Source organism: Vicugna pacos, chromosome 12, assembly GCF_048564905.1.
Source record: "Vicugna pacos chromosome 12, VicPac4, whole genome shotgun sequence".
Lineage (NCBI taxonomy): Eukaryota > Metazoa > Chordata > Mammalia > Artiodactyla > Camelidae > Vicugna > Vicugna pacos.
Window position 1 is genome coordinate 9,388,407 of NC_132998.1, and position 60,948 is coordinate 9,449,354.

At 53.0% G+C, this 60,948-nt stretch overlaps 1 protein-coding gene and 2 long non-coding RNA genes across 11 annotated transcripts; 2 read left to right on the forward strand and 1 right to left on the reverse strand.

Annotated features, from left to right (window-relative positions):
- The first annotated feature begins 1,893 nt into the window (after window positions 1-1,893).
- On the forward strand, window positions 1,894-8,777 carry SMUG1 (single-strand-selective monofunctional uracil-DNA glycosylase 1). 7 transcript variants are annotated; one of them, XM_072972702.1, is made up of 4 exons: window positions 1,894-1,945; window positions 3,206-3,639; window positions 5,069-5,370; window positions 6,390-8,777. In XM_072972702.1, the coding sequence occupies exons 3-4, from the start codon at window positions 5,080-5,082 to the stop codon at window positions 6,915-6,917; spliced, it is 819 nt and encodes a 272-aa protein (XP_072828803.1). In that variant the 5' UTR covers window positions 1,894-1,945; window positions 3,206-3,639; window positions 5,069-5,079; the 3' UTR covers window positions 6,918-8,777. The 7 variants fall into 7 exon arrangements, with proteins under 7 accessions (XP_072828803.1, XP_015093684.1, XP_006203142.1 ...); XM_015238198.3 differs by having other exon boundaries at window positions 3,206-3,471; XM_006203081.4 differs by lacking the exon at window positions 1,894-1,945 and adding an exon at window positions 1,952-2,662 and having other exon boundaries at window positions 3,206-3,471.
- A 22,256-nt stretch (window positions 8,778-31,033) lies between these two features.
- Window positions 31,034-55,166, reverse strand: LOC107033417 (uncharacterized). 2 transcript variants are annotated; one of them, XR_001458890.3, is made up of 4 exons: window positions 54,671-55,166; window positions 40,454-40,584; window positions 35,592-35,718; window positions 31,034-31,376 (listed from the first exon to the last, which is right to left on the reverse strand). It is a non-coding gene; the product is annotated as an uncharacterized lncRNA (long non-coding RNA). The 2 variants fall into 2 exon arrangements; XR_012078803.1 differs by lacking the exons at window positions 31,034-31,376; window positions 35,592-35,718; window positions 40,454-40,584 and adding an exon at window positions 52,953-53,085.
- Window positions 55,167-55,351: 185 nt separating this feature from the next.
- LOC116282596 (uncharacterized) lies at window positions 55,352-60,261 on the forward strand. 2 transcript variants are annotated; one of them, XR_012078806.1, is made up of 3 exons: window positions 55,352-55,491; window positions 59,554-59,611; window positions 60,125-60,261. It is a non-coding gene; the product is annotated as an uncharacterized lncRNA (long non-coding RNA). The 2 variants fall into 2 exon arrangements; XR_004192107.2 differs by lacking the exon at window positions 60,125-60,261 and having other exon boundaries at window positions 59,554-59,812.
- The last annotated feature ends 687 nt before the right edge of the window (window positions 60,262-60,948 follow it).

The window sequence follows — 60,948 nt, forward strand, 5'->3', positions numbered from 1 at the left end:
AGGCCCCACCTCAGCCCAAGTTTCACCTCTCAGGCTCTGTCTCTTGTTAGTCTATGGATCTCTGTTTCGAATCATCTCCACTTCGGGAGAGGGCCTCACCTCCATCTTCCCCAAGAGGGACTCACCAGGTGGTGAGGAGTATGAACTAGAGACAGGGAAGGCCCCCAGCCCTCTCTGGGGTCAGCTACAGGGACTCACTGTGGGTTGTCCAAGACTCAGGTTCTCCCCATGTTAGGACTCCATATCTCTGGGCATCCTGCAGTTAATGGGGTTACAGGGACAGGAACAGTTAAGCAACCCTTCCAGGAAGATGGGCTTGGGGCTGGGGTTCCTGGGGACTCAGCTTGCCTGTCACTCATCTTACTCATTGCTCTCCTGTCAGGAAACTTGGAAAGTGGAGGGGCTGCCATGGTGATAACGTGGAAGTGCTTGACAGCAAGTGGTGAGGGGTGGGCTGGCAGAAGTGTTGTCCAAGGGATGGTAAGACTCCTAGAATTCTTAAGCAATGAGATGACACCACCAATGTGGTTCTCCTTTCCCCCTAATTTTTATTTAGAAACACACAAATGCATAGATCTATAGAGACAGAGGAGCCTGAGGGGAGAGTCAGTCAGGATATTCTTCTTTCACTTGCTCCAGAGAAAAAGCAGAGATAGGGAGGTAGACGTACACAGAGAGAGACAGAGACACAGATACAGAGAGAAAGCTATATAAGAGACTAGGTATAGAGATACATTTACATAGGCAGAGGTAAAGACACGGAGAAGGAGAGAATGTGGGACAAATGAAAGCTCAGGAAACAATGGACTTTGTTGAGGTGGATGATTAATTCAGTTTCCAAAGTCTTGCAAGGGTGGGGGTGATTTCTCACCTGTGGTTCAGAAGGTCACTGCTCACAGTTCTCTGAAGCTCCTGCCACACCCTTTAAGTTTTTGTCTGTTGGGAGGGGAGCAGGGGAGGATAGGGAAGGGGATAGCATCCTTGTTCTCTCACCTCCCCCTGCTCTGGGGCTCATTGGTCTCCTTCCTTGCCACCTACAGGGAGACTTTGCTTCTGCTTGATCTCAGTTACAGCTGTACTGGGATATGCAGAGGGTGGGGACGGGAAGAATCTAGAAGATAACTGGCCTTAGTGGGTTTCCAGTCTAATGGAAATCTTATAGTCAGGACACAGAAACAGACCTAGACACAGGACAAGAACAAAATTAGGAGTGGGACATCTTTGGACATTAGTATTGGGTTTAGGGGGTGGGAGGGAATAAACTATTAGGTGCAGCCAGGGGATTGGTCAGGGAAGATGTCCTGGACAGTATCCAAGACGGGGGATTGGGAAGGATGGGAGGTCATAGGACTGGGCAGACAGCAGGGCAGAGGAGGGAGAGAGTGAAATGGTAAAGCCATGGAGACAGGGGCTTGGATGGTAATGGGGGATGGAGGAGTCTCAAGATCATTACTAAAGAGTTGTTAGAGATTCCAGAAGTGCTTCTGAGGATATCCTATATACAGTCCTTGGAGGGTAGCAAGGAGGGGTCTCATACCCAGGGCAGCAGGTAGGCTAGAAATGGTCTTTAGCCGCAGATAAGTTGAGAGACTGAGGATAGCTGAAGCTCCTTGATTGACAATCTCTTTGGGAAAAGTGATGTGGCTGAACTTTTGGAAGGGTGATGCCCTTTATGGTTAGAACCCAGGGTCTCCAAGGCCCTTACAGAGCCTGGCCTCTCACTTCTCAAGTTTTCCGGATTTAGCCCTTGTGTAAAGAACAAACTACAACCCCCAGCATCACTTAGGGCTAACTTAGCACGCCTTCCGGGAATTTGAGTATTTCCGGCGGAAGTGGCTGCGGCTAAGCCAATCTCCTTTCCTAAACAAAGTAGACTACGACTCCCACAGTCCACCGCGCCCGGGGCGGGGAAAGGAACCGGAAAGCGGATGGAGCGCTTGGCCAGGTGAGGAAGTAGGCGAAGCTGGGGCGCCAGGGGAAGGCCGGGGGCTCTCAGGGCTCCCGGGCAGCGGCGGGCCGGGAGTCGGGATGTCTGTGTTTCGGGGCCCCTCTGGCCGTCTGGGGCTCGCCCGGCACAGGGAAAGGCGAACTTATAGAGTCGCCCGGGGGGCCTGCGTGGACGACACTTTCCCGTCGGGCGGAGCCCGCGGGCGGACGCGAAATTTCTAGTGGAGCCTTAGTCGTCGGCCCCTTTGAAACCAGGAAGAGAGATGAAGTGTTGTTTTTGAGTCTCTGTTCTATTGTTATTATTGTCATCTTTATTAGTCTAAGGATTTGCTGAATGTCCCTTTGGATTTCTGGAGTGCCCCCACGGCACAGGGGAGTGGATAGTGTCTTGGATTCCTTCTGCACTTGCTGAGTTTGGTGTCAGAGAGCTTAGATGGCCAGACTTATCGCTGGATCATCCTCCACTTCCTTTGCACTTAATATTAATATGACACTGTAATTTATAAAGTATCTACATTTCTGTAGTCTCTGGTTCTTGGTGACTTAAGATAGGCTTCCAAGTTTCTCCTTTCAGCTTTCATGGTGTTTTGTTCAGGACATTAAAGCTGGGATTATAGTGTATTACAGTTGTTTATCTGTCTTGTCACAGTAGTTTATGAGTCTGGCCTACATTTGGATTTTTTCCCCACCAAGAGACTACCACAGTGCCTATCACGTAAGAGACTCATAAATATTGAAAAGAAAAATAAATGAGTTAACAGCTGGTGGTACGTTGGATGGAATTTGTGATTTTCATTTCACAGAGAGGAGAGTTAAATGACTTGCTTAAGCGAACCTTAGAGACAAAACCAGAACTAGAATTTGAGTCACTTGACACACAGCCTGTGACTTGTGTCATCAAATCAGGCTTTGAAATTCTAGAACACTGAAAATAAGAACTTGTCACTCTTTCATGTACCCCTGGCCTTGCTGTCTTCAGCATGGGTCCCTAAAGATCAAAGGTAGGCTCAGCTTAAGATCTGAGAGAGAGCCCAGAATTGGAGCGGACAATCCACTAATGTTGGTGCTGCATGGGGCCCCTGAGACATTTGGGTCCTCCGAAGCTCCCTTCTCAGCTTTTGTTTGAATCCAGTTGGCCCTGCATAGCCACCTAGGCAGATCAGTTAGAAACTTCTGAGTTCAGTCTTGGGAAGGATTTCCTAAGTTTGGCCCTGATTTTTTTTTTTTTTCTGTCTCTCTCTCACTTTCCGTTGGCTAGGGTCAGAGAACAAGTTGATGGATCAAGCTGTTGTATCAACCTTGACGTCCCATGTGGGGGAAGAGGTTACTCTTGACGTGGGCAAGGGGTTGAGAGGGAGAAGAACCATGGTCCCTGCCCTGTGGGAGGCCCAGACGTGATGGAAACACACCCAGAGCCTGGCAAGCCCTTGGAAGCAAGCAGAGTGCAAAGCGGGTAGCTGACCCTTGAATGAACTCGATGTAGACGTGGAGAGAAGTCCATCAGGAAAGGCTCCTTGTTAGAAGGTAGTTTTAAACAGGATTGAAAAAGATGGGATGGACAGCTGAGCAGGTGTTGACTGCCTAATAAAAACTAAGCCCTTTGGGAAAAAGATAAAAAAGCTAGGGCCCTGGAGATATGGAGGGAAATTGAATAGGACCTCCTCTCTGATCTGCTCAAGTCTAGTCCGGGAGGTAAGGTGTGACTTCATGAAGACGCCACTAACCATGGTGACATACAGTGGTTCTCAGCCATCGCTAACCATCAGAATCACCTGAGGAAGCTTGTTTGAAATACAGATTCCCAGGTCTCAAGCCAGTAGGCTTGAGGGGTGGGGCCGGGAAGCTACAGCAAATGCTGCAGAGTGTCCTGAAGAGGAAAGGCTTTACCAAAGGGATAGCTTGAGCTGCATCTTGAAAGGGAGGTATGATTTGGATGAGTGGAGGGGTGGGGGAGTCACAGTCCTGGCTCGCTCAAGGAGTGTGTGGGGTTGGGTTTGTAGAAATGGCACGTGCAAAGTTTTGGGAGTTGGGGGAGGAAAGGCATCTTGAAAGTGTTAGTGGAACTGTCGGGCTGGAACACGGTTTGCATGGGAGTGGTGAGGAGGAAGATTGGAAGGAATGGCTTTTGCAGGTTACAAAGTTCACTGGGGTGCTCCCTGTGCTTCCTCCCTCTTCTTTCTTGTCCTTGTCTTTCCTCCCCCAGCTCCCCTTTACACGTAATGTCTCCTTCCATTTCGTAAATCAATATTTTAAGCGGTATTTGGGTGAGGAGACCTGAGGCTCTGGCCACGGTTGTGTAGTTTGCAGAAGTCTAGTGTGAGCCTACTAATCATCTCCCTCACCACTGAGGGTTCTGGAATGTGGGCTAGAAGCTGGGCTGGAGTTGGGGGATAGGAGAATTAGCAGGGTGGCTGCTCGAACCATCCTTATAAGGCAAGATGGGTGTGGATGGTAAAGAGCACAGCCTTGAGTCAGATAGTTTGCGTTCACCTCCAAGCTTCATTACTTGCTAACCGCATGACCCTGGGTAAGTTGCTTGATCTTGCTAAGCCTCGGTCTTCTCACCTGTAACATGGGAGCAGTAATTCCCACCTCATGGGGTTGTTATAGCATCAGTGAGATATACCTGGCACAGAGCAGTTGCTCACCACCTGGAAGCTATTGTAATCAGCTCTCTGTAATTAGTCTCTGGGCTGTGGCTGTGTACCTGCATCCTGTTCTTCAGCACATTGGTTTCCAGGACACAGCCCATCCTGGTTGGGCTGGTTTTATTAAGGATGATGTTAAAGGTGCTGAAAGTTTGCCATGTAAATATTTATTGAAAACCTAGGCATGGCTTAAGACCTAGTGACTCAAAACCTATGCCTGATGATAAGGAGGTTTGGAGTGGGGGATGATACGTGGTTATGGGTTATGCTCAGCAGGTGATATATGAAGAGGAAGGATACTCAAATCTGGGAGGGGAAAGGGTCCTTCATTACCAGGAACCAAGATGAGCACAGCCTTCCTGGAGGTTGGGGGATCCTGAGCCCAGGAAATGGTAATAGGGGCCCTGGCCAGCCCGGATCCCTCCCACTCTCTGGCTGAGGGCTTTTGAGGCCTCTGTCTATCTCTTTTCCAGGTCACAGTGGCATGGCTGTGCCCCAGGCTTTCCTGTCAGGGCCCCTCCATGAGCCTGCAGGTGCCCTGATGGAGCCCCAGCCCTCTCCCCGAAGCTTGGCCGAGGGCTTCCTGGAGGAGGAGCTTCGGCTTAATGATGAGTTGAAGCAACTGCAGTTTTCCGAGCCTGTGGGCATCATCTACAATCCCGTGGAGTATGCATGGGAGCCACATCGCAGCTATGTGACCCGCTACTGCCAGGGCCCCAAGGAAGTGCTCTTCGTGGGCATGAACCCAGGGCCCTTTGGCATGGCCCAGACTGGGGTAAAGAGGTTGGCTTCCCCTGGGGGATGGAGTGGGAGGCTCTGAAGTGGATGTGTGGCTGCATGTGCTGTGGAGGAGGGGCATGTGCGTGGCTGTGGACATGCGTGGGTGTGGCCCCCCCAGCTCCTGTGGTCTCAGACACTCTCCTGGCCTCGCCGCCCATAGTTAACCGAGCACCTTAATGGTAGTTCCGTTTCCCCTGTGAGCTGTCCACTAATTGCCTCTAAGAGGCCTTCCTTCCGCCAGCCCCATCCTTACCTTATCTTGCCGGATCTCCCCTCTCCCTAGAGTGTGTTGGAGTTAGGAGAGGGACCAGGCCTGCCAGGTCCTCAGGGGAGACTGGATGACAGGGATGGGTTTGGAAAAGATGCAGGACATTCCAGCAACCTGGGTTCTGTTCCTGAGCTGAGGAGAGCTTCAGAACGGAGCCAGGCTCCAGGACCTGCCTGCTTCCCTTTCAGACCTCCGGATGAGTGACTGCCCCTCCGTGGGGGTGCTTGGCAGGTGGGGGAGGGGAAGAGGCCTCAGGGCAGGAGGCTCAATCGCTTTTATTGACCCCAGCTGGGGGCTGAAAGGTGATCAATGATGATCGATGGAAATGACAGCCCGAGGCTTGGGGCTGAGAGGCACCCAGAGAGCAGTGGTCAGCCCTGTCCTTGTGCCTCCTCTAACCCTGGCTGCCTTTCTGTCTCAGGCTATCTGTCTGTCCCCTGTACTACCCATCATGCCCTGTGTAGGGCCACATCTCCCCCATGTACTCCCTGTGCCTGGTCCCAAAGGCTAGTGGGAGTAGAAGCAAACAGATTCTTCTGGACCACAGTCCACATAAAAAATTGGAGAGGATAGACAGGCTCAAATCAAGGGCCAGGAATCCTTGCCTCTGGCCTTTGGGTGAAGGTGGTTAGAGTTGGGGGCTAAGTCGGGGGTGGCATCCAGGCTAGATCCTCATGGATGGTGGAAAGGGGTTGGAGCATCTGGTCTCCAGTTTGAAGCCTTCGTGTCCCTCTCCTTCCCCCCAGGTGCCCTTTGGGGAAGTGAATGTAGTCCGGGACTGGTTGGGCGTTGGCGGACCTGTGCTGAGCCCTCCCCAGGAGCACCCCAAGCGACCAGTGCTGGGACTGGAGTGCCCTCAGTCCGAGGTGAGCGGTGCCCGGTTCTGGGGCTTTTTCCGGAACCTCTGTGGCCAGCCCGAGGTCTTCTTCCGTCACTGTTTCGTCCACAACCTGTGTCCTCTGCTCCTCCTGGCTCCCAGCGGGCGCAACCTCACCCCGGCCGAGCTGCCTGCCAAGCAGAGAGAGCAGCTCCTCGGGGTCTGTGACGCGGCCCTGTGCCGGCAGGTGCAGCTGCTGGGGGTGCGGCTGGTGGTGGGTGTGGGGCGGCTGGCCGAGCAGCGGGCACGGCGGGCTCTGGCCGGCCTGATGCCCGAGGTCCAGGTGGAGGGGCTCCTGCACCCCTCCCCTCGCAGTGCACAGGCCAACAAGGGCTGGGAGGCAGTGGCCAGGGAGAGACTGACCGAGCTGGGGCTGCTGCCGCTGCTGACGGGATGAGTGCCCCTGCAGCCGGCAGGACACGTTCAAGTCCCCCAGGTCGTTCCGGGCAAGCAGAGGACGATGCGCCTCCAGGACTGGAGCGACAGGGTCCCCCTCGGCTCCCTGGATGCTGGGACCTGCCGGGGCAGTGCTGACACTACTCCTGCTCGCCCTCCCGATTCCTGCACACTTCACCTTCCTCTGAGCTTGGCTCTTCGGTCTGTGGTCCCCACCTCCACAGAGAACCAGAATCTGCGAGCTGCTCCACCTCACTGTTACCCTGGGAGCTTCTCTTCAGCTGAGAGTGACCTGGACAGTGACTTCTGAGGTCCCATTTGTGGTTTTAGAGGAAAGATCTGCCAGGATCCCCACCTGTCCTCATGGAACAGCTGCCTTCAGCTCACCCCTTTCCTCGTGGGGACCAGGACAAAGCATGGGATGAGGATGCTAAGAGTGAACTTCTGGTGGGAGACTGAGGCTGGGTCGGAAAGAGAGAATCAGTGTAGCATCGTGGGAAAGGCCAGGAGACCTGAATTTCCATCCCAGCCTTGAGACTTGTGAACCTTACGACTTTGGATGAGTTGGTTGACCTCCTCAGGCTTCAGGCTCCTCATCTGTAAAACAGGATCCCTTCCTCACGGGGCTGGTGTGCAGATTAGCTGAGTTAATACTTGGAAGTGCCTTGTGTAGGGCCTGGCCCGTGGGTGCTCATCACCCCTCTTCTAGTTTCCTTGCCTCGGCGTTGGGGAGGCGCTCACTACACTACACTGCACTGCACAGGAAGACCCTCTGCTCCCAGGATCTTGCTGGGGGTGGTCGTGGGAGTCTGGCCCTCCACCTGTGGCCTGAGGCGGAGGCAGATTCTTGCCCTGCCAGAGATGGACCGGTGGCTTTCTGGAAAATCCAGTCTGTGCTTTCAGTCTAAGCATTAAAAGCTCCTAAACCCTTTTGTGTAGGCCCTTTTTCTCCTCTTGCATGTGGAAGGTGGTAGTTTATATCTTCCTCTCTTAACCTTACCTCGTCCCTGTTCGCAGAGGGTTTCTTGGGTAGCTGCGGGATGGTGTGTATGATCAATAATTACCTTAGCAGAGCTGCAGGGGTCTCTGTGAGGGGCTTGTCCAGTGTCTTGTGTGCTACTCAGGGCACTGTGGGGAGCTGGTGATGGGTGGATGGGAGCTGGTATCTCCAGCTAAGTTCTTTCTTTCCTTTCCTTTTCTTCCTTCCTTCCTTCCTTAGAAATTACCCCTTATTTATTGCCACATTCATACAAAAAGTTTGATGTATCTGGGTGGGTAAAAGAAAGCGACAGTGTTTACAAAGAAAGTTGGAGGAAGTTAGAAAATATATGGCTTTAGCATTCCAGCTAAACTGTTTGTAATGGCTGCTCAGTGACTGGTTGGCATCCCCTTTAGTATGGGCTGGGAAAGCGAATCCAGTTGGGATCAGAGACCACCTTAATAAGGAATATATGGTTGGACCCTAGCTTCTGGGACAGGTCATCTACAGCTCTCAAAATTAATAAGGTTTTTTAGTATATAAGTGCCCCCTCCCCCAAGTAGAGTAGAGGGTTGGGGCTTCAAGCCAGGTGATACCAGCCTGACCTCCAGGGAGGGGAGAGGGGCTGGAGATTGAATTCGACCACGTGGTCAATGATTGCAATCAATTATGCCTACGTGAAGAAACCCTAATAAAAACTCTGGACACTGAGGGTGAGCTTTCTGGTTGGTAAACACATGGATGTGTCAGGAGGATGATGTGTCCTGCTTCCATGGGGAAAGGACATGGAAGCTGGGGCCTCTCAGATCTTGCATTATGTGTCTCTTCATTTGTCTGGTCCTGATTTGTATCTTTTATAATAAAGCTATAATTGTAAGTAGAGTGCTTTCCTGAGTTCTGTGAGTCATTCTAATAAATTATTGAACCTGATGGGGTTTTGGGAACCCCTGAACTTGTAGCCAGTTAGTCAAAAGTGCAACTAACCTGGGGACCCCTGAACTTGCATCTGCGATGAGGGCGGTCTTATTGGGGTCTCTGCCCTTAAACCTGAGGGGTCTATGCTTACTCCTGGGGTTTGGCATCAGAATTGCTTTACCATTTTGCACGTGCCTCATCCCCAACGCCTTACACTCCTTTCCTCTTTCTGCCGTCAGTGCAGTGGTGCTGTGTAGTGATCGCCCCATGTTGCAGAGCACTGGGTCAGGCACTGTGATATAACTGCATAGAGATAGAAGCCCTTGTTCCCTTACATACTTAGCTCAGGTAGTCAGGGAAGGCTCTCCAGAGGAGGTGGCATTTTAAGTGGCCTTAGACACTGGGAAAGTTTTAAAGAGCTTAGAGAAGAGCATTGTTTTGTTCAAGGGATGGCAAGTAGATAAGCGGTGACTTGTCCCAGTTGGGAGAACAAGCTGGAAAGCTAAGTTGGGGCCAGCTTGCGAAGGGTCTCGAAAGCTAGACCAATCTTTAAGAATTTGCAGTCCAGTGGGAAGACATGAGATGCACAAAACACACACACTTAAAACACCCAACAGATGGGGGACGAAGGGGCAAGCCATACAGGAGGCAATGTAGGTGCAATGGGGTCAGGAATGGGAAGGGATGGGGTTAGTGTGCAGGGAAGATGTTGTAGGGGGAGGGAGTTGGGTGGAAGTCTAGCGTGGGCGTGAGAACCATGAGATGGTGGGACTAGGGTTGGGCAGAGTGTACAGGTTCTCGAATAGTGACCCAGATGATGCCTTGAAGAGGTAGGTGTGGTAGAGTCACTGCTGGATCTGGCTTCTAGTGGGGCTGTTGTCTTCAATTCATGGGGTGCATCTTGCTGGGGAGAGGCTGAATAGAGTCCTGGGCCTGCCTTTTCCCAAGGGTATTGTGTCAGTCCGCTAGGGCCACCACCACAGAATACTACAGACTGGGGGCCTAAACGACAAATTTATTTTCTCACGGTGCTGGAGGCTGGAAGTCCAAGGTGCAGGTGTCAGCAGATTTGGTCTCTCTTGAGGCCTCTCTCCCGGGCTTGCAGACGGCTGCCTTCTCAGTGTGTCCTCCCGTGGCCTTGACTCTGTGCATGCACCTCCTTGGTATTGCTCTTCTCATAAGGACACCAGCCATATTGGAGTAAGGTCCCACCTTTACGACCTCATTTAACCTGAATTACCTCTTTACAGGCCCTCTCTCCAAATATCTCCCCAAGTCATGTAGGGGGTTAGGGCTTCAATAGAGGAATTTTGGGGAGTCACAGTTTGGTCCATAACTGGCACCTAAAGTCACGTCACTGCATTTTCTTCCCCCATCAATGTCAACCTCCAACAAGAGAGTACTCAGAAGGGCCTTTTGTCCAGTCTGGAGGTGGAGGCTGGCATGGTGGCTTAGCTAGCTGGTAGGACTTCATCCACCAGACTGGGTCCTGCCCCGCAATTCATTCTAGATCGGTTTCTTCAGTGCAGATGAGAGTGCCCGCAGGGAGGGGCAGCTCAGTGTTTCCCCCTGGATCAAAGGGAGTGGAAATGTCAGCTGCTACAAAACAATACTATGAGAAGTATTCTCAAGCTAAACTGAGGTGATTAGGGGTCGTCAAGGGTAGCTGACATGCTAGCCACCAGCCACGTGTGGCTGTTTCAATTGATTAAAAATTAAATTAAAAAATTCATTTCAATACCCTCACGTGGCTAGTGGCTACTGACTGGATGGTGCAGATACGGAACATTCCATCATTGTGGGAAGTTCTTTTGGTGAGAATTGTGAATCAGTTCCCCTGCTGAGGTTTAGAAAGAGGCAAGTGTCCCAGCTCCACTTTAAGAGATTTTGATTTGGGAGGTCTGAAGTCAGCCTGGGATTTATGTTTCTCTGTGCTGTGAATATGCAGCCAAGGTAAAGGCAGGATTGCACTGGCTGCCCTGAAGGCAAGGAGAGGGCCTCTTATGTTCCTTTCCCCATATGTAACCCCAAACCTGGCATGAAGTAGGTGTTCAGGATGAATGTGCATGTCATGCACGCATCTGGTTTGGGATTTCTACCCCAGGGTGCCCATCCAGTAACATGAGTGTCCCCAGAGCTGGTTGTTTTTTGCCCAGTGAAGGTGATGCAAATTCTCATTTAGGGGAGTGCTGGGGTCATCCAAATCCCACCCCGACGTGTACACATGCAATTATACACACTCAACTTGATGGAAACCAAGCTGTGCTTGGGGTGGGGGTGCCTCAGAGACTCTGCAGGATGCAGTGTGTTGGGGAGGAAAGAGACTTCCTCTTTTTTTCCCTTACGGAAGCAGGATGGCGTAAAGGAAGACTGAGTCTTGAGTTTAACCACTGTGTGGCCCCTCACTTCCCTTTCTCATTCTGACAAACATTTATTGATGTCCACTGTGTGCCAGTCCCCACGCTAGGCACTGTGGGCAGTGACAGAGGTGAATTAGATGGCTCTTTGCCCTCACATTGCTCACTGTCTGGTGCTGGGAGATACAAGCATATAATTATAGTATGAATCAAATGGAAAACGTGTTGTGAACAAGTTCTAAACACAGCGCTCCAGGCACACTGACTGAGGAAGGGATTAGCTCTCAGAGCGTGGGTAGGATGCTGTGTGCCAGTGAGAGAGGGCGCTGATTGGAGAGTTCTCTCATCATTTGCTCAACCTTGTCACCTCCACGGAATGGATGTTCTAAAAAGGAGACCACTGTGTCAGATCTCCCCAAGAATTTCTCAGCCCCAGCTGCAAGGATGAGGGGATGGGCTCAGGGGCTAGGAATTGACCAGAACCAAGAGTTGGGCCTGGCTCTATAAAAGATGGAAAATAGGGCTTTCTTTTTGATCTCTTGCTCTGGGAACTTCTGGGATGGCAAACCTGCAGCAGGTGTGTTGGGGAGGTCCAGGTGCTGGAGCAAAAAAGAACAGAAACCCAGCCTAGGCATCCTGGGCAGAGAAGATGCATGGAATGGAGGGAGGGACTAGAGCTTCTGGCCCAGCCCAGACTGTGTCACAATTCTCCAAACATTCGTTTTAGGAGGATGTAGGCCAGCTGTTTTCTATTTTTTCCTAATGCCCCGAAGAAGGAAATAATTTTAATTGGTGCATGAAGCATTAAGGTTAGACATATGGATAAACTTCCCAGATTTGACCATCAGGTGATACAGAAATAAATTGCTTTGGGAGAAGCTGAATTGCTTTCTTCTTCCAAGGTCTTAATACCAGTCTGGCCCCAGCCCAAGCTTACCAGTCAAGGTTGAATTATAATATATTTGAGGAAACTTTCTCTCCCTTTTTCTCTCTCTCCTTGTTTTGGCCCTTGTTCTGTCAAAACCAAAACAAACAAGATCACTGCAATTGACTTTTCCTGCACATCTTCTTGCCAGTTCTCCTGCCCCTACCTCCTGCTTAAGGCCCTCAGCCTGATGTCAGTCTCTGAGCCTGGCTTGCAGGGAGGGTGGCAAGAGCCCAGAACAGCCCTCCATGGTGGCCTGTGCCAAGTCGGCCTGCCATTGCCATTTTCATTAATTGAAGCAACTTGACCCTGATCATTTCAGGCCAGCAATTTCCTGTCTGCTGGTTGGGAGTGTGCGGGGGACATGCCTCAGCAGGTCATTCTGTCCTTCCATCTACCTTGATGGTGCTGCCTCCTGGTCCAGGCTGCAGAAATGGGTCTCCTATTGCAGTCGGTAGGGAGAAGCCCAGCCTCACCCCTGGGGAATCTCAAACTTTCTGTCTTCTTAGGAAGACCTTCCCCGTGTCTACCCTCAAGCTTACCTGTTGTGATTTCAGTTCAGTTTTAAGAAACTTGATGACGAATGCAGGTGCCTCTTGGAATGTCATCCGATGATGGCTTTCTGCTGTAATTGGGAGAGGAACACGATGTCTTTGAAGGAAAAGTTTGCCTTCCAACCCTGGGAAGGCACCACACTTGAGCAATTGGGGTGTGATGGCTGCTCTGAGGGTGAGAGTGAATGTATGCTTTACTCCTTACCTAGCTTTGAGGACAGTCTAAGTGTCACCCTGCGAAATCACTGAATTAGCATGATCTTGTCCCCCTGTATGGTAGTGTCACTTTGGAAGAACTATTCCAAGGGATACGGTGATGCGTTCCCTATGGAGTGTGAGTCTCCAGTGTATTACGTGCGTTTGTGTACTTTTGTGATCCATGGGGATCTTTTGAGTCTCTGCATTTAAAAAAAAAAAAAATCTGCCAGATGGTCACTGGTCTAATTCAGTGTGGCCCATTTGCTGCTGTCGTGTCTGTGCATCTGGAGTATTTTTGTGTAGCCCCTGCGTTTTCAGGCATCTTCAGGGGACTTGTGTCTTTCTGAGTGTCCTCTGGCTCCCTTTGGGAGGGGGGAACCGAAGAAGGCGCCCAGACGCAGAGGGGGAGCCGTCGGGGTGGGGGAGCGGGTAGCGAGGGGGTGCGCTGCAATCTGTGACTCGGAAAACAGATTTGTGGAGGCGGCGGCAGCCCGGGCGCGCGGCTCGTGCGGGGCGGGGGCGGGGGCCGCTCTGGCCCCCAGCTCCTCCGCAATCCAATTAAATAACATTTAAATGCATAACCAGCCCGCGCGGCGATGAGGCTGGAGATTGGAGCGGGCGGCGTTTTGTGGAGCTCAGCGATTCTGGCGGCAATTTCCCCGCTCGGCGCCGCTTTTACGAGCCGGCTCCCGGCGCCCGCCCCGCGCCCGCGCCCGCTCCGCTGCGCCCGCCCCGCGCCCGCCGCTTCCCGCCACTCCCGCCTCCGCTCTTTTTCCTCCTCGCCTTCTTGGCAGCCTTCTGGTCTGTCCGTGCGTCTCTCCAACTCTTTGGGTAGTCTCTGCTGCCCTCCCTCCCTGGCGGGCTTGCCCCTCCATCTGTCTCTTTAGTCTGTTACTGTCCGTCTGTCTGTCTCTGGGTGTCTGACTGTCTCTCGCACCTCCTGTCTCCAGCTCCTGCCGTCTGTCAGCTCTTGCTTCTCTCCCTGTTTCTGCTTCTGAGTGCGACCCCCGTTTTCTGGCCGATGCCCTCTCCGCGTCTCTCTGGATCACTGTCTCATCCCAGGTTCTGCTTCTCTTCGCTTGCTTCCTTGTCTCCTTGTCTTTCTGGCCTCCGCAGCCTCCCACCCCCAAACCTTTCCTCTCAAGTCCACATGCCTTCTCCCACGATTCACAGGCCTATGGCCTCGCCCCACCAGCCTTGGCTCCTCACCCGGCTTCCAGCGTGTGCTAATGGGAAGTCCCGATGATGGGGGGCAGCGAGGCAGGGCAGAGGAGAGAAAGAAAGCAGAGGCTAAGAAGGGGGGAGCGGTGGTGGACTTGGTGGGCTCAGGCCCAGTTGGACGGCAGGGGAGTTAAGTGTGTCTGAGTGAATGATTGGACAAGACCTGTTCTTCCCCACATCCTTTAGGACAGAGCAGAGAGGGTTGCCCCGCCTGCGTCAGGGGAGCGAGGTGTTTCCTTTTCAGGAGGTTTACGAGAGTCCTGGAGGGACGTGATGCCATCGGAGCTCCAGGCTCTCCTGAGGGTGGGGTGGAGAACGTGGTCCTTCCTGAGGAACTGGGGTGGAGCAAATCCCCCCAGGAGGAATAGAGAGAAAGCGAGACGAGCCATTTTGTTCCTCGTGTGGGACCAGACTCCATGACTGTCTCCTCTTCCTCCTCATTCCCTTTCTCATCCTTGCTCAGGCCCCTCAACATATGGAGCTTGTCATTTACCAGATGCTACGGGCCCATGCAGATTTCTGGGGGAAGAGTGTTCCTGTCAAAGAGACAGCGAGGGTAAAGGCCCCAATGAGAGTGTGTCTGCTGTGTTGGAGGAAGGGCAACAAGGCAGGAACAGCTGGAGCAGAGAGAGCAAGGGAGCGAGTGAACCCTGGGTCTGAGAGGTGATGGGAACCCAATCACGCGGGGACTAACAAGTCACCGTGAAGCTTTAGCTTTAGCTCAGAGTAAGGTGGGGAGTATGGGAGGGTTTTGAGCAGGGGAGTGACATGATCTACCTTGTATTTTTTATAGAAAATCCTTATGGTGCTATTGAGACTCGGTTGAGAAAATAAGGGCAGAAGCCAGGGCACCAGGCGGAAGCCTGTTGCAGTACCAGGTAAGAGATGATGGTGGCCTGGCCCAGGGAGGTGACCGTGGAGGCAGTGATGAGTGGTCCAATTCTGGATATACTATGCAGAGGGCCCAGGGGTTTGCTGATGGGCCAGATGGGGGGTGTGAGAGAAAGAGTAGAGTCAGGATGAGACCAAGGGATTTGGCCTGAGTGACCAGAACCACGGAGTCAGCATGAACTGATTTGGGCTGCAGGAAGGACTGGTTTTGGAGGAGTCAGTTTTGGACACGTTAGGTTAGAGATGCCTGTTAAACAACCAAGTGGAGGTGACTGGTAGGCAGATGGACATATAGGTCTGGGTTTAGTGGTGAAGTCCAGGAGGGAGATATAAATCTGGGGGTCATCAGTGATACTGAATGAGATCCCCTAAAGAGTAAGAGCAGGTAGAAAATAAAAGACATCTAATGACCAAGTCCAGGCATTTCAATATTTAGATGTTGTGGAGTTGCCCCCCCAAACCCCAAATGTTGAGACATCACAGCAAGGAAAATTTGGGGATGGGATGTGGGGGGCTCTTGGCTTGATCCTTCTTATTCATTCACAGCTACCCTGGTGGGCAGACCCTTGTTGACCTGTATGTAGATGGCCCCAACCCATTTGTTGGGCTTCAACTTCATTCCCCTCCAGACTGCCCACCTCAAGCCACCCCTGCTCAAGGACCTACAGTGGTTTCTGAAGCTCAGCATTCTGGTCTTAGAGCCAAGGAAAGAGGACTGGGGCAAGAAAGGACCTGAAGATCTTGGTTTGCCTTTACTGGCGTGCCAGTAGGGAAACCAAGGCCCTAAGAGACAGCGCCCTGTCCAAGGTCCCTCTGCCCGAAGGCAGCCAGGACTCCCCAGACATAGCTGAGTGCTCTTCTTACTGCCCTACCCTGCCTTTGGGGTCACTTCTCAACAAGGTACAAATGTTGACTGAGCACCTGATTAAACCCGCTGTGTACAGAATAGCGATGGAGGGCCCTGAGGGATGCAGTGGGAACAGGTGATGCAATTCTTCCCCTCAAGAAGCTAGAACTAAGGACCCCGGAATAATTTTCCTCTTCTTTTCCCAGCTCTTCACTTTCATTCTGTGTGACTTCCTAACATGGATTCTCTTCTTCCCCACTTTATGCTCTAGATTTTTCCTTCCCTCCAAACCTTGCTCCAACCTTTTCTTCCAGAACTCTCCCCAGATCACCTTGTATGGGAAGGTAGCTCGGGCCCCAAACCCAGGGATCAGTCATCTTCATTAACTCTCTTTTCCTCACCGCTCATACTCAATCCATACGCAAATTCTGTCGGCCTTGTCATCCAAATCCCAAATCTGACCACATCTCACAATCTCCACTCGTACCATCCTAGCCAAGGCACCGACTTGCCTGCACTGCTGGCCACAGCAGCCCTCTCACCTGAAGCTCCACACCCTCTCCTGAGTCTGGGTGCTTCTTACTATCCCTGTGCCCTTCAAACCAGTCCCCTTGCTGTGGTCACTTTCCCCCAGGTGTGACCTGTTTTCTCCCCTGTCAGCCCTTGGGGTGGAGGGTGCTGGAGGGGTGGGGCTGTCCTCCATTCATGGGGGCCCTGAGGACCCCTGTTGTAGGTGGCCATCTGCATGGTACTGAGACAGGGGGCATTCTGAGAAGGTCAAGAAGTAAGACTGAGTGTGTCTCTGGAGTGGCCAGGAGCATTCAGGGAGTCTGTCGTGGACTCACTTTTTCTCATTTCCATCTTCTATATTTTCCTGCGTTCTCCCTCATTTTCATCCCTCCTTCCCTGCCATCTCACTGACTGATTCCCTGTCTTTGTATTGGGAGGTGGGAGGAATCCCTCACCAGCCTCAGGATCCTGAGAGAGTCTCCAGTCGAATGCACCCCTACTCCCACTGCCCCCACAACTCTGGGAAGCTGAGACAACCAGATGGGGGACACTAATCTCATTCTCTCCAGCCTGGCCACTGGGGTCTGAATCATTTCATCCCCAATGCCTAGCACAGCACTCTGCACCCAGTAGGTGCTTATTAAATATTTATTGAAAGGATAAATGAATGAATAGTTGAATACTTGAGGCATTCAGCTTCTCTGTTGGGCCCCTCACCTGGGCTTTCTGGTTTTTAAATGAGGGCTTTCACACTTCAAGGTGTACACCTGGGGACCTTGTGAACCTGGAGAATTGGATTGGCTGGGTAGGGTCCGGGCAGGGGCCTCAGAGGTTGCATTTCTAGCGCATTTCCAGGGATGCTGATGCTGCTGGTTCTGAGTGCATTTTGAGTAGCAGAGCTCTAAGGGGAGGTGTCTCTCAGGAAGAAGGAGCTCCCTGCCTAATTGAAAGAAAGAATGCTGATGACTGAGAGAGACTGAGTGCTAGTGACAGAGAGAGGGACCAAAGGAAGGAAGGAACCCCACTGCCGCTCGTCTGAAGGTCCCAGAGTCCCTCAGAAGCACCCTTTCCAACCGTCTCAGGAAGCCTACAAGCACCTGTAGCATCTTTCGTAGCAGCCTCTGTCTCCCCAGGGCCCCTGCTGGCTCGGGGTAGTGGGGCTCTGGGGACCTCTGCCACCTCCGTGTCCCTGATTGGCTGCCTTCCTTCTGAGACTGCTGTGAGTTCCAGAAAAGAAAGCTTGGCTGAGAACAGCCTTGGAGTTTTCATTCAATTCCACAAACATTCCCCAGACTACCCCTCAGTACCAGGCAGGAAGGTGAACGAGAGCCAGGAGGCCCATCTCGTGGGGAGGGAGACAACCTACAGGAGTGAAAGAAGATGGGATTTGCATTTGGCCTTGGAGGAGGGTGGGGAGAGCTTTGGTGAGCATATGGGAGCCTGGGGAACTGGTGGAGAGGGCATTCCAGGTGACAGGGGCTGGAAGCGGGATGGTTCAGAGCGTGTTCCTTGAAGTCTACGGGGTCCAGCAGCTGGGGAGAAGGGGAGGTGATGGGGGAAGGAGAAATTGTAGGAACTCAGTATGGGTCTGTATTAAGGAGCACTCTAAATGCCAGTTTGAAAATCTACCTTCACTTAAAATAAAAAAAAAGCCAGTTTGAGGAGACAGGGCTTTGGTGTGAAGGCAGGTTGATTCTGTATGCATTAGGGAACCATGGAAGGGAGTACTGTGTGTTGGAAGAGATGCTTTGCCATCTATTGGTTTACCTGGCCTACCGGGGAGGGACCCTGCTCTGTGAGTTGTCTTGTTCATCTCTCTGTAATCACTGGAGGCTTGGGCAGGCTCTGAGGGTGAGAGAGTGGTGCCTGGGATTGGGAGCTGGCAGTGGTGTCGTTTTGTTCCCCACTGCAGGAAGGAGCTAATTTTGTTGTGTGGGAAGTTTGATGATTGACTGCCTGAGCTCTAGGTTCTTTTAACCCCGAGTCCCTGAGGAGGACAAACTATGCTTTAAAAAAGGGAGAGGGAGGGAAAAATGAGGTCAGTTTTTTATGGCGGCCAAGCAAGTGAAGCCTGATGGCTCCGTACTGGGGAACGCTTGGACCCACCTACCTGCCCAGGATTGAGCTTCAGTTTTCAGCGCCACCAACCATTTCACACACCCCTCAAAGCACTTTAAGATGTTGGGGTGGGTGCCTTGGGCATATCATCAGTGCCACATGCTTGGAAGCTTTCCTCCTTAGATATCTCCGGTGCTGGCCATAGCAGCCTTCCTATGAACCAGCTTTTAAGTTTAACACATGTGTATTTCACCCACAGGCACATACAGGTGTAAGTCCCTTTTTTTTCTGGCTGCTGGGGAAGGGGCAGCATTTTTGTGATTGTGGGAGGGAGCCCACCCACCAACCTGGGGTTTTCCCTGATGGGGGTCCGTGTCTTCCCTCCCTGCCTGCCCCTGTCCTCTGTCACTCTCACTTGCAGTCGCCTTTCCCGCAGACTAGAAACTGTGCCAACAGGGAGGGCAGATTTTGTTTCTGCGGGAGGGCATGGGATATTATTTTCGTCTGATTTATTTTGGTTCCTGATGATCCCCATGCTAATGTGCTAATGAGCAGAAGTAGCCAGGAGCAGCCGTAATCCACATCGCATGCAAGGTGGCTAGGTTGACCAGCAGGCAGGGAGTTTGCCCCAAATAGGCCACTCAGGAGAGGGCTCAGGGGCAGGGAACTGGTCTGAGGGCTGCAACTGACACGCCCCAGCCTTGGTTTCTCAGCTCTGGGACAACGCTGGGTGGGCCCTTCCTCTCCCCGTGTCCCGTATCTCCGACCTTTCCAGTCCTCACTGCTCTCCAGCTCTTTCAGCCCACCTTCCTGTCAGTTCTTCTTCAGCAACCATGACCAGCACACCTCAGGTAAAACCTCCTCGAACTTGTAGTGGAGGGAAAAGTCTATGTCCTTGGTATTTGTTGATCACATCTTTGATCAGGGCACCCATTAGGTGCTTGGTCCATGACCAATGAACAAGTGCAGGGATTCTGGCGGAGGCGAGGACAATTTTAACTGCTCCCTGGTTTCATTTATTTTCAGTGCTCACGAGCTGAGGGCTAAGTATGGGGTTCCTCTGTAGTAACTCCCCATCCTTAGGTTTCCTTTCTGGGGGACGTGCTCTCACCCCTACTTGTTGATCTTGTCTTACTCTTTCATGTGTGTTTGAATGGTTCTGTTCTATCTGTGTTTTACATGTTAGATCATCTCAGATCTTTGGGGGAGGAGAGTGGGCGAAAAACAGTATCTCTGAAGACATTGTCATATTTCACTTCCATCACCATTTGATTTCTTTTTGGTTGCTACCTGCTCTTTAGCCCCCCATTGTAGGGGCTGCCTGTCATATGTAATCAGACCAGATCCTGCCTGTCACGGGGGAAATGCCTGGAGACTTGAACAAAAAGCCGATTTGAAGTTTAGTGAGGCAACACGGTTGGAAGAGGAGAATCAAGGGAGGACAAGAGATGAGAGAATAGGAAGAGCGGAGCAAAGACAGGAGAGATCAGAGATGGGGCAAAGGGGCAGGGGCATAGGATCAAGGCCTCAGCTTGTCATCTGTAAAATGGGGATAATAGGGCTGTTGTTAGGAATAAGAGTGTTAGCACATGCTTAGCTTAGCGAGCAGTAAGCATTATAGAATCCTTGATGACAATGACAGTCATAAATGGGGGTGATATTGCCTACATCACAAGGGGTGTCGGGAGACTCGGGCTTGTAAAACACTTTGTAAATTGCAGAATGCTAATGCTTTAGCTGCTATTATTATTATTTCATTCTGAAGTTTCTTTCGGCCACTGTCATATTCCTGCTGATGAAGGGGGAAGCTGCCAGAAGGAGGAGTGGACCCCTGGGTTCTCTTCTGTTTTGGGGACTGTCTCCTCCCTCTTCTCCTCACCCCTGGAGAGCAGAGTCCAAGTCCCTCACCCTCCCTGCTGCCTCGTCTGCCCCAGGCATGGTTCTGAGAAGGTGGAGGCTGGCAGGAGGAAGCCAAGCTGAAAATGAGAGCTGGGGAGGGGGCAGCGGAGTAGCGCCTGGAATCGTGTTTGCGAAAGAGGTGCGCTCTGGCTCTCTGTTTTTCCAGGTACTGCTCTTCCTCCTTTGTCTCTTGGCCTGTGCTCCCGTTTCGTCTCTTTTTTCTTCTCTCATCTCTCTTGCCCCTGAATACTCCCCACAGGCCCCTTCTCCCCTCTCACCTCCCTGGCCCCTGCTCTGAGGCTCTGCGTATTTGTCCTCCTGATCTTGTGTTCCCCTGTCCCACCCCCGGGTTCTCCTCTCTCCTCCATCTCTCCCTCCAGCTCTCCCTGTCCCTCATCTCTGTATCTTTCCCTTTTCTTTTTCTGCCTCCAGGTCTCCCATCTTTGCCCGCCTACTTCTGTCTTCCCTTTCCATTTTCTGGCCCCCTTTCTCCTCATTGACTCCTCTCCTCTCCAACCCCCAGCCTTCACCACCCCCCAGCTCTCTTCCTTTCTCTCCCTATGGGCTTCTCGGCTTGGATTTAGGATCCACCGCGTAGCCCTCATTCCCTTGATGAAATAGTAGTAATAACAAGACTAAAATTTAATGAGCACTTACTATGGACAAGGCACCACTAAACACTTCAGTTATGTCTGGTTGCATGTAACCCTCTCAGTAACCCTGTGTGGTGAGGAGTATTCTCAGCCCCATTGGACAGATGAGGATGGTCAGGTGCAGGGAAGGGAAATATCTTGCAGAAGGTTTCACAGTTAATATGTGTTGGAACTCGAAGGCCAGCTTGTGTGACCAGGGAGCCTGTGCTCTTAGCCACAGGACTGCATCAATAGTGGCCTTGGGAGAAGCTATTCTCACTTTCTCCCCAGTGGGGTAAGGAGGGCCCTCTTTCTTTAAACATCACCTTGGCACTCCCAGTTTCCTCTAAAGGTCATATGGTCTCTTCTCCTTTCTCTGCACAAGTCCGGGTCTAACTGAGCCTGGAGAGCATATTCCGTGTAACAGTCCTGCTAACCGTATGGTGTCAAGCACTGCTCCAAGCACTGTATGTGTATCACCTCCTTTAATCAGCCCCATTTTACAGATGGGAAAACTGAGGCCCAGGGAGATAAGCAACTTGCCCAGGTCTCACAGTTCATCAGTGACAGAGCCAGGATTTAAGCCCAGGTTCTAGAGAGCTTGCCCTCCTAGGTGGTGACACTGCTCCACCCAGCTCCTGGGAAAACTGGTTTTGGACTCCCGCCCATCGTTACTCACCCAGCTGCTCTGAGAAGTCCTTGTGGTCTGTCCTGTCCCTTGGCTGTAGCCTGTTTCTGTGGGCACTGCCCGCTGTGGTGTAATCTCGGCCACCAGCCCCAACAGCCCTCAAGATCTTGTCAGGCTGCCAGCCCTAATCGGTGCCCAAGGGGATTTATCGGCTGCCATCCCCAGGGAGCAGGGACAAGTGTTTTCCTCTCCAGCCCTGCTGTGCTGCCTCCCGGCTCGACAGCTCCCTCGTTCCGGCCCATCGCGGCAGCTGATTTACCTCTGTGGCTGGGGGATTTAGCTGCTGTCCTGGCTCCTACTATAAATTCCCAGGCAAATAACAGAGCTCTGCATCAAAGCAGCCGACGGGGGAGAGAGCGGAGCAGATGGCCGCTTTGGTTGTGGGGTGTGGAGGGCAGGGGCAGGCGGGAAGGTTCCAAGGGTTTCTCATCCACCCCTGGCCACAAGGCCAGGCTGCGCCTTCCTGAGGCTCAGAGGTCCTCAACTTTCAGAGGCTTCGACCACCCTGTCCTGGCATCTCTCGGCCGCCAGTGCGCACAGGTTCTGGTAGATGTCCCGTCTTAGCCCCGCTGCCCCATCTGAAGTCTATTTGCCTGACATCACTGGGGAAGGAGAGAGCCAACTACAATCCCTGGGTTTGATTAGGCTTCAAAGAGTCAGGCATTGCCTGGTTTTTCTGGGGCCCTTATGGCACATGTTGGATGTAGGTTCTGCCCTCCCGAGAGAGAGGCTCAAGCTGAAGCCGGAAGTGGTAAGAACTTCCCAGTGGGAAGGGGTGAAAGACCCCAGAATGTAGGTGACCTAGAGCGGGGGCTGAGGGAGACCTGCAAAGAGTAGGCCCGAGTCAAAGTTGGGTGAACCCCAAAGGGTAGAGGTACTTCCTGAAAGCGAAGGAGGCTTGTGGTAGCCATGGTCAGGGCCCCGAAACCTGCCACACTGTGGCCCAGACTCAGGATGGCTGCCTGGGGTCCACACTGGAACGATGAGGGGGCTGGGACTGGATGGGGTCCTCCCTCTATCAGTGCCCCTCGGCTTCCTCTGGTCTCTCCTCCTGGCTGCCCCTGCCTGCTCCCCTCTGCCCCTTTCCTTTGCCTTATCTTTCCCACGTGCCATGTCTTGTACCAGGAAAGCACTTCTTTCACTCCGCTAACCAGCTGGTGGTGGTGGTGGGGTTGGACTGAAGCTTGGGGCTCTGGTTCCACTCCCCGGAACCTCTTTCAGCCTGGAGTCTGTCCCTGGTGTCCGTGCCATTTTGTTCTTAGACTCCTCATCCATCTTCCCTGGCCCCCCTCCCCGCCCCCTGCGACGGCCGCCTCCGCCTGGGAGATTACAGACACTGAATCAGCAGCGAGCGCCAGCGTTCTGCTGACGGGGGACTTTCTGCCTCTGAGGGCTCCTTGGTGGGATGAGGGCCCCTCCTGGGGCCTGGGGATTCGGGGTGGGGGAGAAGGAAGGGCTGGGCGGAGAACAGGTGGATGGAAGGAAGAGGTGATGGGCAGAAGGTAAAGAGGGAGGAAGGAGGATGGAGAGAGAGGTGGGGGGAAGAGGAGAGACCTGGAAGAAGAAAATATTGGTGAGAACAGTGAGGGAAGCGGAGAAAGAAGCAGAGGGTGGGAATATGGGAATGAGGGTGAAGATGGGGAGAGGGAGGGTGTGGAAATGACGTGGGGGTGAACCCATTTACCCGCCCAGGCCCCAGCTCGCCTCTCCCCTCCCCTCGTGCCCACCCAGGCAGGCCCCTGGGAGGCCCAAGTTCATGGAGACCAGGCCTTGGGATGCAGGTTGCGGCCCGCTGGCCCTGGGTCTGGGGCTCTGCCTTGTGCCTCCCTCTCTCCCTCTCACGTGGTGGTTTGCACTTCATCTTGTTTGCGGGGCGGCTGGGCCTGCTCTCGGGGTTTAATGATCTGTGCCATTATTTATAGCTTTGCGCGCCGAGAAACACACTGAATTTATCGCTTGCTTCTATAAATAACCCTGGCAAACGGGTGCCCAGGGAGAAGGATAGGAGGGGGAGGGAGAAGCAAGGAAAGGAGAGGTGGGGGGCAGGGCAAGGGACGTCTCCGTGGACTCTTTCCCCAAAATGGGGTGACGCTGTGCTCAAGGACAGTGGAAGCTGGAGGGGACCGGTTAAGTGTGGGTGTGTGTCTGAGGGCAGGTTCACCTAAAGGGGACAGCGCAGTTCCCTGGGATGAGGAGAGTGACTGTGCATCTCCAAGGGCGCATGTGAGCTGACTGTGTGTTTGTGTTTGTCTCTGATGCTGTGCTGGTGGCTGTGAGGTGACAAAGCAGAAGGCAGCCCCAAGGAGTGGCTGGTCTATAAATGGATGTCCAATGGGGTGAGAGGCAGCAGTGACTAGAATCAGGCTCTTTCTTCATGGTTGGGTGACAGAAAAAGGCATCAAGGAGACTCTTTGCCCCAGGGTTCGAAGACAGAGGTGGCAGGAAGCAAGGCCTAGGAGGCAGGCTGCCTGTAAGTTGCCCAGTGTCCAATGGAGCAGGAGCCAGTGTCACCTGCTCCCAGACCCAGGGGCACCCTGGCTTTTGGGCTTGGTGGATGGAGAGGAGGTGGTGGGGGTTGTGCACTTGGCTATAGCCCTCCTGAAAGGCCCCTGCTGGCAAGTCCTGGCCCAGGCAGTGCCAAGTGCCAGGTATGCGCCTTCTGATTCCGCCTTGCCTGCCCCTCCATGGGCTCCCCACCACCATCCCCAGGACTGCCTAGGACCGGGCTTGGCACGGCTCAGTTAGAGGGCAGTGGTCCTGCCTCCTCCTCTCCCGGAGCCAGTCTCCTTCTGCTCAGCCCTCCCACGCAGAAATGGCTGCAGCAGCCATTAGCTCTGGGAAGCGCTCTGCATCTCTAATGAGGACATTTGCATATATAACGAAGAACCTTCACAGGTGTTGGGGAAGCTGCCCCTCCTCTCTTTTCCCTTTCTTCTCTGCTGCCACCACCAGCTGCCACCCTGACCTGTGGCTTTGGGAGTTGGGGTGGGGACCCCTACTCACTCAGCTGGGGGATGTGCTGAGGGGTCCCAGGCGCAGGCAAGTTGAGGGGTGGGGGGCTCCCCTCTTTGGGTCAGAAACAGGCAAGGTGAAAGCCCGTTGTAGCAGTGTGTTTGGAGGGGCTCAGCTACTTGTGAACACATGTGCATAGGAACCAGTGTGCGCACACACACACACACACACACACACACACAAGATCAAGGTCAACACGCCCATCTCTGCCTAAGTGCACTGCAGCACGTGGGAAGGTACCCCCTTCAGCGCAAGTATGCAAAACACGTCCCGGGCTGCACCCACGCGACGCGCCTGCACACGGCTGCCAGCACACGCTCCTTCACACTCAGGTCCTGGCGCCAACACAGGCAATTAGAGAAAATGCACCTGCACTAACACTTCCTCCATCCAGACATGTCCCCATCCCACCCTCCCTCCCTCCCTCCTTTCCTTTCTCCCTTCAAACTGCAGTATTTCTCATGGAGTCACCAGCCCCTCTTAGGTCAGAAAACTGCCCCCTCCCACCTGCACATGCTTTTTCAGACCCATTAAGCACACAAGAGGCCATTTTCCTTAAAATAAAAAAAAGAGTAGGAGGGCCCTTGGCACCCTAGGTAAGTGGTACTGAAGAAGGAGAGTAAATGCCAAGGCCAGGGCGGCTGGGAGGCTACAGGCCAGGACCTGGGGGAAGGTGAGGGGTGTCTAGGGATGAGCAGAGACTGGGGGCTAACGTCCCGACAAGGTCATTCTCAGGTTATCCCCTATAGCCCTGGCTCTCAGGCTACAGAACAGCCAATCCCCGGCCCCCATGGCCTCCCCCCGCCCTCCTGTTGGTCCTTTTGGGCCACGTGACCCTCCGCTTCTCTGGCAGCTGCCCCGATGATGGATGCAGCTGCTCAGCTGTACCTGTTGGGGGACAGGGACCACACAGCTGCTGATTACCTCCTTCTGGAGCCTGGGCTAGGGGCTGGGCTGGGCTGGGCTGGGGTGTACGACGGCTCCCGGCTTGCTCCACTGGGGCTGGGGCCGACATCCTGAGCTAGAGCCAGGCCTGGAGGCAGGCATTCCCTGAACTGCTCTGGGGTCATGGGCGTGTGGGGGCCCTGGCCGGGGTTGTGGAGTGGGAGGGCGCTTCTGAAGGCTAATAGAGGGAAAGAAAGCACATCACAGCTATAACATCAGTGACCTGGGAAGCTGGGCTAGAACTTTGAATAAGTGACCTATCTCCAAGTCCTTCCCACTGAGGGAAAGGTTCAGGTTAAATATGGAGGGGCAGTTCCTGGCAGTCAGGGGCGAGGTCCACTTCACAAAAGACAGAAATGTGGAGGTACAGGTTTGGAAGACTTCTTAGAAGGTGAATCAGATCATCCTTTTCCTGCCCGGTGGGCGGCTCATAGCAAACAGCTGCAGAAGAAGGCTGGAGTCAGAGTAGCAGGGCTGAAGGTAGAACTGGGAAGGTTTCTTGGAGGAGTGGGGTTGGGTGACCCTGGAATCGGACCTTTGAGAAGCTTGTCAGAGGACAGTGTGGGAGGCTCCAGGTCTCAGCTGGCTTGGGGAGGGGTGGGGATGACCTCGGGGTTTGTATCGATGGCAGAACTCACCCAAGCTTCTCCACAGTGGCACTGACGTCTTGGGTAGACCGCGTCTTTAACAGTTCACCAGGGCGGGGGGTGCCTGCTGGGCAGGAGTGCTGGGCTGGGAGCGGGCAAACAGGTGGTTACGGAGGGAACAGGATCTCTCCAAGATTTATTCTGATTCCTAGATCCTGTAAATCCCCAAATTAGGGTTCTCCATGGGTTTCAAGAAGGCAAACCAGAGAAGAGTGAGCAGGGAGCTGGAGTCCTGCTCTCTAGCCCCCTTCCCCTGGAGGCAGTGGCCGTGGCCGTGTGGCTGTGATCATCGCTGATCACTAGTAATGGACACTGCAGGTCTCAGTAACGACAGGATTCATTCATCGCAGTCCCCTCATCACTGGGGGCCTCTCAGCCAAAGGAAGGGGGGCAGGGGGGCCCTTGAGCCTCTGTGCACCCTGGGTCCCAAAGGAGGACAAAATAAAACAGTGTCCTGGTAAGACAGTTCTTCACCTTACTTCAGTCAGTGCCTGCAGTGAGGACGGTGAGCAGGCAGGCGAGGGGCAGGGGGGCTCCCAGTGTCTTCTGAGAGGTCTCTACTTCCCCTCCTCCCCGTGTTTACATGGGTCCCGGTTGGCTGAACTTGAGTCCCCCTGCCCTTCTGAGCTCATGGGCTACTGAATGGTCAGCCGTCCCCGGCCCCCACCCTGCCCTTTCCTAGTGCCCTTCACTACTGTCCTGAGATTTGGGGGAGGTGTTAAGTGGGGAGTTGCTCACTCTGATCCCAAGTGCGTGTCTCTGCCTCTCGAAGGGTATGTTTCTTATTTTGCCGGCTGGGGCACAGGCTTGAGGAGTGTCTGGGGGAGGTGGCAACGCTCTTGCCCATTCTAGGTGGTGACGAGGGAGACAGAAGGGGCGGGGAGCTGGCGATCCATCATCTCCCCCCTAGAGCAGACAGGGGTAGTTTTGTGAAACCAGGTTTTCCTGATCTTAGCATCACACACACACACACACACACTCTCTCTCTCTCTCTCTCTCTCTCTCTCTTTCTCTCACCCACCCCAAGAGACGACACACAGATATACTGACATGTTTTCTCCCTGGCAGTCTGTCCTGTGAGTGCTTCCAGGGTAAATTCCCTAAATAATCCCTTTGCATGAGTCCCCCTCCCACCGTGGATGAAAACCTTCCATGACTCCCCGGTGGCCACGGGGTGAGGCTCAGACTCTCTAGCCTAGCATTCAAGGTCTTCTCTGATCTGGTCCCAACCTGACTTCCCAGCCCGGTCTCCCATAATCCTCCTAAAGAAAGACAGCTGCTATGCGCTTACATTTCCTCCTTCTGCCTTAATCACCAGGCTGTGCCCTCTTCCCACGCACATCTCTACTGGGTCAGGCCACTTCCTCCAGGAGGCCTTTTGGACTGCCTTAGCTTACAGCAACTTCTTCCGTAGCATGTCCTTGACATTTGGAGGATAAGTCTTTCTACAGATTGCTGGGAGGGCCCTTTTCCCCTACTTCTGAGCTTCTCAAGGCAGGGCCTGTATTCATTCATCTTTGTTTCCTGGATGCCAACATGGTACCTGGCATCTGCACGTGTAAACAGCTGAGCACCTGGCTCCAGAGAAGAGCATCCATCTGAATTGGGTCAGGCCCCTGCTCTGGCTCTTCCTGGCTGTGTGATCCTGAGCAAGCAACTTATCCTCTCTGGGCATCAGTTACCCAGTTGTACCACAAGGATGTTAGACCTCCCTGCTCTAAGATGCTATATTTCTGTGGTCATGAGGATGAAGACAAACATCCTCAAACAGATGCACAGATACCCCCTTTCAACATAGAGGGTGAGGAGGCTAGGGGTGGTGACTGGTTCAATGGCAATCAAACCCAAGGATCCTGAGAGCTCCTGACTCAGAGAGAAAGCAGATTAGTGTCAGGTCTAGGCAGATCCGGGTGACCTTGGACTACTTCCTTTACCTCTTGCACCCTCAGTTTGTGTATATGAAAACTAGGGTGAATGTTTCAGGCTACCTTGGGGCACTGGAGAAGATTAAGTAGGTGGAAGCTTACATCATGCACACAGTCCATCCAGCGACTCAGTTCTTTGGGGAGTTGTGTGTCTGGGAAACCTTCCCTTCTCATGTCTCCTCGTGGGGGCCCTGCTCTGTTTCTTCTCTCCTGGATTGCTACCTGGGAGAACCCACACTCACCTCTCCTGCAATCAGCTGGGGGTGTTTGGCAGCCGGCCTTAGTGGGGTCCCTGCTGGGAGGTCTGGGCTGCAGAACACCTGGTGAGCTTCCAGTTAGCTCCTGGGGGGACCTCCTGTGCAGATGCTGCTCTGCAGGGATCACAGGATTTCCCACACCCCAGGCTCGCGTGGTGTCCATTCTATCCTGCCCCCCATCTGACCTGACCTCTGGGATCTCTCCCAGCCTGAGACACAGTCCCCTGGCCTCATCACCCTTCCCTGGAAACTCTGAGGCTGGAGTTGTCCACAGTGGCCAGGAAGATTCCTCAGAAATGTGAGGAGAGGGGAGGGGTCTTGAGTGAGGGGAGACCCCTGTGGGAGACCCTTGTCCTACATTATGGCCTCTGGCTCCCCTTCCCTTCCCATGTCACCCCTGGGAGAGGGTTGGATGAAGGCCCCAGAGAGCACCCCCAAATTCCTGGGCCCCAGCCACCACATGACCTTAGAGTCAGGAAACTTTCTTTTCAGGGAGCTGAAGGGGACCTGGAATATGTTCAGGGGACCCGAGGGTCTGGCTTCCCAGCCCCTCCGCACCCTGTGATCTCCAAGGACCCTGGGCCATCCAGACCTGGGAGGAGCTCCTCTGTTTCTGGTGTGGGAGGTTCATTCATACTGACGCCTCTCAGCCCAGGGCTCTTGAGAGAAGAGGGGACAAACTGTGGGAAAACTGAGGGAGAGGAACGAAGCCCAGCTTGGGGAGGAGGTGGGTTGTTGGGAACAGTTGGGAGGATATGATAAAATCCAGCGCTTTCTCCTAGGGAAGAAAGACCCTAGAAAACAAGTGGGGTTTGGGGACCAGGAGGGAGAGGCTGAGGACAGAGAAGGGCCAGCTGCTTGTTGGGGGCCTAAGTGAGAACTAGCAAGAACCCAGAACAGAAATGCCAGTCAGGATCCGGAGAGATTGGTGTGGTTGTGAATCGAATGGAACATCCAGGTCACTGTGAATAAGTCTGTGAGGGCTGAGTCACAGTGTTTCATTTTTATGACCGGGATCGGCCTCTGCTTTTTGGAGGCCCAGAGAGGGCAGAGGGCCGGGCAAAGTCACACAGCGCTCGCCTCTGACCAGGCGCTGTCCTGGCCTGGCTTTCTCTCGGTCTTAGTTTCCCAGCCACGCTTGATCTGATTTTAAAAATATATATTCTCCACTCTCCACAATCTCCCATGCTCTCTCCAACCCCTTTCCCCCCTAGATAGTTATGTATGAACTTTGACCCCGGGAAGCCGCTTGGGGGGAGAATTTTGGGAAAACATGATAGAGCCTCATAAAGAATTCCGACAGCTTGCAAACAGCCTGTGCTAAATTGCCCCTTCAAGTGAAAATTAAAGCAAATGTCTGTTTTATGGCCATGTTTTCTTGGGCTGCAGCTATGGCGGGAGTGCAGGCGGCTCAGAGCGGGGAAGCGTGGAGAGGGTGGAGGCGCTCAGGGCGCTGTGTCCCTGCGCAGGCCCTCTGGTCCACTCCATCCGTCCGCTTCTTTTCAGTGCAAACATGATGTAGAAACAAGCTTATCCCCACAGTCTCTCTTCAGGACCATCTTCTCTCAGTGGGACTTTAAAGCATTCTTGCTCTTTTGGGGGCACCAGCCTCCCAGAGTGCCAGTGGCAGAAACCCTGAGGTCATCCCGGCGAGGGGCTTGACGTGGGGTCTGTGACGCCCTGGTTTCTCTGGTGGGCCTCCAAGGTTGCTGCTAGGGTAGAAGGAGGGACTGCTGCCCGGGCTCCAGATCTGCTCTTACCACACTATCTTCTCCAGAATAGTCCACTTTTGCCTTTAGGCATATTGTTTGAAAAGAGCTTCTAAGGCAATAAGAATAATAGTAATAATTATGGTAATAATAATTATAATAATAAAGAAAGGAAACCACTGGTCTACTCTGATGCCTTCATTACATAAAGGAAGATGCTGAGGACCAGAGGGGATGTTTGGGGGAAGATCCCTGGACTGGGTAAAAGGAAATCTGGGCTCTGATTCTGACCCAAGTCACTTCCCCTCTCTGGACCTCAGTTTCCTCATCTATAAAACTGGATGCTCAGATTCCAGGAACTCCAAGGTCCTTTTCAGGCCTGTGAAGCCCTAGATAAATAAGCACATAATTAATGTACTGGGATGGGCCAGGTCCTAAGTGCTGTGCATTTTCCATGGGTCGTCCCTTTTAAGACTCCATAACTTTATGAGGTGTCATTACTCCTGTGAGATCACCAAGGCACAGTGAGGTTAAACAACTTGGCTGAGATCCTTCAGTGGCAAAGTCAGACTGGAACCCTGACAGTCTGTCTCCAGGGCCAGGGTACTCAGTCACTGCTCCCATGTGGGCAGGCTCCAGATCAGCCAGCTGAGGAGTGGGAGCCCAGCCCCCCATTCAGCTAGGGTGGTTTGGGCCTCACACTGCCTGGAGGCTGCTGGGGTCTGCTGTACAAGAGCGTAACACTTGGAGAAGGGAGCTTTGGGCCAGAATGGGGCTTCTTATAGGAGGCTTTGAAAGGCCGAGAGGAACTTTCAGATTTGTTACAAGGTACTCCAGGAAGCTGTAAGGGTTTTGTTTTTTTTAATGCTATTGTGTTAGTTTCAGGTGTATAGCAAAGTGATTCTGTTATACATATATATATCAATATCTATATTCTTTTTTAAAAAATTCTTTTCCATTATAGTTTATTACAAGATGTTGAATATAGTTCCCTGTGCTATACAGTAAACCCTTGTTGTTGCTATAAGGGTTCCTGATCAGGGCAGCAACTGTGTAATATTACAGAAAATCCCCTCCCTGGCTCTCACCCAGAGGCCTGCCCACCTAGGAGAGCCTGCAATAGGCAGCCGGACTGGCCCAGCCTGCAAAGTCAGTCAGTGAGCCCCCACCCTCTACAGCGTCCCTTCCACCCTGGTTATTCCAGCCTCTTCTCAGAAGCTTCACCGCTAGAACTGGATGTTGGATCTGGCTTCTTCCTCGGAAGACAATTTATGGCGACATGTCGGAGACTCTGTTTTAATGAAGTTGCAAAAGTAGGTTAATGGGCTGTGGGTGTTTTTCATTCCCCTCCCCCTGCCCCATCTCCACCCCTGGGCGGATGAATGATGCCTTTCCCAGCATGATGCAGAGTCGGGCTGAGAATCTCAGGACCGGACTCAGGCGCTCACACAACTCTTCCTTGGTCTCCGGCGCAGCTCCTCCCTCCCTGCTGCTTGGAAGGTGCTCTGCAGTCTAACCCCAATCCCTCCTGTTGTAGCCAGGGCCCAGAAGATGCTCCAAAGTCTGCCCAGAGGAAAAGAGTGTATTTGAGTGGCAGGGACTAGGGCAAGGGCTGGGGCAGAGGTGAGACCCTGGGGAAAAAGGAAGCTAGACTTATGGGCAATGGACATCTTTAGGATTGGAGAGGCATGGAGATATAGACACTTGGCTAGCATGGACCTGGAGAACTCTGCAAATTTGGGGAGAAGAACCAAGTTTCTAGGAACCTCTCCAAGTTGCTATCCCTGCTTCCCTAACTCATCTCTGTGTGTCCTGTTAGCATGCCTGATACATGGCTGCCCTGGCAAATGTTTGCTGAGTGAATGATGGATACAGGAGTGAATGACTCTTTTCACCCCAGCCCAAGTCTCTGGATTCCCCCTCATCCTCACTCAATTCTGAAACGGCCTTCAGCCTCTTCCTGCTTGGGACCCCCTCCCTTCCCACCTCTCTGCCAAATCCTTGCCCTGAACTCCCATCTTTCAAGAAGTTTTCCATCATTAAGCTGCAAGAGAATTCTCCATTTATTTGCCTGAGTCCAAGGTGAGGGTCTTGGACCCTTCCGGGTCATCCCTGGAAGACTGGAGTCTTCAGGGAGAAGGGTCTCTATCTTTTTCCTCCAGATTCTCCCCTGTTTCAGCAATCCCCAGGCAGGGCTCTAAGCCTGAGGTGGGAGCTGTTGGGAACACACACCCTGGAGGGCCATCCTGTAGCCTAGGCCCCTCTCCCTGGGCCTTCCTTCCTCTCTACCGAAAGCTGGGACCATGCCTAGTCTCTGGCCAGCAATCACTCCCAGGGGAGTAAGGATCCTTCCCCACTCCTAGCCCCTTGCTGTCAACAAATGAGGCTATTGGCCAAAGTTTGGTACCTGAATACCAAGGTGGGGTGAACAGGTGATCCCTGCCCTGCAGCCTTAGATTATCCCCTTTTTCTGGAAACCTGGGCCATCTCTGCTCCCCACCCCCAGCATTTTGTCTTTGTTTTATTTTTTACAGCCTTAGCTCTCTTCCCTGTCCGAGCTCAGGGAGCACAGGCTTCTAGACTAACCCTATTAAAATTCCAGAGAAACCCTACCATAAAGCCCAGAAAACCCACCATAACATCCAACTGCACAGGAATATCCTGAACCTTACACCAGCATCCAGGATCTAGAATAACATCCCCACAGCCTACAGTAATGCCCAGGCCGTGCTGGAGTGCTCCACCTGGGCTCCCTGCAGGAGCACCTGACCCCCCGGCTGGCTGCTTGCCCCCCTGCACTTGTTTTCGTTCCTGACCCAGACAGGACATGCTTTTTGAAGACTCCAAAGCCCTCCCCCGACCTTAATCCCACTCAGTTTCGTTGTGGCAGAGGGAAGGGCGGGTGCACAGGGCACGGATGTGGGTTCGGGGGAGCACGGAGGATGTCAGTCAGGGCCCAGGAGAGGGACCTAGTCATCTGCCAACTTGTCAGGATGTCCGAGGAGCTCAGGCGGGGCACCTAGAGGTTAGATCTTGGGAGGCCCTGCTTGAGTCGGCCAGGTTCGTTCACAGATGGGTAAGCAAAGTGAGGATGTGAGAGATGTGGCCTTCTCTTTTCCTGGGTCCCAGCTAAAGGGCTCTCCTCACTTGAGATGTGGGGGAAAAGAGGGGTGGGGTCTGGGAGGACAGCAGACCAGATGGCCCCAGAGGGCCAGGGAAACCCAGAAGCCATGATAGTTTACACCTGAAGTGGGAATCCTGGGGCTTCTGTGGAAATGTCCACTGACAGAAAAGGAGACAGGACTGCTGGGTTCCCAGGACACACATCTATACACACATCCACTGTACAGATCTGTTCTGGGTCTGGGTTGGGGGTGGGTATGGGAGAGAAAGGTGATGGGGTGTTGGCAATGGCAGTTCGGAGGGAGGACACACAGGCCCATTCTGTTAGTCTGATGAGAGAGGAGACTTACAGCTAGAACCTGATTTAGGAATAGCTGGAAGGGAACAGATATTCAGAGCACGGAGAAACAGGGGAAAAGAACTGAGGGTTTCAAATCAGGAGGGCTTCGTGGAGGAGGAGAGTGGACAGCAGGGATGGAAAAGAAGGAAGGGGCAAAGTTGGGGAGGGCTCTGGGCGGGGCTCTGTGACTCTCACAGTGGGCGAGGCAGGTTTCCTGGCCAGGCTGAGAGTCCCACCTGCAGAGTCACCAGAGGTTAGAATCTGGGGGTACAATTCTGAGGAGAATGAGTGTGAAGGTAGAGGTAGGAGGTGTGAGGCCTCCAGTCTCTGCCCTTAACCCCGGACCTTGAGCAATGCACACATACTTCTAGTGTCTTCTTTTCCTAATCTTAGAGCTTTTTTAAAAAAAAGCTTCTCTGGTGAGTGAGAGCATCGCTTGGGAGGTGGCTATTTGCGCCCCAATTGAATAGGTTTCACCAGTGTCAGGCCCTCCTGCTATGAGAAAGCAAGTTCGGAGGGGGCTGGGACAGCATTCCAGGCCCACCACTGCCCCTAGCCAGCCCCTTCTACAGCCTCAGTTTCCCCACCTGTAAAACGAGGGGAGTTGCGCTGGCCGGTCACTCAGGGCCCCTTCCTCCTTCTGATATTTGTTTAATAATTTTCAAGAATTTATAAGAATCAAATGAGATCATGGAGAACAAGAAGCTTTGCCAAAATATAAAGCATGGTCTCCATGTGAGGGGTGGAGGGGCTTCCTGGGGCTGGGGAAAGTTGCTTAGAGGCGTGTCATGGGCCAAGGTCCATCTGGGTTGGGACCTCTGGAAGGGAAAGGCAGGGGCCCCTGCTGGGTTTATGCCCCTCCCTTCCCACAGCCTTGCCGACACTGCACCACTGCCTTCCCCCTTCCCAGCCCAGCTCCAGGCTCTGGGGACCCAGCCCTGCTCAGGATGGGGGTGGGGCTCCCAGGGGCAGGGGCAGAAGGGTGGGAGCCTCCTCTCCAAGTGGCTCCAAGCTGGAGCACAGCAATTACGCAGGAGGATTTATGTCCCTTTGCCTTTAATCGGAAACTCCGTGTCAAGAAGAAAAATCTGCACTGTCCTCCGGCCCGGCTTCCTGCTTTATCATTATTATTGGAGGAAGGTTGATTTGGAAACTTAAAGAAAAGTGGGGTGGGGGGTGGGAGCCACCAGGGAAAGGGAGGTGTGGGGCAGATGGTGGCCTTCCTACTGTTTGTCCCAGTTCATCACAAGAAAAGGACAAAGAGCAGGACAGGGGCTGGGGGTCCTGGAGGCAGTTGAGAAGAGACTAGAGGTTTACTAGGGGAACATAGGGGCTGGGGTCACAGAAGGAAGGGGCGTCTGGGAGCAAGAGAGACACTGGGAGGGAGGGAAAGGGTGGGTGACCACAGAGGGCAATCAGGGGTTGAAGGGACTTGGGAGAGAGGATGAAGAGAACTAGGGCTCATGGTGGAGGGAAGGGGCCACCAGGGGCTGGAGGGACCCTGTGGGGGGAAGGGGAGGGTGGAATAACCAGAGTGGGGAGCAGCACCTCTCAGTGGGGTGCTGTGGGAGGAGAGTGTGGGGTAACCGGGGGGGACCCAAAGCAGAGGGAAGCAGAGGGCTCGGGGAGGTTAGGGTGGGGATGGGGGTAACCAGAAGGGATGCCCAGGGGCTGGGGCTGATGGGGATTGGGCTGGGGACTCTGGGACTGTGGCCATCTGGGTCTATACCTGCTGAGCTGTCCCCATGAAGGCTGTTCCTCCCCTGGCCCACCCAAGACCCATGTCTCTTGGTCTCCTGAGTGAAGGGCACTGGCCTCCCACAAAGCCCCAGGTTTCCCCTTCCACTTTGGGAGCAGTTTCTCTGGGAAATGGGGCATAGTGACTGGGAATATGCTGTGGGAACCTTGACTCTTGGGCACTGGGGAGACTGGAATAGAAGTGTTGGAGGGCGAGAGGCCTGCTCCCTGGAAAACAGGAGGGACCCAGGAGAGATCTCCTAATGCCTCCCACATCCTTGTTTGGAAGTCCCCCTAGAGTCTTACCTGTTGCCAGGATTTCATTCTCTTGTGTGGAAAGGCACCAGCTCTGGAATTGGTCCCTGGAAACAACTCCTTGTGTGCACCTCTGTGAGTCTCAGGTTTCGCATCCGCGACACAGTGACCGTGGTATCTACATGGCAGGGTATTGTCAGAATTAGAGGTGATTAGGTTAAGGAGCCAGCCTGTGGTGCACCAGCACCCCCGGGGGTCGTTCCCAATATATGCAGCCTTCTTCCTTTACAGAGCATAGGTTAATTCTCTATGTGTTTCCTCACTGAGCCTGGGTGGGTGTCATTAGTGATGGGAACCATGGCACAGAGCTGCTGAGTGACTTGCCCAAGGCCACACAGCACATCGTCGGAGCAGCCAGGTAGAACAGCCCCATAATACCACCTGAGGGGCTTGAAGATATCCCCCTGGGTCTCCTCCCTCCATCCTTCTCCTGAGAGCCCCACACCCAGCCCCTCGTCCCTGGGATCTGGGGTTGAGTTTGGGGTACCTGGTGCAGCGCTTCAGCTTCCAATCCTCTTGCAGCTTGGACCATGCCCAACCTCACGCACCTCCTCCCCAGCTCAACTGAGAGGTTTTATAGCCGTTTACGAGCAATTTCTGTCCATATATCACCGGAGATATATAGCCAGGCAAATATTAGGGACCCAAGCGGAGGTTTTAAGAGGTGAGTTTTACTGCTGCTGAAAGAAAGCGTGATAGGCAGCCTGCGGAGACCCACCTCCCTCTCGCTCGCTCTGTGTCGGCCGGGCGGTGGCAGCATGGACTGGGGTTCAGCCAGGAAAACTGTCTGCGAGCCTGAATGTCAGGCTGGCACCCGTGGGTGCCTGATGGAGGGCAGTGGTCAAAGTTAGGGCTCTGTTCTTCAGAGAGCTGTTCTAGTGGGAGGAGGTGGGGGGCACAGAGGGGCACCCACTCCAAACCTGCGCACTGAGTTCCAACAGATTCCATCCACAGATACATGGATTGGAAGGAGACACCGGGAAAGTACTGATCCACACAGGCCGCTGGAAAAGGCTATGCATTGACTTTCTTTGGAAGCCCTTAAAAACTGGGTCCGAACAGGGAAACCTTTGGCCAGAGGCAGAGGGCTGGACACACGGCCTCTTACCCACTGGGGCCCTGCCCCGGTGATGCTGGAGGAGGGCCTGCAGGAGGTCATGCTTGACCTCCTCTGCCGCTGGGTCCCAGGTTTGGCCCACGTGGTCCCTGGCCTGTGTTTGGGTGAGCGCAGCGGGGTGAGGAGAGCCTTCTTGGCTTGCGGCATATGGTGAGAAGATGTCCCGGGGAATCCTCGCTCCTGATTTAAGCAGCTCCGACAGCTTTATGGCGCCTCCTCGAGTGAGCCCCCAACGTTGGCCGTTTAACTTTTTAGCGTCGTTTAACGCTTAGACTCTGGCGGACAGGCAGGCCCCTCGGCCCCAGAGGCAGCAGCACTAAATCAGAACACTCTGAGGCCCCGATAAATAATTTTTACAGGGCACGCAGCCCATAGATCACCCGTGGGGGTGGGGGGAAGAGCGGCTGTGATATTTCAACCAATTGTCATATATGACTACCCCGTGCTCTGATCCAGGTCATCCACATGGCAGCCGGCTTCATAACTACAGTCAGTTCCAGGGCCCTCCATGCAGGGTATGGGAGGGGCACGGGGAGGGGCATGGGGAGATGGTGCCCTCCATAACCCCACAGCCAGCGGGTGACCGGGAACGCGCGGTCTGCTCAAACTGCCCTTGTCTGCAGAGTGTCGGCTCCTCCAGCCAAGCTGCCTCTAGCACTGGGATGGCCAGGTGGACAGGGAGGAAGAGAAAGAACTTTCTGTAGCCAAAATGTCCCTTTTCAGACCACCTTCCTGGTTCCCAGTTCAACCCTAAGCCTGGGGGAAAGGCCAGGCAGCATGGCTGCAGCCAGAGGGAAGGCAGAGCTAAGGGCTGGAGGGAACAGGAACTTTGTGTCAGCTGCATGCCATTTACACCTCTAGTGAAGAGAGGTGGGGGGAGTGGAAGGAGAGAAGGGAACAGGGCGGAAGGAGAGGATAGGGAAGGAGAGGGACAGAAAAGTGAAGATGGAAAGACACATGAAGACTCAGAGAGAAGAGGCAAGAGGACACAGACAGGAACTCACCCAGAGAGGATGCTCCAATAGACGGAGTCTTTTCCTAAAGCCCAGTTCCAAGCCAGAGAGGCATTGGTATAGATGGCCCTGGGGAGGTGCCCTCAAAGGGCACCTCCAACTGGCTCTGGGCCTGTCTCCCAGCACGAGCTCCTCGCTGCTCCCTCCTCATTCCCCTCCCGCCAGTGCCCTTGCCCCGTCCCCTCATCTGTAAGATCCTGGGATTTGCGGGGACACTTAATCCATATGGAGCTGATTCATTCCCATCTAAATCATCTCCATGAGCTTCCCTAAGAGCCCTCTGATGTGCCAGCCGCCATTCCTCTCCCCTGGTGATGGCGGGTGATGGCGGGTGATGGCGGGTGATGGCGGGCTGGGGGCTGCCAGTAAACAAACCTGAGCCGCCATCCATCCATCCGGGTGTCGTCAGTCGGTCCAGCCAAGACCATTCATCTCTGAACCCTGCTCTTCAACCCCCCTTCACTCCTCCAGTCCCTTGATCTGTCTGTCTGTCCCTCTGAGTGTCCCCTCCCCTTCAAGCCCCTCTACTAGAACCTCCACCTTTCTGCCTTGTCCTGGGTAAGATCTTGAAAGGTCATCTCGGCCATGCCCCTGCCTGCAGACTGGAGCTGAACCTCACCCCTGGCGTGGCGAGTCTGGGCTCTTTTGGTTCACTGCCTTCCAAGAGGAAAGGTCTTCTGATGACTTTACCCATGACCACCCATGCTCTGGAAAGTTCTTTCTTCCATCTAGCTTGTATGTCTGAGTTCCACACATGATCACATGTCTGGACGGGGGTGAGGGTAAGATTATGGTGTTCTGTACAAACATACGGTTCCAGTGTTTGTAATAAGTACCTCTCCGGGTTAGTGTGGTTATGGAGTGCAAGATCAATAAAATGGCCTTTCCCCACCCTGCTGTCTCCCCCAGCCAGAGTCAGGCCCATGCCATGCACATAGTGGGGGCTCTGTGTCAGTTGCTTGCTGGCCATCATCTTATCCATCAGCTCCAATGAGTTCAGTGGCCTCACACACACCCCGGGCAGGTTTTCAGTGGAGTGACCCACTGGGTCTGACACAGGGCCCAGATAGTGGCATCTCTAACCTGGTAGGCTTTGCAGGAAACACTAAGAAAGTGTCTCTCACTTCTGTCCTCCCACCCAAACCCCTCAGCCCCATCCTGGGGGTCAGCTTGCCCAGACGGCTCTGTCACGGCAATGGTAGGGCTGAGGAGGTAGAGGGTGAGCCACAGGCGCTGGAGGTCTTCCATGGCCCTGAAGCAGAACCCTCACGTTTGGGGGGAGGTTCTTAGGTTTACATGCACTAATAAGGAGAGAGTGGGGGCCTTGCTGCGCCCCGGGTCTTCTGCATGGCCCTGCCCCTCTTGGGTTCCTCATGCCAGCCTGGGAGTGGTGATCCTGGGAATGGGCTAGGGGTCTGCTGGCCCCTCATGAGAGGAGACATGAGCATCTCCTCTGGTCCCACTGCAGCTTCACCCACAGCGCCAGTGGGGGTTGGGGAACAGGTCTGTCTTTGGGGTAGAGTTGGGGTCAAACTCTAGTAGCCCTGCAGGGGGATGATCTGAGCATGGGCAGAAGGGTTTAGGGTGGGGGAGTGGAGTCACAGGGAGGGATGAGGGCAGCACTTGTGACAGGTGTGTCCTGACTTGGCTTCCACAGTTACAGCAAGTGGGAGAGGCAGAGGAGAGGCGGGTGGGGAAGCCGAGTCTTTAGATGGCTTGAGCGGGCAGTTGCTTCACCCTGCCAGCGCCTGCCTGAGACCCAGGACACCTTGCTGAGCATTTGACCTTCCCCAGACCAGACCAGAGCAAACCACGTAGAGAACCCCGCTTCATGAGCTCCCCTCTCCCCACGCGATTTCCTAGTACCTTTCCCCCTTGTCGTTGGTCCCCTCCAGGGAGCCACTGTGAGTGCACAGAACAGGTGGGACTCTCCCAGCTGTTATCCAGCTGTATGGATCCCTGCCTACACCCCTCCCACCTCCCTGCAGGAGAGAAGGCTCTAATTCTAGTTGGAAAGATGAGAAGGGTGGTAGGGGAGAGGGGCCAGAGGGGGCCAAGGGGAAGCTAACCACTTGCCCCAGTTGTGTGAACATATGTGTTGGAGGGGAGGGCCTGCAGGTGGCAAGGCCCAGCTTAAGAATGATGGAGTGTTTCTTCATTCTCTGAGCTACAGACATATGGGGTATATAAGACCAAGCGAAACGAGAAATTATTGCTTAAGAGAGAGAGGACGTGGGGGAATAAGAAAAAATTCAAACAGAGGAGACCCAGTGCCACCTGCCCCCTCATCATCATGACTTGACCCATCTGTGCTTGACTAGATCAAAGTCCAAGGGGAGGACAAGGCCTGAGAACTGACCCTCAGGGCCTCCAGGGGAAAAGCTGATCCCCAAAACATGCATTCCCCCATGTTACACAGAGCAAGGGGAGCAGCCGCCCCAGTTCTCCAGGTGGGACATTATGTGGAGTTTTCCCATTTTCCCCCTTCCTTCCTGTGCCCGCCTCTCTCTCCATCCCTCCCCTCTCCGTAATCCAACAGGGAATCAGTTCTCTCTTCTCCCACTGGCCTGTCTCTCATGGTTCTCCCCAGAACTGGGTCCTCCTGGTCCACTCAGTGGCTCTCACCCTCTCTTGCCTCCTCTGAATCTCCCCTTCCTGCAAGAAGCCCCCCAGGATTTGTCTCTCCCCACGTAGTCCCCTCCCCCTAAGACAAATCCACTTACCCAACCTTGTGGCCGATGCAAGTCCTTTAGGGTCCTCTTGTAGGCTGGTACCTTGGTCCAGCAGGGCTGGAGTTTCTTTGGTCTTTCTGTCCTTTCTCATTCAACATCCACATGCCCGATTAGGCTGTGACCTCCACAAAGCAAGCAAAGACCCAAGTGAATATGTGGTCACCAGCACAGCTCCAGGAGCAACCTAAATTTTGATGGAGTTGACAGCTCTTCTTTTGATTCCATAAGGCAGAGGTATCTAGAAAGATGCTGAGGGTCTTAGAGGACCACTGAGTGTGACTGATGCACCTTCCCTGGGGAAGCCACCTCCTGCTACAGCAAGCATTGACTGAAGCTGGACAGCAGGAAGAACTTCTGAAGACTCTTAAGGTTGAAGGAAAGATTTCCAAGGTTTTAGTGAAGCCTTTGAGGAGGGATGGCCTTAACCTTTCCAAGTTTGGTGGGAGCAGGCGGACCTGTGAGTCTGGAAAGTTTAATTACACCCATGTAGGGTTGATCCAACCCTGGCTACTTCCTCTTTGGGAGCCCTGACTCATCACTCTCAGTGCAATTCCATTCACAATCTCTTAGATAATTGTTTGTTCCTTGGCCAGAAATCTGGTTCTTGAATTCCCTCTCCTATTCTTCCCCGTGATCTGGGAACCATCTTTGGGAGCCAACTCCAGCTCCATCTTCTGGAGCCAGAAGAGCAGAGAGGTAGAGCCATTTCTGGACAGTGACACAACAAGCCTACAAGTTTGGGAGCTGGGAATGCCCCCTGAGGGCAATGCCCTCTTCTCGTCTTTGGATATGAAGGGCAAGAATGTGATCCTTGGAGGAAAGGGCAGGGGTGTTGAAAGCAGGGGTGATACCGGCAAGATGAGCACCCCCACCCAGTTATCCCAGTCCAAACGTGCATATGACGGAAATGTCTTCACAGCCAAGGGCTCCTCCTCCCCAAGGAGAAAATCCCACAAGTGGGGAACATCTGGATCAAACCGCAACCATGAAAGCACAACATCAAACGAAGGTTTTGGAGCGACCCTCCCCACAGGCCCTGCTCCAAGAGAAATTGCAGATCTTCCTGCTTGAAGCTTTTAAGTGTCACAGAACCACTGAAGTTTGGGATAGCTCCTTACTCACTGGAGACAGATGTCCCCAAGTGAGCACGATTGGGTTTCCCCCAGCGGGAGAGGGTGTGTGTGACCTGATCCTGGCCATGTCGGGGGGTAGCCTGGGATTTAAAGCTGTGATGAGGGGCTCCAGCAGTTCAGGCTGGGGGCTGGGAAGAGAGGGGACAGGTGGGCTTTTTAAAACGTGCCTACATCAAAGGTCTGAGTAGGCTCCCTTCCCAGCTTTGGCGCCTCAGGGCAGGAAAGCAGTGATTTCACCACATAACTGCACGTAGCCCTAGGATGGAGCGCAGTCTGAGAACTTCTGGGGAATGTGGTGAGGGGAGGGAGCTTGCTCCCCAGAGGGTAGGACCAGGCCAGGGGGTTTCTCACTTCTAAAATAGCCCGCCCAGGCCAAGGAGAATGGGGCCATATGCTGCCTCCCTCCTACTCTGCTCCCGTGGAGGGATCTGGAGGAGGGGTGCGTTCTTCCCAGGTGGAGAGGAGGGCTCGGCTGCAGCAGTGGGAGGTGGGAGCTGGATCCAGACAGAGGATGAGGGGGAAGCAGAGACATCTTCCCCAAGGGCACAAAGGAGGGGGCTGCAGAGCATGTCATTCTAGCAGACGGTAGGCTCTTCCCTCCCTGCTCCCCAGGCTCTGTTCAGTCCTGGGATTCAGAGGACACCTGGCCGTGATGCTGGCAGGGTGGGATGGACTGTGGGGTAGATGGGATAGGGAGGCACCCAGAGCCAGCTGGAAGCCCAGTTCACATCTGAATACTCTGTCCCGAGGGCAGGTGAGAGTGTGCTGGATGGCTGACACCCCGTTGTGACCTTGGTTGAAGAAGCCAGTGGTTTCTTCTCAGGGTGGAAGGTGACCTTCGGTTGGGAGGGGTGTGGGGTGAAGAAGGGATACCACTTGCTTACAGTTTACATTAGCCCCCCTTTCAGTATGCCTTCACTACCCCGTTCCTCTCCCCTCTCCCCTGAGAGGTTTACACGTGTGCACAGTGCTCCCATGATGCCTGGGGGCTGTACCTCCGGTGTTGGTCCTCCCCTCGCTGCCTTATAAAGATCTGTTTACAGTTTCTTTCCCATATAGGCCATCAGCCTTGAAGGCATGGACTCCCTCACTCTTCCCGGGTTCCTAGTGCCCAATCCAGTGCCTGGCAGAGAGTAGATGCTCAGTGATGCACCCCTGCCCCAGCTCCCAGCTGGAGCTCATCTTCCCATGGCCAATGTTCTAGGAAACAAAGGACAACACACATGATGACTGCTCAGCAGCCCAGAGGCCTCTGAGAGGCTGCAAGGGCAGCTCCTACCTGACCTGCTCTGGGAGTCTTTTGGGGAGACCCTAGTAGATGGCACCTTCTTCCACCTCTGAAATGTATTGTCCATAAGGTTCACCTCCATGGTCAGGTTTATTATTGTTATTTATTAATCTGGCACGAGTGGGTCTTTTTCTGGCCCTATGAGACCCGATGCTTTTGGAGACCAGACTCTTTCACTCCTAGTCTTAATATGGCCCGCGGTGCCCTGCATGGAGGAGTCCCGTCAGGGAAGGCTGGCTATTGACCGGCTGACCCTCTCCTCGGAGCACTGGTGTCTCAGCCTTTGATGTGGTGGCTCTCCTGGGGCTCTGATGGCTGAGCCTTGGGAGCTGTGAGTCGGGGATGTCCTGGCATAATAGGGTGAATAGGATACACAAAGGAGTGAGGTGAGGGCTCAGGGTCTGAATGATCCTGCAGGCCGAGGGAATGCTTGAGAGGGATGTTGTGGAAATAACGGAGGCCAGTGTGTTTTTTCAGAAAGACTCTTTGGGAGAGGAAAGTATGAAAGAAATTGAAAGGAGAGAAGGGGCGGGCTAGGCAGAGGATGGAGAAGGGTATCCAGGTGGGATAGGCTTGGCAGCAGGTGAGGAGGCTCAAGCAGCTTTGCCTGCTCTGGCAGGGCCAGGAGGGAGGGGCCTGGGCAATTGTAAACGTTCACTCTACCCTCTGAAGACCGTGACTACCTCTCCACTACCCACTCCCATCCCTCCGCGGGCTCTAGCCCAAGTGGGATCCGTATCTCGCTACTATTTCTAGCCCAGCCTGAATTGTGCTCAAGCAACACCACTGCCTAACACTGAGCTTGGGTGGGATCTACTTTGCTCCAGACCCTGGAGGTCCTCCCTGGGGCTGGAGCTGCCTTTGAAGTTGATGGAGAGAAAATTGGTGAGCTGTGTCCTGAGCCTAGATCTCCCAGCTGTCACTGACGGGAGGGGGTCTCCACTTTGAGCCTCTTTTCAGAGACTGAGGTGTTGACACTTTAGTTGTCAAGATGTAGGTTTTTCATCTGTGAATGCTGCACAAGGCGGACAAGTTGCCAGCATCTCCAGGCTGCAGGGTGGCAGCACCTCTCAGCTCCAGGGACCACCACTCACTGCACTCCTGGAGCACAACTCTAGGTGGTGCCATTCACATAGAATTTGGTGTGCATGCCCGCCCCCTCCACCTTAGGTTGTGTGATGGTGGCCACCAACACACCCTTTTTGGATCAGGGTTCTGTTAACCAGCCCAAGCTGATCAACATGAGAACCAGGAATATTCAAGTGAGGCTTTGCTGGGGGACACATAAGTGGACAAAATGATCCCCAAAGTCTTCTTGAGATGTGGGTACCAGGAAACTGGAGTGTCTCACAGAACAGCAGGTCCACGGAGCAGCCTGCAGTCTTAGACTAGGTAGCAGGGAAAGTGAAAGACAAATTCCATCCATTGGGGAAGGAAAACTGTCTTAAATTCCCAGGCTGAAAAACAGTAACCCCTATGGAAAGACCCCGTGGCACTGAGTAGGTCTGCAGTTACTAGGAGGTGAATCAGAGTCAGCTCCGATATTCCTGTCTCTAGGTTTGGGCTTCTTGGAAGCAGAACGGTTTAGCCACCCTGGTGATACTTGTGCATAGGAATTTGCTGAAATCTGAAATGGGATCTTGACCCAGATGGGGGTCAGGAATTTGTTTCCTTCCCTTTTTCTCCTTCTTAGGGAAAGCTTAGTTCACTGTTTAGGATGAAAAATAACAACCAGGTGAAGGAAGGAATGATCATCAGGAATGATAAATAATACACTCCAGATGTGTGGCTGGACAGAAACGCAGCAGGAAGCACGGCCGCCTCCAAGGAGTCACCTTGGGGGGACTCCCTTCTTCCAGCAAGGCCGCCACGACACAAGTCTTATAACTCCTCTTGGGGAATTGTCTTCAGTGACACAATTTTTGAATGTCCTTATCGGTGACAAATCTTTATCCTTTGCTTTTCTGGAATCAGTCAAAAACTAATTCCTAGCTAATGACAGTTGTCTTGAGTATTTCGTGAAATGGCTATAAAATCCGTTTTAAAGGAGTCTTTGTAGAAATGTTTTAATCAATAGAGGTACATATGGGATAAGCAAATGGCCTCCTAAGGTGATTGCTCTGAAGGATGATCGTTGTTTGTTTAAAGAAGCTAATCGCAGGTACACCTCCCATATTCTATTCTGTATAATAAAATAATGTATTACCATGTTGAAGGCTATGTGCTGCTTCCTCCTCCTCCTTCTGTTATGACCTAATGCCCTGATGATGTACAGTGCATTTGCTTTTGCCGAGGGAGGGAGGGATGGAAGAGAGGCATGGGGCAGATTCAGGTGAAAAATTGGTATGATTATCCAGGGTGGGATCCCCACCTACCCTCGAGAGTTGCCTGACTCTGCCCTTCTTTCTGGACTAGCTCTGTGTTCATTCTTCCAGAGGGTTTGGTCAACTGGGCAGAGTGTGCACAGCCCTTTTTGAGTGAGGGGAGGAGGATTCATTTCTTTGCCTGGTTCCCTGTCATTTACCTGCAAAAATCAGCACAAGCTTGAGGGCAGCTGTCAGTTGGTGGATTATGTGCAAATGTATTTTTCACAAAAACGGGGAGGTCAGAACGCACCTACGCAGCAACCTGCTTGTAACAATTATCAGTTAACCTAAATGAAGAACTCTCCAGTTGAAGAAGTTTCCAGGATGTCTTCTTTCCTGAGGAAAGACCTGGAAGAAATGGGTGGGTCCCAGATCAGGGAGACTGAGGATCCATCTTGGCAGTGGCTTCTCCATCCCTTTTGGAGAGTCTCTGGGCTCCAGCTGGGTGTGTGGGGTGATAGTGGGTGTGACTGTTAGAGCCTGGGGTGCGAGGAGGGATGGCGTGACCTCCAAGAGGCCTAGCTTGGTAGAAGTCTCAGTGCTCTCGCTCCTTTGCTGATAGACCAAGCTGCAAATCAGGAATTTATTAGGAGCTGAGACTCATTTTCCCACCCTTTATAGCCCTGACGACTCAGAGCCAGACTCTGGCAAGGGGCTTCCTCGTGGTTTTAATTAGACAATTAATTTTTTATTGGGTCGTTTGATTTCCGGAGCCGATTCCACTCTCCCGCTTGCCCCCCACCTGCCTCCCAGCTGTGAACAGCCAAGGGGGGACTGGGGGATTCGGGGAAGGTGCAGAGGAAAATCACAGTGTCTGCCCTGGAGCTGATCTGGGAGTCATGAGCAGGGAGGGGGCGGGAATCCCTCTGTCCCCCTCAGCTGGACCAGCCCCAGAGACACTGTCCAGAGCTCAGTCCTGGGCTTTTGGGGCTGCACAAAGGCATTCCTAGCTACTCCTCCCAAGCTTCTCCCAAGCTGTTGGGCTAATTAGTAACATGGGGTGGGAGTGGGGGCAGGGAACTGTGCCCAAAATACCTTAGCGGCATTTCTGTTGTTAATCCTGGCCGTGCTAGGAGGCTGTTTACCCTCTATCCAGGGATTAGAAACCTGTTTGAGTTAGAAGGGCAGAGAGAGGCCAGGCCTTGGCTCTGTCCCCCACCTGCTTTTAGGAGCTGGGGCGGGGGCGCTGAGCCAGCAGAAAAAAAACAAGTGTGAGAATTCTGTCTCCAATCTATCTCCCTTATTGATCTCCCTGCCGTCCGGCTGCTGGCTTGCTTTTGAATCTTGTTCCTCTCCGCTCCTGCCTCACCCCTCCACACTGCCCTTGTCAAATATCAACCTGGCTCCGAAAGCTGGGGAGGAAGGAAAGAGGCGGGGGTGAGGTGTTTTAGCAGCGGAGATGTGCCGGGTGTATAAGGGCCCCCTATATGTCATATATGTTCTCTTGGAGGAGGGGGAGTCCCTCCCAAGATTCCTGACCATCTCCATCCTTTGCCCCAAAAAGCAAAGAAGGCTAGACTCAAGGAAGAACTTACACATGCTCAGTAGCAGAAACAAGCAGCTCCTTCCCTAGAGTTCTATGAACTGGCAAGGCCCATTTCTATTGAGAGCAACATTGTTCAGAGGCCTTGAAGTGAAATTGTGGGGAGTGAGCGGACTGTTTCCTCAGGTGCCCTGTGGGTGGGGACATTGTCACTTGTTGTTCCAGCACAAGGACTCCTGAAAGTGTACGGTCACGCACACTGACGTAGCCACTTGGAGCCAAGCTAACAAGAGACTGCAGACACAGAAGTGGGCTCTGAGGAGCCTCTTGGGGACAGGGCTCTGGGGTCCTCATGGGTGGAACCAAGCCTCCCCAGAACAAGCCAGGATGCCATCCAAAGAGGGGGACTCTGGTGACCCTTCCCGCCATCCACATTCTCCTCCTGGGTGGGCGCAACACCAGCACTGGGGGATGTTGGCCCTGCCCAGTGCCACCCCCACTGGTGCCAAGAGAGGATAAACGCTTCCTGGGGTCCAGGACTGGGAGACATAGGAGCACATATTTATACTCGGTTGTGAGGGATACAAAGATAAAAGGATTCAGAGATTAAAGGGCTCCCAGAAGTTCCGTGTGCAGACCTCTAGATCTGGGACTTGTTCTGTAGACGATTTTCTTCTCCGTCTGGGAAAACTCACATTGAGTGATCCCTCAGTTAGGGCTTGTGGTGGTTCCACGCTGGGAGCAAGGGGACAGCCTTGCTGGGACACAGGTCTGCCTTCTACTTCAGCCCATCTCCGACAGCCTGTCTGCAGCCTCCCAAGCCATGCAGAATGCCACAGAAGAAAGGGACAGAAAAGTTGTGTGTATGGGGTGGGGGTTGAAAGGCAGAACAAACCCAGATCATCCATTGAAGTTTGTGTTTCCATGTGGCTCCAAGGCGGAGAGGATTCAGACCTTCCAGGACTGGGACTGCTGGGTTAGAGGGGCGCAGTATGTGTGCATGGGGATCGCGGGCTGGGCATCTCTAGGGCAGTGAGAACAAAGGGGCTGGGGTGCAGGCAATCCTCCATCAGAGAGGTCGTGTGTGTGTGTGTGTGTGTGTGTGTGTGTGTGTGTGTGTGTGAGTATGCGGGTCAGCGTCCATCTGTAGGGAGAGGGGAGAGAAAGAGAAATGGTGAAGAGAATAGGAGAAAGAGAAGAAATATAAGTGAAGGCACTGAAACACTGAAAGAGAGAGCAAGCCTGCGTACCCACACAAAGAGAGGCAGAGGAACACCACAGGAGCCTGGAGGACAGGCAGCGGGTGGTGGGGAGGGTCGAGCCTCGGGAGGGTCAGCAGCCCAGACAATTGGCAGGGCTTCTGTCCAGGAAGGTGGGCAGGGAGGCAAGGAGGGGAATGGGCTGCAGAGGAAGCCCCCGCTGGCCGGGCAGGGCAGAGGAAAGGGGCAGTGATGGAACCTGCGTCTCCCACCTCCTAAGCAAAAGCCTTCTCCCCCTGCCCTCTCCCTGAGCCCAGGGCTGAGATTGACGGGACTGCAGCTTCTCTGGGTCCTGGGTGGATTTGAATAATTAAGTCATCTGGATTCTTATGATTTACCATTTTCAATGATAAATAGACAGCGCCCAAGCCAGCCAGTTGGCAAAACTCTGGCTGCTAGTTATAATTTGTCAAGCTGCCAGTAGATTCATGTTTTATGCTAATGGAGAGAGACTCATTGACTGAGGGGAGGCGGTGACCGGGTCAGCTCTTTCCTCAGGCACCCCAGAGGTCGCGAGGTCGGGGGAGAGAGGCCGAGGCTGGTATGGATTTTCTGTAAGGGTCAGTGTAATTTTATAATAATTCAGCAGGTACACACGCTCTCTCATACACAGAGGATCATGTATGCAGAGGTATGTTCAGGTCTGTGCACCTCCTCGCCCCCCCCCATGCACCTGCTCCAGTCAGGCGTCTGGGCCCAGTGCACACAAGCCTGGTACAGGGACACTCATCTACCCCCCTCAGCTCACTTGCACACACACACCCTTGCAGTCACCTTCAGGCATGTGATTATGCCAAGGCAATCCTGCTCAGAAACCCACAGAAACTTATCAGCCCCCCACGCTGACAATGTACACCTCAAAGATGGGAAGGTATCTTTGGGGGACCCCTCTGCCCACTATCCCCAAACCTGTGTTTCAGGACTCTCATGTCTGCTGATCCCAGTGCAAGATTCTTGCTCCATTTCTAATGTTTCTGCAGTCGGGGAGACAAATGAGCCCTGGAGCCATCCTGCTTTCCTACCGACTGGGTCTAGGGAGCTAGAGCTGGGAAGAGGGGGGCTCTGAGACCGGGCACATGGAAGGCGGCAATCAAAATCCAAACTTTATTTTCCATTGATTTGTTTATTTACATATATTTGTCCACACACACTGAAGCAAAAATCTCATTACTGATCATCATGACAAACTGAGGTAGGGACAGTGCTTTGCACATAGCAGGTACTAAATAAACATTAGTGGAATGAACAGTGGAAGCTACTGACTTCTTTATTTTTAAATTGATTTTATTTGGGGGGGCTGGAGAGGTAATTAGAATTATTTATTTATTTATTTATTTATTTTAATGGAGGTACTGAGGATTGAACCCACGACCTCCTGCCTGCTAGGCACACACTCTACCACTGAGCTATACCCTCCAGCTGGCTACTGATTTCTCGATAGAGCAAACTGCTCATTTCCCTTCTCTTCCTCCACTTCAACAAACCTTTACACTATCACTGGTTTGAAAGGCCAGAGAAAAGGCATGCGTCCGGCTGAAACCCTCCTATTCCTTGATTTGAGAAATCTCAGCCTTTGGTGTGATAAAAATGCTAATTTTATACCAACTGAAGCCATCCAGTCTCAATTTCAACCCACACATGCCCTTCAAATGGATCAATGAGCAAGGGAGGATTGAGGAAGGAGCATCTGTCCTTCCTCCTGCCCAGAAGAGAATCTGAATTCTCTTTGAGTAGCTTCTGAGCAGGGCGGGAAGCTGCAGTCCATTATCATCTGCAGCTTTGAGGTTTGGTGTGGGCATGGGGAAGGACTAGGGGCATGAAGAGAAACATTTCACTTCCCTGTCCCCAACACCCCTAAGTGAGACAGAGAAAACCACAATAGCCAGCTGAACAGAGCAGAGGCTGAGGCAGCAAGGAGAAGCCAAAGGCAGAAGCTGCTTCCAGCGTCAGGCTCCAAAATGCAGCCCCAGGGGTCGGCTCTGTCTGTGTGGAGTTTCAAGATTCTAGGTCCTGTGAATTGGGTTGCCTCCTTCCCAGCAGGGGCCAGGCTGGGGTCAGGAAGCTGCTCTGGGCAGACAGTCTGCATCCCCTCCAAGGCCTGGAGTGAGTGGCCTCCCTTCTATGCTGAGCAGATGGGGGGTGGAGGTGGGCCCAGCTAATCAGGGGCACTCCTTAGAGAGATGGTCAAGAGCCAGAATCCACCAGCCTCTCCATCCAAGGGAAAAAGAACCCCTAAATGCATTGGGAATAGGGAAATAGGCTTTGCTTATTTAACAGTTTGAGGCTCTGACCTGGCATCATTGACCTCATCCCACCTGCACCGAGGTGAGCTCTCACTGTAGGCCCTCAGTCACTCCAGGAGAGCAACGACCTTGGGGACACCAGTAATGCCATCCCTATGAGCAGAGGCAGACTGACTGTGGCCTGCAGTAGGGCGAGATGGGGAAGGGTTTCTGGGGTAAGCCACAGGGATGTGACGGCATTAACTGTGATTGATATAGAAAATGAGTTGATTCACCCCGTACTCTATCAGCAAAGCCTACTCCCCATTTTGCCTCTCACCTTCCAATCCCCATATTTGTATCCAGGTAATGAACTCCTGAGACGAGGCACATTTTCACTTGTCTGAAGATCTCAGAGCAAAGCCTTTGGGTACGAAGGCAGTAACGGAGCCGCAGCCTGGACTAGATGAAAAGGGAAAGAGAGCGAGAGACAGACAAGGAAAGAACAAGGACAAGGAAGGAAGGGAGCAAGAGGTGGAGGGTGGGGGTGGAGAAAGAAAGATAAAGGAAGGAAAGAAGCAGCTTGAGAAACGGGAGAAAAGCTAAAATCCATGCTGGAAGTACCAGGCTGGGGCCTCCCTGAGATGTACTGCAAAGATTACTGGGGACGTGGTTTTCCAGCCGCTGGTTTCAGGGTCCTCCAGCCCACCCTCAAGGCTTATGCTGCCCTTGGAAGACGTGCTGACCTCAGTGACCTGCCCCATCCCACTTTGGGGAAACAAAGGAGTCATCTAACTGGCTTTAACTGAGCGGTTGCCGCTGGAGCACACGGACAGGGTGTGGGAGCACAGGCCCAGGAGGCTGCAGACATACAGCCACCTCCACTTAATCTCCACGGGCTGACTCTAAAGCCATTTTGCCAACTAAACTGTGTGTGTGTGTGTGTGTGTGTGTGTGTGTGTGTGTGAAATACACTGCAGACCTAACGTCTGCTTGCCCTAGGAAGGCATGTCCTCAGTCTCTTCCCAGAGTAAGATGTTTCCTCCGGCTCCTCTAGCATCTGCAAATATCACACCAAACCCTTTACAGATTAATTCAACCGCTTCTGGCCTGGAGAAATCCCCTGTTCTGGAAGGTAGTTTTCTGAGCCAGGGATGGTGATAAAGATGGCAAAGGAGGAAGATTTTTCTTCTCACCAAAGAAGAAAATGAAGATGCCCTTCCCAGAATGGACCAGGCCTTATATTCACCCCTCTCTCACCAGCACATATTCAGGTGGGCTAACCAAAGTGACACAAGAACCTTCCAGTGCAAAGGGCTCATTTGACAGAGAGACCCAACCGAGGGCCAAGGTCGCAGAGCCAGAGCATGGCAGTACAAAGCGGCCCGGTCCACAGACAGCCTCGGCCAGCAGAGTGAGAGGGGAGGCAGGTCAGGAGACTGAGCCAGGGTGGGGTGAGAGATCCGCCCCTCTCTAAACTGTTCCTTCTGCTCCTAACACTGCTTCTGGGACCAGATCTTGACCTGCGGAGCCTTAAGGCCCACTTCAGGCAGGTGTGACTGCAGGAGGGCCTCCTCCAGCTCTATCGGCTACTTCTTCGGCTGCTTGGGCAACTTCAGGGAGAAGCGAGTCTCAAGAGGCTGGCCTCTGCCTCCACCTCCCCTGTGGTGCTGGCTGCAGCTGCCTGGGGTGGGCACTGGGGCGGGGCGGGGGCAGTGGGGCAGTGGTGGGAGGCCAGGGTCCCCACAGCCCGGGTACCTGGGAGCCCCTGCTGAGGCCTTCACTCACCCTCCTCCTGATTCCTTCCCTCCCGCTGCTCCTGGGGAGTCTGGACCCCTTTTCTGTTAACCCGGTTCCCTCCTTGTTTTCTTTCTTTTTTTCCCTCTCTCTCTATTTATCTCTCATTTTTCCTTCCTTCGTTTGCTTTCTTCCTGTCCTCCCTCCACTTTTTTTCTCTCTAGTCTTCCCTTCCTTTTCTTTTCCTTCCTTCTTTATTGCTAGCTTTCCTCCTTTCCCACCCATCTCTCTCCCCTTCATTTACTTTTTCTTTTCCTATTTTCCTTCTTTCTTTTCTTCTCTCTCTTTTTCTTTTCTTTTCTTTTCTTTCTCTCTCTTTCCTTCCTTTCTGCTTTTTTCTCTCATACAACAAACTAATCTTGCTTCTTCATTCTGTCCTTTATCAATATTCCTCTATTTCATCTGTCTCCCCTGCCTCCCTCCTGGGTCCCTTCCTCTGCCCCCAGCACTGGGGCGTTCTCAAGTATTTTCTTCCCTCACCAATCTTTTCTCTTTGTTGCTCTTGATTTTTCAGTCCTTTGTGCTGTTTCCCCGACCTCCTTTCCATCTCCCTTTGTTTCTAAATTCTCTCTCTGCAACAGGCATATGGCGTAAAACTGCCCCCTCCCCAGATCAGGGCTTCTGTCCTTTGTCAGCCTAGCCACCTTCACGCCATTCTCTCTCAACTTCCCTCCACGTGGGGGTCAATTTCAAGGGCCCAGGAATGAGGCTGTTCCTCCCTAGTTGAGAAGTCAGGGCTGGGTCCACAGCTGCCCACTACAGGCTTAGGGGACGCTTGCCAAACTGTTGTCACTCCATCAATCGTAGTAAAAGGGAAAGAGGAAGAGAAGAAAAGAGTAAAAGAGAGACAGCTCCACAAAGTGCGTGTGTGTGTGTGGGGGGGTGCGTGTTGGGGAGTTGGGGGCAAAAAAGACTGGATTCATCAAAGAGGGAGAGGCGAAGTCCAGAGCCAGGTGCCTGCTTTTAGTGTACCCAGAGCTGGGGGTGGGGGTGGCCCACAAAAGAAGCCCCAGCGGGCTCCCGTGTTAATTTGGGGATTGGGGCAGGACGACCTCTTCCATCCAACTCCTCTGCGCTGGAGAGATGCACAGGGCCACAGGATGCGAGGAAAGAAAAGGGTGTAGATTTGAGTGTCAGTTGCCTTCACGCCTGCCTCTGGACATGTCCCTCCCAAGGCCCACGCTCCCAGAGACCGCTAGGCAGTGCCGCCTGGGGCCCTCCTGGACCTCTCAGATAGGTGGGCCCAGTTGCAGATCTCCCTCACGAGCAGGTGCCAGGCCAGCCCCTGGATTACTTGCAGGGAAAACAAAGGCCTGCATGATTTGGGCGCTTCTGAGATGCGGGCCAGAATCACCAGGCGATCACGGTGGGAATTTTCCCTCCTGGGATCCACTGCCCCTCCCGGTCCTTCCAAGAAGCGGTCCAAGTGCAACGGCTGCCTTCTGTCCTGCTCCCCAAGTCAGATCCGCAAACCTCAGGCGCCACAGAGACCCTCCACCCAGGCCGGGCCTCCCCTTTCGGGAACCCCGTGGGGCTCCAGAGTTCCCCTGGCTCTGCCAGTGCACCTGCCGCGGCCCCCACGCTCGCCCTCTTTCCCAGACCGCGCAGGCCAGCCCCGGTTCCCCGCGTGCCCGCTCCCCCCAACTCTCCACCTGGGGCCCCCAAGTTCAGTCAAGCCCTCTGAACCCACCCTCTGTCTTTGACTCCCTTTTGAAGAGCCTCCTCCGTTTCTTCCTCCCAGGACTTCTCTTTGAGGTTGGGGTGGGTAATCTCAGCCACGGGATGGGGTGGGGGCATGGTGGGGGTAGGAGGCTCTTTTCCCTGCCTTCCTGCGTGAGCTGGAGAAAGTAGGGAGGTGGTTGTGCTGGGAGGTGGGGAGGAGACCTCCCTTGATTCCAATTTAGGGAAATGGGTCTCTGAGTCAAATTGGAATTAAAAGGAAAAGAAGAGGAAGAAATTTGGGAGTTGTTCCTTCTCTTATGTCACTCCTAACTTAAAATCAGCAGAAGATCCCGGGGCAGCAGGGACTCTAGAAGGTCTCGGGCTGAGGCTCTGTGGCGATACCCCGCCCCTTTCCCCGCAGAGTTGAAAACTACTATTTTCCGCTAGTGCTTCTCCCGCTTCCCCGCGAAAGCCCTTCGGGGATCTCCAAGCGTTTCTGAGAGCTTGTTGGGTGAGCAGGTTTAGGACCTGGCCGGGGTTTTCAACATGTGTAATCAGTCCTGATTGGGAAACAAGAAAATGCATCCGTTCTTCAGGATAAGGAGCGGGGGGCCTCCCTCCCACTTTAAACCTCAAAACTCCTACTCTGCTCTCTTCCCCATCTCTCTTCAAAAACTTTTCTGAAGTTCCTGCAAGTTGCGTTTGATTTCCCTCAGACTCTATGGGTCTCTAGACCCCCAGTTTCTCTTGTTGTCTCCAGTTTCCGAAGCAACTCTTCTTCCTCTTCCAGCTGCCACCTTAGTCCCCAAACTTACAGGAGGAAAGCTGCTCTCATGCCACTCATCTGACAGCTCAACCCTAGCCCAAATTCCTCTGAGGTCGGGCAGATTAGTATCTGCCGGCAGGGGAGCCGGGATGGAGTAACAAGGAGAGAGACAGAGATAGGGAAAGACAGATCGTTTTCAGGCTAAAGCGCACCCCTCCCAGACCCAGCTCACCTGCTCCGGACGGGCTCCTCTTCATTTTCATCCACTCAAAAGTTTGTCCTTCTCTCAGACTATCTCAGGAGGGGCGCAAACTCCGTCGTCGGGGTGGGGAGGGCGCCCTCGAGAGCGCAGGCGCCTGATTCAGAGCTCGCTCTGGGAAGCAGGACTCGGGTGCTTGTGCCCTAAAGTGGGGGCAGAAGCAGTGATCCGGAGAAAGGAGCGATCGGGTTACCGGGTCAGGCTGCCCGGGGCAGACTGGGCGCTATAGAGAGAGTGGCCAGCGGGGCCGCGGGGCTCAGGGAACTGGAAGGAGAGAGCCCTGGGTCCCTGGCGACGTCTCTCGCTTCCTTCAGTTTGCGCCTTCCCCCGTGTGTCCCAACCCACAACATTCCCTCAGCCCCTTCTGGGGCGACACTCAGGGCCTAGACAAGGCAGAGAGGGAGGGTGAGGGGGCGAAGAGATCCCCCTCCTTAGCCCCTCCTCTGTCCCCTTGCCACCGCTCCCCCCTTCCTTGCCCAGAGCCAAGGGACGTACAGAGAATTGCAACTAGAAATTCGATCGATTGGTACGAGAGACCACGTGGTCCGGGTTTGGCCAATGACCAGGCCGCCCGGGATGAGCTAATAATGGAAGCAATTTGTAACTTTCAGTAGCTCTCTAAGGCCTGGGTGCAGGAGGGAGGGAGGCGGCGGAGGTGGGGAAATGGGTACCCCTAGTCTTTCCACCCTCCTCATTCGTGCAGGGCAACGGGATCCCTTAATTCTTTCCCCCAACATGCAGGATTTTGCGGGGTCCCGCACCCTCTTCTGTCCTGGCCGCCGCTCCAGAGCAGGGTAAGTGGACAAGCACCCCTCCCCCATCCTTTCTGGCACCTGCAAACAGCGTCCCCCTTCCTGTCCCATTAGACGATTTAAACCTGATTTTATTTTTCTTAGTTGGAAAAAAAAACCCCAAACCTTTTGTATAATTTCAAATTTGGGAAACATTAAGTTTAGATTAATATACCTTTTTTGGAGGGTGAGTGGTACTTACTAAATCAATTTTATATTCCCTTATTTTGGAGAGGAGTCTTCTCCTTAAGGAGAGTTTCCTTTGGAGATGAGTTACACCTTATGGTTTTGAAAGTTTCACTTTTCTGATGATGCCAAGTTCGTGCCTTTCTCCATCCCACCTTCCAGTTTCAATATTTACAAATAATCAGTTAACATGTTTCAAGTTTATTCGTTTGTTTTTCTCCTCCCTCACTAGTTTTTCAGCTGTTACTGCATTGCCAGGATGTTTCTTTTTTTCTCCTAGTGTGAATCAAGGGTTAGTTTTGTATGGATTTCACTTTTTGTTTTGTAAATGAATTTATTGTTTGGGAAACTCTATGGGGGTGTGAATGATGTCTCTTTTGATTCATTCCAAGTCCTCCTCTTTTGAAGAACAATTTACTTGTAGTGTTTTATGCATTGTCCTCAATTGTAGTTTAATCTTTCCATTTTGATGTATTTTATCTCCTTTTAAAATCTGACCTGTTCTTAAAATTCAATCTTTTGTATGTTAAACCATCTTTAAAGTTTATATTTTGTAAACTTCACCATATTGTACATTTCCTTACCCTTCCCCAGTCCCCTTTGCCCTCCTGCCTCCTCCATCTCAGAACTCTTACCCCTCAACTGCCACAATTCCCAGCTTCAAATCTGACTCACCCATCCAGCCAAGGAGGGATGCCTGGGAAGAAGAAAACGTCCTACTTGGGTCAGAGCTTACACTTGGGGTTCTGGTTCTGGGCACCTCTAGTGCCTAAGCCAGCAAAACCAGGGGAAACAGAATTTCTGTTTGCCTTTTAAATTAGGACTAAGCTCTTTCTCCTTGGCTCTCTTCTGGGCAACTCTTTGGTACATAAAATTGAATTTTCAGTTCTCACCTTGTCCCTAAATTCTAAGAAAAGTACAAGCAGATTCCCCCCCCCCCCTTAAATGTAAGCTGTTAGCTTGGGGTCAGCCTGTAGGGTCTCTTACCTCCTGGGAGAAGATTCCCAAAAGAGAGAGACAATGTTTTGTTCCTTTTCCTTTTACTTCTGATTAAGGTGGAAGTGGCAGGGACTGGGGGACCCCATTTTGATCTCCAGCGCTGGCTTTGAAATGACACAAAGAAGGAAAGAGAACTGGCCTGGGGATGAGATCACTTTGGGTCAGTGGCGTCTGGTTAAGCAGAGTTTAGGGGTAAATCTCAGCTCTGAGGACATTCTTCCCTAGCGTTACTGTGAAGTAAACCATCAAAATGATGCGATACGGTTTCAGTCTATTCAGATGCATTGCAGGTACAAAAAATCAAACTACAGAGAGATCTGTTTCCTAAAGATCTGCCCCTGGTGACTTTGTCTGTTCCTCTGAGGCAAACAGTCCAACTCGGCAGAAGTAACACTGCCACTGCTCCTCCCGCTCAGTCTCCAGCGCCGGCGTCACATTGACATTCTGGGCACATTCGGCTCAGCCCCTGTCCCTGCTTCTCCCAAGTATGAATCTAAATTACTATTAATAAGGGGCCGCTCCACGTTAATTGGCATTAAAAGAATTCATTTCAATTTGTTAATATTAAATGAATGCTCTGCACTTTAGCTCCCTTCTTCGCCCTGGATTCCCAGATGAGTGATGGGAAGTAGGGGTAGGGAAGGAGGAGGAGGATTTTATTTCTGACTCCAGCATAGCCACTGCCAGGCCTCCTCGGGGCGGGCGTGAGATCAAGGCACAGTGGGGGCCTGACTGGGGACCGTCTGAAGGTCTTTTTAGGTGAAATTCATTGGAATCAGCTGGAGATGTTGGGGAGGGACTGAAAAGGTTTGGTGGGGGCGTCGTGGGGTGAGGAAGGACTAGGGGTCAAGGGGAGGGGAAGAGAGAGAAATGAATGGGAGTAGTTGGGGCACAAGGTTGTGCGCTGTGGGGGTAAAGAAGATTTGTGAAGGAAAGGGCTAATAGTTCAAAAACCCACCTAGAGAAGGAGGAGCTGGTGGGGGAGGGTGGAGACGTGAGGCAAGGCAGCTCAGGGAGCTGTTCTCGGTTAGATGAAGTTCATGTACTGTGTTCTCCACAGTGCTTGGCACCTGGAAACTACCAGTACATGTTAGCTCTTAGGATAGAATAGTGGTTAAAAGCATGGATTCTGGAGCCAGACTGCTTGGTTTTGTATCTCAGCCCTGCCTTATGCCAGCTGCCTGACCTCAGGCAAGGTGCTTAACCTCACACACTGCGGTTTCCTCATCTGTAAAGTGGAGTTAATTGTACCCAGCTCATAGGCTGTTGTGAGGACTAAGTGAGTTAGTATGTGCGAAGTGCCTAGAACAGTGTTGGTCTTGTAGGGAGTGCTGGATAAGCGTCATTTGTTATTGATGTTGTTGCTTTTCTGATCTGGGAAGTTTGGAGCGGGGACACTGAACCTCTTAGAGGTTAAGAGCTCAGTGGATTCTCTGAGCTTGTGATGAGATCAGCCCTCTCACCCCCATCCCTGAGTCTGGTCTAACAACTGGGGCGCATGCTGTGAGGGCAGGGGGAGAATGAGGCCTGAGGGCCTTGGGAGCTGGGACACCTGAGTTCTTCCTTGGCCTCTGCTCTGGCTCTTGGGTTGATGGTTCCCTCTCAGTGACCACAGACTTCAAAGGAAAGTCAGTTCTTTTTCCCTGGGAGGGCCGTGCTGGGAGAATTACTTTCTTGGTCTAATATCTCCCTTTGATAAAGAGTCAGTCTCTGGAGTGTGGGCTGGCGGAGACTGGGTAGAGCAGAGGAGATTAACATTTACTAAATACCCTCTAACTATGTACCGGCCCCCAGACCTGACCTCACTCGAGAGGTTGCAGAAAGTGGAGAAGTCCAAAATGATGAAGTAACTTGCCAAAGTCATAAAGCTAGAAAATGTCACAGTTGGAATCTGAACTCTGATCTACCTGATGACAAATCTTAACTCCCTTCCATTGCTGCACATTTTCTGAATGGGGAGGTGGGACTTTCTGAAGGGTGAGGCAGGACCCATGTAGAGTTGGGACAAGGCTGAGGCCAGGACCATGGGGCAGCTGGAAGATGGAGGTGGGGGTGGGGAGTGAGAATGTTTCAGTCAGGGAAGACTTCCTGGAGGAGGAAAGTACAGATCAGGGTTCAGATAAGAAGGTAATGAGGATAGGAAGTAGAGAAGAGGGCAGGAGTGGTGCATTTGCAAAGAAGGCGATAAAAGAAGGGCCATGCAAAGGCTAGGTGAGGCCAGAGGGTATGGATCAGATTTACTTTGCTGTCACCCAGTAAAATCAGTTACCATTTCTTGAGGGCCTACTGTATGCCGGGTACATCCATTATCCTGATTCATGCCCATAGCAACCCTGACAAGCGGTCCTGTCTTTCCTATATCCAGAAGATTCCGTTGAGGCTCGGAGAGCTTAATCCCCACTTCAGGTCACACTTCTGGTAGCTGGGTCTGCCTGCCACCAAAACCACACCTAGGCTACCTGCAAAGCCCAGCTGCCTGGCCCCATCTCACCTTCCATTCCTAGTTCAGGTCATCCTGCACCCTCATGTTTGTAGTCACGCCTAGTGACTGGGGACAGGGGTTGGAGAATGAGGTGGGACCAAGAGAAGGAGTGGCAGAGGAGCAGTGGGGATGGAAGCTTTTCTCATATCCTTGTGAAGAGGTAGATGGAAGGGTATTCCCTCTGGAAGAGCCTCCAAGTCACTTTTCTGGGACTGCTGATCTTGGGGTAGATGGATGGACCTCATGGGGGGGGTCACACTATTTTCTGGACTGTAGGTTCTATTTCCCCTCCTCTGGGTGGGAAAGAAGGAGAAGGTGGCTCAGCTGAGTTTTTGAGTCCTGGATTAAGACCTCCAGTTGTCCACTAAATCCCTTCTCTCTTTGTTCCCTGAGGGAAGAGAGCCTCCCAGATGGACACTCCATTTCCCAGCTGCCATCAGAGCCTTAAGACATTGGGTAAGTTCTCCTTTTCGTGAACTGATCCAGATGTGCCTGAGACTGAGCTTTGACCATGTGGTTGAGGAGAAATCCCTAAGAGGGGGCAAAGCAGTAGTAGGAAAGGAACAAGTTCCTGATTGACCAGGTGGAGCAGAGCCCCCGCCATCTGAGACTGCTCCCTTCCAGACTGTTCTGTCAGAAATAAACTTGTTTTCTATATGTGACTGTGTTTGGGGTCCTCTTTATTATAGCAGTTTTGCCATCATCCATCTCAATACACCTTCCCACCTGAGGGCAGAGATGGAGGGGACCTTGGAGATCATCCTATGCTTGGCCAAGCCCCTTCACGTCACCACAGGGGGCCTGGGTGTCTCCCGGCGTCACCCTCGCTTCAACCCAGGAAGCTCAGCAGGACACCCATGTTAGATGTGTTGCTACATCAGGTTTTATTTGAAGAAAAAAAAAAAGGTTAAAACCAGTGTGAAAATGCTGGAAAGTTCAATCCCCTCCCCTCCTTTTTTTAAATTACAGATGAGGCTCAGAGACTGGAAGTGACTTGCTTAAGGTTGGACATTTAGTTTTTCTGTCATTTTCTGAATCCAAGATGAGTCCTCTAACCACCAAAACAACAAAGGTTGAGGTTCCTGCCTCAACAAATCACAAGGGCAGAAATAACCCAAACCAGGCAGGGGGCCTGTGTCTCCTCTGATAAAGCTTTGGGATAAAGCTTTGGGATAGCCAAGCCGTGTTTCCTTGATTTCCCCTGAGTCCCTCCTGTTGGATGTCTGCCTGGGAGACCCGCCTCCCTGGGCCTGGGAACGAGCGGGCTGCACCTTTGCTCCCGCCGCCTCCTCACCCAGATGGCCAGAGCAGAGCCAGGGCCAGAGCCCAGATCCCTGACTCCCTCTAGTCTTTCCACATTTATATCTCCCTCCGCCCAACCCCCAGCCCCTTCCTAGTAGCCCACCAGGGAGGAGAAGGGGAAAACTGTCATAAATTTCCCCTATTTATACAAGAAGACAGAATGTTTCTTGTGCCAGAAAAAACACAGAGAGGGAGCTGTCAGGGGAGAAGGGACCCAGCTCCATGCCTCTGCGGCCAATTTATCTTCTCAAGTCACGGCTTGGGGGCTACCATAACACTGCCTGTGTGACATGCAGGCTTTGGCTTGGGGGACGGCCAGGACGGCCAGTGCCTGGGCTTTGTTCCTGATCACGGCCCTCCTGTTCCATCTCAACTTCTCTTTTTCTCCCTCTCTCTTTTAAAAACAAGTTTCTCGAGATATAATTCACACATCATACAATTCGCCATTAAAGTGTATAATTCAGTGGTTCTAGTATATTTACAGATATGTG

Excerpts from the sequence above, each read along its gene's own strand:
- SMUG1 (XM_072972701.1), top strand. The coding sequence starts at position 4,396 with ATGGTAAAGAGCACAGCCTTGAGTCAGATAGTTTGCGTTCACCTCCAA. Across the intron at positions 4,475-5,068 it reads TGCTAACCGCATGACCCTGG|GTCACAGTGGCATGGCTGTG; the intron begins GTAAGTTGCTTG and ends TCTCTTTTCCAG. Across the intron at positions 5,371-6,389 it reads TTGGCATGGCCCAGACTGGG|GTGCCCTTTGGGGAAGTGAA; the intron begins GTAAAGAGGTTG and ends CCTTCCCCCCAG.